The sequence below is a fragment of the Hyperolius riggenbachi genome, chromosome 8 (genome assembly GCF_040937935.1).
Source record: "Hyperolius riggenbachi isolate aHypRig1 chromosome 8, aHypRig1.pri, whole genome shotgun sequence".
Lineage (NCBI taxonomy): Eukaryota > Metazoa > Chordata > Amphibia > Anura > Hyperoliidae > Hyperolius > Hyperolius riggenbachi.
The window spans coordinates 284,652,817-284,724,905 of record NC_090653.1 but is presented as its reverse complement, the minus strand read 5'-3'; the positions used below and the strand labels follow the sequence as shown (position 1 = coordinate 284,724,905).

General features: G+C 46.6%; 1 protein-coding gene across 1 annotated transcript; it reads left to right on the top strand.

Moving 5' to 3' along the window:
• Positions 1 to 14,141: 14,141 nt before the first annotated feature.
• On the top strand, positions 14,142 to 59,067 carry LOC137527500 (uncharacterized). Its single transcript, XM_068248018.1, has 4 exons — positions 14,142 to 14,273; positions 31,993 to 32,185; positions 43,647 to 43,773; positions 58,769 to 59,067. The coding sequence occupies exons 2-4, from the start codon at positions 32,000 to 32,002 to the stop codon at positions 59,065 to 59,067; spliced, it is 612 nt and encodes a 203-aa protein (XP_068104119.1). The 5' UTR covers positions 14,142 to 14,273; positions 31,993 to 31,999.
• Positions 59,068 to 72,089: the final 13,022 nt, after the last annotated feature.

Below are 72,089 nucleotides of genomic sequence, written 5' to 3'. Positions count from 1 at the left end.
TGTCCCAGTCCGACCCTGGCGGCAGAGGTGGTGGGGGGTTCAGGAGAAGAGTTCAATGATGATGATCGGGACCATCTGTATGTGCCTCAGACCCCGGGAAACATGTTGTATCTTGTGTTTAGGTACTAAAGTCTGCGTTCACACTGCCCGGGTCCACGGAAGCATCTAATTTTTTGGGCAGCACTATCAAACTGTGGTACTACCAGTGAGGTGCCATGGTCCTTCTGTGCTGCCGCACTGACCGCTTAGTCCTCCTGACTCACTTCTAAAGTCTGCGTTCCGAACACCAGGGTCCACTGACAACTCTGCTGTCATGTGATTGCTATCGCTGCATGAAAAAAAAATTATAAAAACCTCTCTGGGTCTTTTTGGCGTCGGCCACTCATCCTCCTCCAGTGGTACCATCACCGCCAAGTGCCATTGGAACTCACCTTCACCTCTGTGATTGCTAAAAGTGTATTTCCCTGTTTAAAATCACGTATTACCAATTAATAGCCCAATTTAAAGTGTTGATTTCACTTTAAAATCTATTTCCTTAAAGGGATACTGTAGGGGGGTCGGGGGAAAATGAGTTGAAGTTACCTGGGGCTTCTAATGGTCCCCCGCAGACATCCTGTGTCCGCGCAGCCAGTCACCGATGCTCCGGCCCCGCCTCCAGTTCACTTCTGGAATTTCTGACTTTAAAGTCAGAAAACCACTGCGCCTGCATTGCCGTGTCCTCGCTCCCGCTGATGGCACCAGGAGTGTATTGCACAAGTCCAGTATGGTCTTTGGTCTGCGCAGTATGCTCCTGGTGCCATCAGCGGGAGCGAGGACACGGCAATGCAGGCGCAGTGGTTTTCTGACTTTAAAGTCAGAAATTCCAGAAGTGAACAGGAGGCGGGGCCAGAGCATCGGTGAGTGGCTGCGCGGGCACAGGATGTCTGCGGGGGACCATTAGAAGCTCCGGGTAACTTCAACTCATTTTCCCCCGACCCCCCTACAGTATCCCTTTAAAAAAAAAAAAAAATTGTTTACGTTGTAGCCCCTTATCACCTTGATAATCCATGCAATTTGGGGGATTGTAGCATGTAGAGGGGCTTTGCTATTAACGTTAAAAGAAAATCCGGATCCGGTCATGGATCCTGCCGTGATTGCGTCATTCGCGACCAGAAATCCAGGTCAAAGCATGGACGCGTATCTAAATCCGGAATCAATCAGGCCGGTTGCAGATTTTTTTTCGCCAACGGCCGTGGTTGCCGAATTCGTGGATCGGTACATCCGAGCATCACTACTCTTCACTTAGTTTTTGGTACTGTTTCGATTGCAGAGTCCTGAAAAATTATTTTAAACAGAAGATGATCAATTATCTCATAGGAAAAAAGTACATTGAGTAAGGGCCTTTTTGGACCTTATGCAATTAACCTTTTCTCCTGAGTTTTCTGCTAAGAGATCATTTTAAACTTCTCATCACTTTTGCAATTAAAAAAGTACCAACAAGCAGGTGAAAAAGTACTATCAAAATTATTAGTATTTTCTTGCTTGCTGGTGGTTTTAAAGGCATTTTATTAACAAGGCGTGAATATGTTTCCTAGGAGAGAACACAGGTAAAAAGTTGATGGGCTCTTGTTTGTCATTCACCTTTGTTATTCAAGTTTTCTCCTCGGAAATCATTTGACATCTTCTGTTTAACCTGTTAAGATGTTGAACTATTTTGTTTGAGATTCTGCACTCGTTTTAACCTCAGTTGGCAGAACTTGTTGTCCTGCCTAATGAGGTCATGCAGACTGGCGCAGGGAAGGTTTTTTTTTTTTTTTTTACTACTGTAAGCCTTAAATAAAGTAAAAAGTCTATCAGCACTGTGAAGTGCTGTCCAATGAGTTCTGAAGTATTTGGCTGAGTATGAGCAGATAATATTGCCTGAAACATTTCTGAATTCATCCTGCTGCTTTTGTCAAAGTCAACAATCAAGAGGAGACTTCACCAGAGTGAATATTATTATTATTATTATTTATTGTATTTATAAAGCGCCAACATATTACGCAGCGCTGGACAATAAATATATACAATCATACAAGGATGACAGACATAGGGTTATACAACATAGAACAATGTAATACATGCAAATTGTACAAAATACATGCTCATGCGATATGGGCTGGTTAGGTAGGCCCAGTAATACAAGTACAGTCATAGGACAGGAGCACATGATCCTGTAGATCACACTAGGGAATGGAGGACCCTGCCAGAGGCTTACAATCTAAAGGGTGGGGTGGAAACACTAGGTGGGGTTGTTAAATATTCAGTAGAGAGTTACTGTGTGGTAGGAGGTGGGTAGGCCATCATAAAGAGGTGGGTTTTGAGGGCTTGCATGAATGAGTTGAAAGAGGGAGCAAGTCTGATGGGTGGTGGAAGGGCGTTCCAGAGGGTGGGGGCAGCTCTTGAGAAATCCTGCAGGCGGGCATGGGAGTGTGAAATGCGTGGGGTGGTGAGGCGAAGGTCGTTGGAGGATCGGAGGGGGCGACCTGGTGTATACCTGTGAACAAGCTCCGAGATGTACAGTAGGTAGGGCAGGTTTTGTGCACAGATTGATACACAAGGCATAGAATCTTGAAAGTTATCCTGAAACGGATAGGGAGCCAGTGCAGGGATTCACAAAGGGGAGATGTGGATGCGGAGCGGTGCGAAGAATGGATGAGTCTTGCAGCCACGTTCATCACTGATTGCAGGGGGGCAGTGCGTTTCAAGGGGAGGCCAGAAAGGAGGGAGTTACAGTAATCAAGGTGGGAGATGATGAGGGCATGGATGAGCAGTTTGGTCGTGTCCAGAGTTAAGAAGGGGGGTTCACCACAAGATGTAAACCATTGGTGAGCCACAAAAACAAGAAAGCCAGATTAGAGTTTGCCAAATGACATCTAAAAAAGCCTCCACAGTTCTTGAACAACATCCTATAGACAGATGAGACAAAGATCAACTTGTACCAGAGTGATGGGAAGAGAAGTGTATGGAGAAGGAAAGGAACTGCTCATGATCCTAAGCATATACCACCTCATCACTGAAGCATGATGGTGGTAGTGTTATGGCCTGGGCATGTATGGCTGCCAATGGAACTGGTTCTCTTGTATTTATGGATGATGTGACTGGACTGCCGAAAAAAAAGCAGCAGGATGAATTCAGAAGTGTTTCGGGCAATATTATCTGCTCATATTCAGCCAAATGCTTCAGAACTCATTGGAATGCTGAGTCGACTAGGAAGTAATTGGCCAATCAGAAAATGCAAAAAAAAGGACTCCTCAGAAATCGGAAATTAGTAAATGGCATTGGTGGAAATTAAAATTTCAGTGGAATCGGAAATCGGCATTTCCAACCATCCCTAATTTTTCCAGGCGCCATTTTTGACTGTATGCTGCTGTAGACAGATATGCAAAAGTTTTCAGCATGAGCTTTAGTGTTTGAGCGTGTTAGATCAGTAGTGTTACGGTCTGGGTAAGTTACATTATTAGTAGAGTTCGGCTGGGTCAGGTTAGTGGTAGAGATAAGCCTAGTTTGGTTAGTTTCATAGTTGGGATTAGGGATGGTTGGAAAGCATACAGTCAAAAATGGCGCCTGGAAAAAATGGCGCATGGTGCTTAAAACGCTATTTAGCGTTTTAACCTAATTGCTAAATACCGTTTTGATTTGTTTCAGGAGAATGGTATTTATGACACGATAAATACCGTTTTCCATATTGTTACCGTGGGTGAGGATGCTTTGCGTACATCCAAAAGATGTAATCTGGATGTCGGAAACTTTTGCAGTCGCGCTGTCTGCATTATTAACACGGCAGTGACGGCACACTTGACTCTGGCTGCCCTGCTGTGGAATTTGAACACTAGATGGTGCTGTTTAACATAGAGGACAGTGAGACTATATAACTATTCTTACACAGCATTAGTGTTAAGAAGCTGTAGCCTAGTGGTAAAGCACTTGGCTAGGAATAAAGTTTTGCTAGTTCGAATCTGATCTACATTATTTTTTTCTTCTTCTTTCTTTAATTGATAAAGATGCGCTGCTATCAATAAAGTGATAAAAGGTTAGTTTAAAATACTTTTTTTATGAAGTAAAATATTTATGCTGTAAATATCCCAGGTGCAGAACGTATGCAAGGTTAAAAACGAAGTGGGAGCACGGAATATAGATGAGAGAAAAGGAATTAGAAGCCTTTGACTGATCACTACTTCTATTTTTTTTGTCAGTTTGCAGCCAGTAATTCCTTCTCTCATCTTTATTCTGTGCTTCCACTTCGCATACGTTCTGCAGTTGGGATATTTGAACACAAAACTTCATAAGAAAACAATTTTTAAACGTATCTTTTATTACTTCATAAATAGCAGCGCATCTTTATTAATTAAAGAAAAAAAAAGTAGCATTGAGCAGATTCGAACCAGCAAAAACAACTCCCAAGGCTAGTTCCTTACCACTGTGCTAGCAACAACATTGCTTAGAATAGTACACTCAATCTCCCTACACTGTCTTCTTTCCAGCATGATTACAGCTATTCCCAAAACGTTAAATTGCGTTTTATATTAAATCGAATGGTGGCGCCATAACGGTCAGGCGGGGCTGTGCGCCATTTTTTCCTGCTCCCCTACAGCAGGGGTCTCAAACTCAATTTACCTGGGGGGCGGCAGGAGTCAAAGTCAGGATGAGGCTGGGCCGCATAAGGAATTTCACAATCGCGGCGCATCGCCGCCTCTGCCCGCCCCTCTCACTCTTCCTTCACAGAGAGGGGCGGGGAGAGGCGGTGATTGACGTCAGGAGGGGCAGAGCTGAAGCTGAAAGCTCTGCCCCTTCCAGGAAATGCCGGCGGATTGCCCCCCGGGCGATTTGGGGGCTCTGCAGCCCTCGTTTAGCGGCGGGGATGCGGCGGATTACTTGGGAGCACTGAAGCGAACTACAAGGAAGCTTTTGCCGGTGAGGGCCACAAAATATTGTATCGAGGGCCGCAAATGGCCCGCGAGCCGCGAGTTTGAGACCCCTGGTCTACAGTATGTGGGCAGGCAATAGATGCCTCTCTAATCAACAACAACAAATAACATTTGTAAAGCGCTTTTCTCCCGTAGGACTCAAAGCGCGTAAGCATGGCTCCGACCAATTATTGGTTGATTGGTAAGTCATGGAACAGAGGAAGAATTCTAAAAGTCTGGAAATGCCAGGCTAAACAGGTGGCTTTTCAGTCTTGATTTGAATAACTCCAGGGATGGGGCTGTCTTTACTGAGTGTAGTAGGGAGTTCCAAAGAGTAGGGGCAGCATGACAGAAATCTCTGTCTCCAAAGGTTTTGAGGTGCACTCTGGGACTCACCAGGTTTGGTGTGAGAGGTGTGGTGCAGCTTCAGCAAGTCCTTCATGTATCCAGGGCCCAGATTGTGCAGTGATTTGAATGTCAGCAGTCCAATCTTGAAGAGTATTCTCCATTCTACTGGTAGCCAGTGCAGTGAGCGATGGAGTAATGTGACAGTGGCGAGGCTGGTGTGTTAGCAATCTGGCAGCAGCATTCTGCACTAATTGCAGGCAGATCAGGTCCTTTTTGGGTAGGCCAGCATAAAGGGCATTGCAGTAATCCAGCCGTGATGTGATGAAGGCGTGAACTAGGGTTGGAAGATCCTCTGGGGGAATCAGATGTTTAATTTTTTCAATGTTCTTCAGATGAAAGTAGGAAGATTTGACTGCGTAATATGTTGGCGCTTTATAAATACAATAAATAATAATAATTATTATAATATTAATAATAATAATAATACAGACAAGAGACAAGACAAGACAAGACAAATAACATTTATATCGCGCTTTTCTCCTGGTGGACTCAAAGCGCCAGAGTTGCAGCCACTAGGACGCACTCTATAGGCAGTAGCAGTGTTAGGGAGACTTGCCTAAGGTCTCCTACTGAATAGGTACAGATGAAATTTGGTTTCTGAAACTCAATTCCCCATCGATTATCACACTAAAGCTGCACACAAGGTTGGAGCTGTTTATGTCTGAATTCCCTATCCTGAATGGTGTTGCTTTAGGATAGAGCTATTTTGATGGCGAGCACTGGCTTTGGACAACAAGGATCTCAGTTTTGTTAGCATTCAGTTTCAACCAGTTATCATTCATCCATTCCTGTAGATCAGCTAAGCAAGAAATTATTTTTGGAGTAGGGTCTGTTCCACCAGGTTTGAAGGACAGGTATAGCTGCGTGTCATCGGCATAGCAATGGTACGTACGTAAGGCCATGTTGTTGGATAATTGTACCGAGTGGCAACATGTAGATTGCAAACAACAATTATAGAGGGATCTATCCGATTGGTCGATCTGGTGGCAGTTTGAGAGGTGTATGGGCACCTTACCTCTCCAAATTTGTAATATTACCCTAATTCGCCAAATTTCCCGCACTAACATAATATTCTGCAACTCCAACACCAACCTAACCCACCCAAGTTCTTATAATAACTTGATAAACATGAACGCTAGCCTCATTCTGTTGAGTTGTAGGCCCATTTGCAATTAACTTTTTCTCCTGATTTTTCTCCTTGGTGATAACTATTCATCTTCTATTTAGGATAACTTTTCAGCACTTTGCAATTGAAAAAGTACCAAAGAGTGGCTGAAAAAGTAGGATACTAAAAAAATAGAAAAAAGGAGCGGGAGGACACCGGGAGCCCGATGTGGTGTATTATCGTAGATAGACAAGGTAGGTATAAAAGATATTCGACTATACTCACAAAGCCGGGTTGCACACTGCAACCAAGTAAACTCGCGTATGGGGAAGTACCGTCTCCACTCGGCCTTGTGATTTCGCTTTATTGGTCGCAGCTCCTTGAAAAGAGACACCCACCTGGGTGTTGACCCTCAAGCTGGAGGGAATGGAACGATGAAGAGAGGTAGGAGGCGCCCTAGGGGTACTTATAAAATAATAATTATACCACTGTATTTATGAACCCCTATAGGGGCATATATCTAATAAAGCAAAAGGTATGGACAGATCCTACCTTATAAACTGTTCACTCAGGGTACGGTAAAAAGAGTACTTTAATATGGCACTTTAAATTGACAACGCGTTTCGCGGTAACCACCGATTCATCAGGTCGAGTGACGTGCCAAATAGGGTGAAGTCCCCGGTCTCAGGCGCCTATGTAGGATCTGTCCATACCTTTTGCTTTATTAGATATATGCCCCTATAGGGGTTCATAAATACAGTGGTATAATTATTATTTTATAAGTACCCCTAGGGCGCCTCCTACCTCTCTTCATGGCTGAAAAAGTACTACCAAAACCATCTTTAAGTATTTTCTTGCTTGCTGGGGCTTTAAAAGGCATTTTACAGACAAGTTTGAAAAACTTAGGAGACAAAGTTAATTGCATATGAGCCAAAGGTGTATTGTAGGAGTTTATTCATTGTATTATGTGGTCAACTTTTCTTATTATTTATTTTATTGTTTTATATTTAAAAAATACAGCTTCTAAGAGACTGAAAAGAAAACTGAAAAAACAGGTTGAGTTGATGGGTGAGTACTGGTGACACTGATAATGGATTCTCTGCACATCATGTTGAGGTATTATAAACTCCCCATGCCATTAGTAAAGGTAAGGGCTTGTTGCTCACACAGTTTTCCACAGCATTTGCCTTTGGCTAAGACAGTCATGTGACCCAGATTACAGTCACAAAAGCTTGCAGGGGCGTAACAATAGACCCTGCAAGGGATGCAACCGCAGTGGGGCCCAGAAGCCACAAGGGGCCCCGTCCTGAGAAACTGACAACAAAGGGCAAGGCGAAATAAACTTTCTGCTCTCTGCGCAATTGTTCTAATGACTGCATCTGCTCAGCCACTGATAGGGAATCATACAAAGTTTTGCAGACACAGATTTGTAAGACAGTCCCTATTCAGGGTTCAACAGGGTCTTATGTACAGTACTGTTTACCCCCAGCCTTTCTAACCCTTCCCAAGTGCTATGTCCTGTAGTGATGCTTGAGGAATCTGGGCACGGAGAGGAAAAGCTTTCTGCTCTCTGCACAATTGTTCTAATGACTGCATCTGCTCAGCCACTGATAACAATCATACAAAGTTTTACAGGCAAATATTTGTAGACAGTCCCTATTCACTGTTCAGCAGAGTCTTGTGTACAGTGCTGCTCTACCCCCAGCCTCTCTATCCCTTCCCAAGTGCTGTGTCCTGTAGTGATGCTTGAGGAGTCTGGGCACGGAGAGGAGGGGGCCCCATCCAAAGTTTTGCAGGGGGGCCCAGTGATTTCTAGTTATGCCCCTGGCTAAGAGATGTTCCCTGTTGAGCATAGTCATCACCTGACCCCACCCACCATGTCCCCCTACTGCTTTGTCCCCAGAACTGAAGCTACAGAACATTCTTATCATTCTGAGACTCTGCTAGGCCCAGACAGTAAAATCCCTAAAGGTGGCCAGGCAACTTGGCAGACGATCAACCATCCAATTCAATTATGGATGAAAATCGGTGCCGCCAAGTGCATGCCCGATCGACAATGCAACCAATTTCGGGAAGAAAATGTGTTGCTTTCTCAAACGCGCATGCTGCAAGATGTGCAATTTCCCTACAATCGACAAATGCAACAAAAACCCCTGGTGCTGCCCCCCCCCCCATGTAACCGTCCCCCCGGTGCCCCGTGTAAAGTGTATACATTACCTGCCGATTGCCTGTGCTTGTCCCTCCGCTGCTCCGGGCGCATTCCCCTCTCCATACACACACGACCCACATGGTTTCCTAGTAAGGGGCGCGTGTGACGTCACACATGTGCCCTTACTAGGAAACCGCAAGGGGCACGTGTATGCAGAGATGGAATCCTGTAAGCCAGCGAGGGACAAGCAGAGGCCGCTAAAAGGTAATGTATACACTTTACAGGGGGCACAAGGGGACATTTATATTAGGGGACAGCATCGGGGCAGCGAGGTGGACGTATGCAGTGCACAAGGCTGGTTCCCGAGAGATTTCTTGCTGAAATTGATGGGGAATCGGCCTGTGGTGTATAAGAATGAGCCACCGAGAGCCCAATATAGCGTAGTATGCGGTCTAGGGTAAGTTGGTACAATGAAATGTGAGAAAAATTATACTCACAAACAAGGGTCTCCGCTAAGGCAACCACTGTAAATGCAGGTGAGGAGATTAGACCTGTCCTCACTCAGGGTTAAGATGTCACTCTCTGTAGAAAGGAAGAAAGATAGGGGTGGGTTTCCCTTCCACCAGGGGGGAAACTATAAACTCGTAGGTAAACAGAGGCGCCAGCAGGATAAAAGCAACGTCATCTCTGTAGAGAGGCGCTATACGTGTTGTGAAATAGCTACTGTTTGTCCCCTACCTCTGTATAGAGGCGCTATACGTGTTGTGAAATAGCTACTGTTTGTCCCCTACCTCTGTATAGAGGCGCTATACGTGTTGTGAAATAGCTACTGTTTGTCCCCTACCTATTGCCTGATGAAGCGGGCCTTGTCTTGGGGTACCAATAAAGTATTTATTTATTTATATCAGACAGTTGTCTAGTCTGCTTTTGGAGGTAAGTCCACCACTGCCTGCCTCCCAGCATATTTTAAAACTTTTAGTGATTGCTTTTATCCTGATGGCGCCTCTGTTTACCTACGAGGCCTGTGGTGTATTAGCAGCTGACAGATCTCTCTCTTATTAGATTCGATAAGAGAGAGATTTGACTCTTGGTCAAATCGCCCATACATCTCTAGATGTATGGCTACCTTATTTATAATTTTTTGTTGTTGTTGTCTTTTTTTTTAATGTGTGGAATAGATCACCACTTGCAATGCTCAAAGTTTTGTGCACTGATTGCACGTAAACCATGTTTGCACTATCTATATATATAAAATCGTATGTATGTGTGTATGTGTGTGTGTATTTGCCGCGATCACGCAAAAACGGCTTGACCGATTTGAACGAAACTTGGTATACAGATCCCTTACTACCTGCGATGATATGTTCTGGGGGTCTCGTGGCCCCCCTGCACACCTGGGCGGAGCTACAAACAGCAAATCAGATTCCACCCATTCAAGTCAATGGAAAAAATGTAAAAGGCTGCCATTCTCACAGTAATCAAGCCAGAGTCCCCACACTGAGTACATTTGAAATCGGCGCCGGTAGACTTGGGCGCAGGATACAGCGGTATATAGCTGATCCTGCTTCTGCACAAGTCCGGGCCGATTTAATTACTATTCCCCCTCCAGGCCGACATGGATAGTGGGGGAATGAAATAATTCGGCTTCCAGCGATTGCTGGAGGCCGAATTATTATGTTTTTAAGCAACTTCGGCTCCGTCTTCTGACGGAGCCGATGTTACTCACTGAGCGCTTCAATAGGAATGATTCCTATTGAAGTCTATGGAGGCGCCGGCTGCGCCCAAATCTAGCAGCGCTGAAAAGCACTGCTCCGCCCACACTTGGCACAGTTGGTCACTTGGTGACCGAGGTTACAAATCCAGGAAAATTGGGCGGAGCATAAAACAGCCAATCAAATTTCAGCCGTTCATTTTAAATGGTAAAATGTAAACTGCAGTCATTCTTAGATTGTTAATCGCAGGGTTCTCAAACTTGACACACTTGGTCACTGGGTGAATGTGATTAAGATTCAAGAAAATGGGTGGAGCCTACAACAGCCAATCAAAATTCACCTATTGATTTTCAAGGGGAATATTTAAACTGCTGCTATTCTTACACTTTTAATGGCAGAGACTTCAAACTTGCTACAGTCGGTCAGTGGGTGACTGGGGTCCAAATTCACTAAAGGGGTGGAGCCAAAAACAGCCAATCAGATTTGTTAGATTGATTTCAGCCATTCTGTTATTGGCAGGGTTCTCAAACGTGACACAGTTGGCCACTGGGTGACTGGGACTAATATTCAGAAAAGTAAGTGGAGCCTACAGCATCCAATCAAAATTCACCTTTTGATTTTCAAGGGGAATATTTACATTGCTGCCATTCATGCACTCTTAATGGCAGAGGCCTAACATCTGCTACAGTCAGTCACTGGGAGACTGGGGTGTAAATTCTGAAGGGAGCGGGCCAAAAACAGCCAATCAGATTTGTTTAATTTCAATGGTAAAATGCAACTTATTGATGCCAAACACCCCAAAGCTCATAAACTTGGTAATTAAGTGACTGTATGTCAAGATTAGAAATAGTGGGCAGAGCCAAAAACAACTAACTTTTTACATGGGGAAATGTAAACTGCAGCTTTTCTTACACTGTTAATGGCAGGGTTCTCAAACTTCACACAGTTGGTCACTGAGTGACTAGGATTAATATTTGGAAAAGTAGGTGGAGCCTACCAGAGCCAATCAAAATTCACCTATTGATTTTCAAGGAGAATATTGAAACTGCAGCCATTCTCACACTGTTAATAGCAGAGGCCTCAAACCTGCTACAGTCGGTCGTTAAGTGTTTGGGGTTCAAATTCAGTAAAGGGGCGGAGCCAAAAACAGCCAGATTTCTTTGCTGGATAAACTGCTTCCATTAGCACAATTTTGATGCCAGGAACCCAAAAGCTCACAAACTTGGTCATTGAGTAGTGACTGTGTGTCAAGGTTACAAAAATTGGGTGGAGTTAAAAACAGATTTTTCTGGGAAATTGTAAACTGCAGCCCTTCTTCACTGTTAATCGCAGGGTTCTCAAACTTAGCATAGCTGGTTACTGGGTGATTGGGATTCATATTCAGGAAAATGGGTGGAGCCTAAAAATGCCAATCAAAAATCACATGTCACTTTTCAAGGAGAATATTAAAATTGCTGCCATTCTTGCACTGTTAATGGCACAAGCCTCAAACCTGGTACAGTTGGTCATTGGGTCACTGAGGTTCAAATTCAGAAAAGGGACAGAGCCACAAACAGTGAATCAGATTTGTTTCATTTCATGGAAAAATACAAATTATTGATGGCAAGGACCCCAAAACTCACAAACTTGGGCATTGAGTAGTGACTTTGTGTCCAGGTTACAAAAAGTGGGCGGAGCCAAAAACAAATTTCACTGGGAAAGTGTAAACTGCAGCCCTTCTTACACTGTTTATTTCAGGGTTCCCAATCTTTGCCCAGATGATCACTGAGTGACTGAGATTAATATTCAGAGAAGTGGGTGGAGCCTATAATAGCCAATCAAAATTCACCTGTTGATTTTCAAGTGGAATATTTAAATTGCTGCCATTTTTACACTGTTAATAGCAGATGCCTCAAACCTGCTACAGTTGGTCATTGGGTGACTGGGGTTCAAATGCTGGAGAGGGGTGGAGCCACAAACAGCCTATCTGATTTGTTTAATTTCTATGGGAATATACAAATTATTGATGCCAAGGACCCCAAAGCTCACAAACTTGGTCATTGAGTGTTTGTGTGTTAGGGTTAGAAAGTGGGCGGAGCCAACACCAGTCAAATACATACCCGGGCAAAGTCGGATCATCAGTGGGTGGAGACAAATACAAATTTCACTGGGAAAATGTAAACTGCAGCAATTCTGTTAATGGCAGGGTTTTTAAACGTTGCACAGTTGGTCACTGGGTGACTGGGATTAATATTCAGAAAAGTGGGTGGAGCCTACAAAAGTGAATCAAACTTCACCTATTGCTTTTCAAGGGGAATATTTAATTGCTATGGTTCTTGCACTGTTATTGGCACAGGCCTCAAACCTGGTACAGTTGGTTATTGGGTGACTGGGGTTCAAATTCAGAAAAGGGGGTGGAGCCACACACAGCCAATTAGATTTGTTTCACTTCAATGCAAATTATTGATGCCAAACAATGCAAAGCTCACAAACTTGGTCAGTGAGTAATTGTGTGGTAGGCGGAGCCAACACCAGCCAAATACATACCCGGGCAACGCCGGGCAATCAGCTAGTATATATATATATATATATATATATATATATATATATATATATATATATATATATATATATATATACTGTGTATATATATATATATATATATATATATATATATATATATATATATATATATATATATATATATACATTTATATTAAGCTGAATGGGTTTTCAATGCTGACTCAGGGCCCTTTTCCACTAGCTGTGTTTTGCCAAAAACACAAAACGCATGCGTTTGCTGATTTTAAAGTGCAGCCTGTTTAAAATAAGAATCTTGGGTGGCCTTTTGCACTGCTACGGTCCAATGTTTCAAAAAACGCAAACGCATGTCTGTGCGATTATGATGCGTTTTGCATTTCAATGTAAAGTATAGGAATGCGTGAAAAATGCATAGAAATGCGTTTTGCGTTTTGTATTGATTTTAACCACTAGTATCTATTTTCAAGACAACACTTGCCACTTGCCAATCAGAAAAACAGAAAATGCATAAAAAAAGCACAAAAAATGCACATCGAAATTAGGAAAAACGCATGCGTTTGCAGTTGCGTTTTGCAGTGGAAAAGGGCCTGTACACACTGAAAAATGCAAGCAAAATCGCAAGCGCATGCGTTTTTAAAGTGCATGTAGTTTTAAAAACGCATGCGCTTTTGCCTGCGTTTTTTGTGCGTTTGCGTTTTTCTTGTAATTGCTGATTGGCTAAAGAATCCTTTGTTTTTTTTCTAGTTTACATTTCAACAGGAATCAGGAGATTGCAGAGTCTTCTGGGATACTGACTTCTGAAAAACGCAGGCAAAAACGCAAGTGCATGCGTTTTTAATACGTTTTTCATGCGCTGCGCTTAAAAAAGCGCAGCAGGCACTGCAAATGCGTTTTTCTAAAAACGCATCGCACCAGTGTGTACAAGTCATCACGATTTTCATTCTTTTTCAAAAGACCTTGCGTTTTTAAAAACGCATGCGTTTTTAAAAACGCAACGCAAGCGCAGCAGTGTGTACAGGAGTCTATTTCATCCAAACTCCTGTTCTGAGAAATATTGGCCAAACTCCTCCCCCGTATATCATCATGGGGCTCATGAGCAAGTCAGGGAAATGTTGGGAGTGGCAACAGCTAGTCTTTCCCTCTGAGCATGGACCCAACCTACCTTCATTGTTTTGCTGTTTAAATGAAGGGTTTGTAATTATGATAATTTTGAAAGTGTAATAATGTTACATTGTTCTTTTCACAGCCAGCACTTTCCACGTTGACAGTGTGAAGCAATGCTGTTTAGAAGGCGCTGCCCACTATGGAAAGCAGTGGGAGTGTCACAAAAGACTGGCGGAAATAAAGACAGAGCGGAGGCTGCCCTGTTCAAAGGCTTTCGAATTATGTTGCACACACACTAAAAATTATTATGAGAAGCAATTGTCTTTTCCAAGAATTACAGATTATGACAGGTATGTACAGTATATCACCTGCTCTGAATGGATAATGAGAGTCATAAGGTGCATACACACATGCAATTTTGATTGGACAATCGGTGATCAATTTTAGCATCTCTATGTAGTGTGAGGGACAACAGATTTTGAAAACCATTAATAGATTGTGCGAGTAAGCTCTCATACTTCATGGAAGTGGTAAAATTGGCCAATCATTAGACAATAAAAATTGCATGTGTGTACCAGGCTTTTGTGATGTCATAATAAAATGATTTTAGTTCACCATCTAAAGTGTAACTGTAGGGCATAACATAAAAAATCAATTCTTTATTTTTATCTGCTGGACAAGTAATAAAGATGCTAAACAGGCCATCCAAAAGTTAAAAATCACTCTTCGTTTTCTTGTTGATAAATGATCATTCCCCGGTTTACCTGACTCTTATTTGGTACATTGCCGCGCAAAGGAAGTTGCAGGGCATGCTAAGTTGTCCTTTTTTTGCTTTTTTACTTTATGGCTGAAGCATCTTTCCCTCCTGTTTTCCCCTGTTTTCTCCTGTTTTCCCCTCCCACACCCCTGTTCCTCTCTGATTGGCCAATATTTCTCATACTGAGACAATGCACTTTCTATTGCAGAGCTGGGTGGGAGTGCCTGAAGACTAGGAGGAGGGCGGGCACTGTATACATAATCAGGCAGAGGAGAGTAAGGGAGGACATGACATCAGGATTGGCTTCAAGATAGACACAGTTAAAATGGATAGAGTTGTCTCGAACCTCCGATTTTATGTTAGCGAACCTCGAACGCGAACTTCACGAACCGCCATAGACTTCAATGGGCAGGCGAACTTTCAAAACTACACACACTAATTCTGGCCACTAAAGTGATGGAAAATATGTTTCAAGGGGTCTAACACCAGAAGGGGGGCATGGCGGAGTGGGATACATGCCAAAAGTCCCGGGGAAAAATCCTTATTTGACGCACAGCAGGGTTTAAGGGCAGAAATCACATTGTATTGCTAATTTGGAGGCCTAAAGTGCTTTAAAACATCTTGCATGTGTATACAGCAATCAGGTAGTGTAATTAGTGTACTGCTTCACACTGACAGACCAAACTCACTGTGTAACGCACCACAAATAGCTGTTTGTGTAGTGACGGCCGTGCTGGACTGGTGCGCACCATGGCGAGAGAGCAGGCAATGGCGGTTTTCAAGCCCATATGGTCAGGCTGAGGTAGCTGAATGACAGAACAACAGTGACTCAGTGTCCAGCTGAGCGAATTTGGTTTGTCCACAATGAAGCAATGACCTTATTATCTTCTTGGGTCAGGTGTGCCCCCCAACCCCAACACACTCATATAGCCAGCAGTCATTGCTTCATTGTGATACGCAAGCCCCTTCACCACGGCAAGCTAACGATCACGAAGGGGAATTGACACACGCACATGCCTTTTGTTTTGTTGTTGCAGCCGCAGTGCAGCCCAAAAAATTAGGCAGTCATGTACACGCACCAGAAAAATTATTATAGCACAAAATTCAGGAATCCACCTGGAGTCCTGGACCCTGTTGGTGGTGGTAGAGAAGGCAGTCAAGCGGCCTGGAGGCAGAGATGCTGTGTGGGGACCGACTTAGTTTTGGGGCAGGCAGTCACACGGTGTGCAGGCAGAGATGCTGTGTGTGGGGACTGACGTTGGGCATGCCTGGCCGTGCTTTGCAGACTAGGCATCCATGGTCAGATGGACCCTTGACCCAATGTTTTGTGCCAGAGATTAGGGATGCTCATTCGGATAGTGCGGAAATGCAATTTCCGAAATTCCGATCCGAAATTGCATTTCCGCATCGGAATGCGGAAATCGGTAATGCAAGTGCGGGAGGTGGATTTCCGCCGGAAATCGTGGAAATTCCACCCGACTTTAACATCGATTTTCTCAAAAACTGGTGTTTCTAGGACTTAAGGGGGCTTTGCTATTAACCGCTAAAGTCGGCGGGTTTTTACTGTAATGTAAAATGCAGAAAATCTGCATTTGCCTATTTTCTGAATCTTACATTACAGTAAAAATCCGCCGACTTTAGTGGTTAATAGCAAAGCCCCCGTAAGTCCTAGAAACACCAAATCATTAGGGTTTATTAAACAAAATCTTCTGAACAAGATGCAAAAAAAAGTTTTCAAAAAGACCTTATAGTTTTTGAGAAAATCGATGTTAAAGTCGGGTGGAATTTCCGCAATTTCCGGCAGAAATTCCGCATTGGAATGCGGAAATTGGTAGCGGAAAGCGGAATCGGTAATTGGCAATGGCGGAATGCGGATTTACCGCGGAATCGGAAATTGGCATTTCTGACCATCCCTACCAGAGTTGACACCACTTGCCTTTCAACATCACGGTACAGTTTGGGTATCGCCTTTTTGAGAAATAATTGTGTGATGGTATCTTACACTGCGGTGTGTGGCTTTGCTTTTGAGTGCTGCTTTTCCTCAGGTGGCCATCCCATTGCAGTTTGTGCTTTGTAGTCATGTGCCTTCATAAGGTAGTTGTCCCTACGTGGGTCTTGGTCTTTCCGGCGGCAGAGAGTACAAATGGCATTGCTCTCATCTGAGCAGGCAAACAAAAAAATTTCCACATTGCTGAGCCCTGGGATGATGGCACTTTGGTGATGGCTGCCAATGGATTGTTAAGTGGAGTGCCAGAATCAGAGCAGGAGAAGGAAGATATGTCACGCCTCCGTGCGGAAGCTGAGGAAGATGAGGTGTTTTGTGTTAAATAGTCAACTACGTCCTGACAATCTTGGGGGTTGATGGCACATGCCTTCTTCTGAACACTGTAATTTGGTCGAGGGCCGCACAAAATCACGACAGCATGACCTCAAACAGACCTGCTGGGTGGCCTGCCTCTGGCTCTGCCTCTTGTTTTATCCATGTTGGGGGGGATGAACGTGAAAGGTATGCACTGACTTGACTAATACAATGTGCGGTTACACAGATGCAGTGAAAAGGTTGCAGTGACTGCTGGTACAACAATGTGCGGTTACACAGGTGCATTGAAAGGTATGCACGGCACGGACTGGTATTACAAAGGTGCAGCTGTCACACACACAGGTACAGTGAACAGGTATGCAGTGACTGGTATATAAAACTGCATGCTGTTACACAGGTGCAGTGAAAGGTATGCACAGCACGGACTGGTATTACAAATGTGCAGCTGTCACACACACAGGTACAGTGAACAGGTATGCAGTGACTGGTATAGAAAACTGCGTGCTGTTATACAGGTGCAGTGAAAGGTATGCACGGCACGGACTGGTATTACAAAGGTGCAGCTGTCACACACACAGGTACAGTGAACAGGTATGCAGTGACTGGTATATAAAAGTGCATGCTGTTACACAGGTGCAGTGAAAGGTATGCACGGCACGGACTGGTATTACAAGTGTGCAGCTGTCACACACACAGGTACAGTGAACAGGTATGCAGTGACTGGTATAGAAAACTGCGTGCTGTTACACAGGTGCAGTGAAAGGTATGCATGGCACGGACTGGTATTACAAAGGTGCAGCTGTCACACACACAGGTACAGTGAACAGGTATGCAGTGACTGGTATATAAAACTGCGTGCTGTTACACAGGGGCAGTGAAAGGTATGCACGGCACGGACTGGTATTACAAATGTGCAGCTGTCACACACACAGGTACAGTGAACAGATATGCAGTGACTGGTATATAAAACTATGTGCTGTTACACAGGTTCAGTGAAAGGTATGCACGGCACGGACTGGTATTACAAATGTGCAGCTGTCACACACACAGGTGCAGTGAATAGGTAGGCACTGAATGTGCTGGGCCTGGCACTGTATAGCAATTAGCAAGGGCCAGCTGCCACAGACAGGGCTGTTTTGGGGTGCTTTTTAGTAATAAGTATCAGCAAGGAGCAAGCTAACAAGCCTAACAAGAGCCTAACTAAGCTTTCCCTATGTCTCTGCAGCAAACTCTCCCTTCTCTCACTACTACAGCAGCAAACAGAGTAAGATCCTGGCTGACGCTGCTAAGGGGGGGGGGCTCCAGGAGGGAGTGCAGCCTGATTGGCTGCCATGTGTCTGCTGACTGTGATGTAGAGGGTCAAAATTTAGCCTAATGATGTAGTATAGGGGGCGGGTCGAACTCCCATTAAGTTTGCGTTCGACAAGCGATGCTCGCGCGAATAAGTTTGCGTGCGAACCGTTCGGGACAACTCTAATAATAGAGAATCCTAAGAAGGATTTTCTCTTTTTTACTATAGTAAAATCACTAAAATCAAAATGTGGACAATGCAATACATATGTGATGTGAGTAAAGCAAATATTTATCTTCTTATATATGTGTTTTTTTTCTGAGATAATATGGGTGACAGCTTTAAAGTGACTCTGAAGCAGACTAAAAATAAAAAGTTATATACTCACCTATTAAGAGGGAATGATCTATTCCAGAGAGCCTTCCATTGTCTCTCTCCAGCCCCTCATTCCAATGCTGTCCACCCGGTGAAATTATTTAACCTGCAGGTCGAATATGTCTTTGGCCCTTCTCAGTAGTGTTGATGTTTTCATGGCGTACGTACGAAAAGGGCGTCGGGAAAAAAGGGCGCGTGGCATAAACGATAAATGGAAATATCGTTTATAGAAATTATTGTGTAGAATTTCGTTTATAAATAGTGTTTTAAAAATGTATAAATCACTAAATAATGTGTATGAGATCGGCAATTCTTAAAACGTTAATCTTCCCTGTTTGTAAAGTGAAACTTATATTTTCGTTTATTAAAAACCCTCCCTGTACCTATCCCTAACCCCTAGACCCCCTGTTGGTGCCTAAACCTAAGACCCCCCTGTTGGTGCCTAAACCTAAGACCCCCCTGTTGGTGCCTAAACCTAAGACCCCCCTGTTGGTGCCTAAACCTAAGACCCCCCTGTTGGTGCCTAAACCTAAGACACCCCTGTTGGTGCCTAAACCTAAGACCCCCCTGTTGGTGCCTAAACCTAAGACCCCCCTGTTGGTGCCTAAACCTAAGACCCCCCAGTTGGTGCCTAAACCTAAGACCCCCCTGTTGGTGCCTAAACCTAAAACCCCCTATGGATAATAATGTTTTACAGACATGAATAAATAAAGAATGTAAAGAAAAAAAATGTAAATTATTTTTTTGGGTGGATAATAATGTGTTAGAAATGTTTTAGAAATAGTGATTTATTATCTTCATAAACGTTATTCGTCACGGGCTCATTTTGTAAACTTAAATCATCAGAAACATAGTTATAAATCCTTAAAAATCTCCGGGCGCTTTTTTTTGGGTGGATAATAATGTGTTATAAATGTTTTAGAAATAGTGATTTATTATCTTCATAAACGTTATTCGTCACGGGCTCATTTTGTAAACTTAAATCATCACAAACATAGTTATAAATCCTTAAAAATCTCCGGGCGCCGTTATAAATCCTTAAAAATCTCCGGCGCCTTATTTTCCCCGTTCAGCGCCCATTAAACGATATTTATAATGAAAGTGAATGGGGCGCCCTTTTTGTCCACTTGTCTCATGCGCCCAAATCTACTGCTTCCGTTTTCATGACTATGTGAAATATGCCCATAGGTAATTACAATGTCTACAGTCAATTGATTTTGTGCAATCATTCATAATTTTGTGTAATTTTGGCATAATTTTCACGTAATTTTCTGTCAAATTTGCGGTAAATAGCAAAGTCCCTATAAATGCTATTGCCACCAAAATTGTTACAGGTGTTAAGGAGAATCGTGGGTACAAGACAATTTTTTTTTTCAAAAAGACCTTGTAGTTTTTTAATGTTTAAAAGAAAAATGACAGTTTAAAAAACATTTTTCCTTTGCATTTTTAAAATTCATTTTCTAAAAAAACGATACGGTCTTTTTGAAAATTCTTTTTTTATATCTTGTACCCACAATTCTCCTTAACCTCCTGAGGACTGCAGTGTTAAACCCCCTTAAAGACCAGGCCATTTTTTTAAAAATAGGCCACTGCAGCTTTAAGGCCTCGCTGCAGGACCGCACAACTCAGCACACAAGTGATTCCACCTCCCCCCACCCTTTTCTCTCCACAAACAGAGCTCTCTGTTGGTGGAGTCTGATCGCCCCCCTAGTGTTTATTTATTTATTTTATACATTTTTATGTTCTTTATTTAACGCCGATCAGCGTTAGGCGGTCCTGGGGCTGCCTCCGCGCCGACGCGCATCGGTGTAACGCTGTCGGCAAGCAGTTAAAGGATACCCGAAGTGACATGTGACATGATGAGATAGACATGTGTATGTACAGTGCCAAGCACACAAATAACTATGCTGTGTTCCTTTTTTTCTTTCTCTGTCTGAAAGAGTTAAACTTCAGGTATGGAAGTGACAGTTTCTGTCCAGGTCGGGACTGGGTCAGATAACCCTCACTGATAAGTAATTACAGCCATGAAACACTTTCCTGTCAGTAAATGGTTTCTGAGAGCAGGAAAGAGGTAAACAGGGTTAATAGTTTATAGATTTAAGCTCTGGCATACTGCAATGAATGTGTCATTGAGTAGAGACAATGAAACCATACAAACTAGATTTAAATATAAAATAAAGCTGTGAGATATCTAAAACAAGTCATTTTTAGGAGAAGGAGGATAGATACAAATCTTTAGCTCATCACTTCATTTTCACCTCGGATGTCCTTTAACATATGTAGCAATTTTATTGGCAATAGTATTTATGAGGGCTTTGCTATTCATCACCGCTAAAGTCGGATGAAAATTATGCAAAAATTACACAAAAATGATGCGAAATTACAAATGATTACACTTGCAGACGACATTAATTATGATTTTTCCAGAAATTTCACATTATTATTTTGCATTGTCATTGTGAATTCTGGTGCAAAATTACGTCTATGCAAAATTTGTGCTCATTACTACTCCTCAGGCAGCCTTCAGAAGTACCCATATCCCCGAGTACTACCAAAGACGAGCGGTTCTGTACTGTGCTTGCGTGTGCGCAGTGTGGATGCGCCCATCTTTGGGAGGGCTCATTCACACTATTGGGTTGATTCACAAAGGTTATTTATTTTTCACCTTAACTGTAATGAGTGCTAATGCATGAGATAAATAAGGAGTATAAGGAGAGATAATTCATGAAACAAATAAGGAGAGCTAAACCATGAGTTATGTCAAATAAGAAGAGCTAAACCGTGAGTTATCTCAAATAAGGAAAGCTAAACCATGAGTTATGTCAAATAAGGAGAGCTAAACCATGAGTTATGTCAAATAAGAAGAGCTAAACCATGAGTTATGTCAGATAAAAAGAGCTAAACCAAGAGTTATCTCAAATAAGGAAAGCTAAACCATGAGTTATGTCAAATAAAAATAGCTAAACCATGAGTCAGGGCCGGGCCGAGGCAGGAGAGGCTCCAGCCTCAGGGCGCAGTGTAGGAGGGGGCGCACAATTCATTCAGCTGTCATTCCTAATTGTGTATTAAGCAGAAAGAAATAAGAAAAGGGGATACATAGCAGTGACTACAAGCCAGATAACTAGATATTAAGGTGTTGGGGAAGTTGTGGGCCCTGTGGCCCTCTTAGTCTAATAGCAATCAGTGTGTGACAGCTGGGGTGGGAGGGATGGAGGGGCGCACTTTGGTGTCTCAGCCTTGGGTGCTGGAGGGCCTTGTCCCTGCTCTGCCATGAGTTATGTCAGATAAAAAGAGCTAAACCAAGAGATATGTCAAATAAGACGAGCTAAACCATGAGTTATGTCAGATAAAAAGAGCTAAACCATGAGTTATGTCAAATAAGAATAGCTAAACCATGAGTTATGCGCAAAAGGTGGATCAGCGCAACACCAGGCCGCCTCCGAATGGCCTCCATCAGAGATGCGCTGAGCCCCCCCAGGAACTACAAACGCACCTTGAACCCAAACAGAAGCTCTGCATATACACCATAGAGCTTCTGTTTGGGTTCAAGGTGCGTTTGTAGTTCCTGGGGGGGCTCAGCGCATCTCTGATGGAGGCCATTCGGAGGCGGCCTGGTGTTGCGCTGATCCACCTTTTGCGCAATTTTCAATTTTCGATTTTATTTGATTAGCCGCACCCAGGCTATGCATATACATAGGTTAGGATTTAGTTAGTGTTAGGCCCCTCCCATGGAGGATTGACTTCTTCGCAGTGGGAGGGACGAGTACTTAATAGGTTGCATGCAAGCTGTTAATGGAAACCAACATCCTCCTCTAGTGGTAGACAGGTCATGTGTATGCTCGGTGTGTATTCGACCCCACAGGTGGGGCTTGCACTCTTTTGCAGGTAGGCACTAGTCTGTTTTTAAGTAGCGCTGCTCATTTCCTTGCTATAAACCATGAGTTATGTCAGATAAAAAGAGCTAAACCAAGAGTTATGTCAAATAAGAAAAGCTAAACCATGAGTTATCTTAAATAAGGAAAGCTAAACCATGAGTTATGTCAAATAAGAAGAGCTAAACCATGAGTTATGTCAAATAAGAATAGCTAAACCATGAGTTATGTCAAATAAGGAGAGCTAAACCATGATTTAAGTTAGATAAGGAGAGGTAAATCATTTAGCTACCTGAAGACCGCTCCACGCCGATGAGTGTGGCCACGGCGGCAGCCCCAGGACCGCCTGACGCCAATTGGCGTCAAGTCCTGGGGCTGCAGTTTGCAGGAGATCGCGCGCAGGCTGCGCGTGCATCTCCTGCTTGGGGGCGGAGCTCCGCCCCACCTTCAGTCTGTTCAGACTGTTAGACAGCGAAACTGCCGTCTGTCCTGTAAGTACAGAGCTGCGATCAGCAGCAGCGCTGTACTGGGGACAGCCGTGTGACACGGCTGTCCCTCTGGGGTACTTGGGAGCGGTCGGCAGTGATAGGCTGGCTGGGGGAGGGAGGGAGGCTGGCTGGCGAGGCAGCAGAAAGGTTTTTTTTTTAAAATAAAAAAAGACTATAAATATTTATATTAAAAAAATAAACAACTAGGGGGCAATCAGACCCCACCAACAGAGAGCTCTGTTGGTGGGGAGAAAAGGGGGGGGGGGATCACTAGTGTGCTGTGTTGTGCAGCCCTGCAGCTTGGCCTTAAAGCTGCAGTGGCCCTTTTAGTAAAAAATAGCCTGGTCTTTAGGGGGGTTTAGCACTGTGGTCCTGAAGTGGTTAAGGAGAGATAAAGTGTGAGTTATAAATAAATAAGGTGAGGTAATTTAACAGAAAAGCTTTGTGAATCAGGCCCTATGTGTGTTGCTGTCAGCCACGACCCACTGCACATCTAGAGGTGCTTGCAAGTATTAGGTAGCTAGATGAACCTTAATATTAAGTAGCTAGAGGTGCCCCTGACTGAAGGGAGATCTTGTCAGTGAAATGCAGAGGGGAGGGTGGGTAACCTCTCATTTACACTCTCATCAGGACTTTGCATAGGGGGGGAGGGAGGGAGGCACTCGGGGAGGGGAGTGAGCTGCCTTTACATCATCAGGCGCCTGTAGACACGTGCCTACAGTGCATTATGGTAAATCCTGCCCTGGCCAGAACATGAATAGAAATGTAGCGAACGGTTCGCCGGCGACTAGTGTTGGGCGAACAGTGTTCGCCACTGTTCGGGTTCTGCAGAACATCATCCTGTTCGGGTGATGTTCGAGTTCGACCGAACACCTGATGGTGTTCGGCCAAACCGTTCGGCCATATGGCCGAACTAAGAGCGCATGGCCGAATGTTCCCCGAACGTTCGGCTAGCGCTGTGATTGGCCGAACGGGTCACGTGGTTCGGACCCGAACGCGCTCTGATTGGCCGAACGGGTCATGTGGTTCAGGTAAATAAATACCCGATCCACGTCATTTCTCCGCCATTTGTCTGTGGGTTTAGCTTTGGGTAGGCAGGCAGGGTAGTTCTCTCTCCAGCCAGGCTAGCCAGGGTCCCCCCAGTCATTGTGTCGCTGCTGGGAACAGTAGTACACCGCTCACCCACACTATATAGCATTGTGTTTACTGCCACTCTGTGTACACCGCTCACCCACCACTGTATAGCATTGTGTTTACTGCCACTCTGTGTCTCTGCTGGGAACAGTAGTACACCGCTCACCCGCCACTGTATAGCATTGTGCTCTGTGTTGCTGCTGGGAATAGTAGTACACCGCTCACTCACCACTGTATAGCATTGTGCTCTGTGTCGCTGCTGGGAACAGTAGTACACTGCTCACCCACCACTGTATAGCATTGTGCTCTGTGTCGCTGCTGGGAATAGTAGTACACCGCTCACCCACCACTGTATAGCATTGTGCTCTGTGTCGCTGCTGGGAATAGTAGTACACCGCTCACCCACCACTGTATAGCATTGTGCTCTGTGTCGCTGCTGGGAATAGTAGTACACCGCTCACCCACCACTGTATAGCATTGTGCTCTGTGTCGCTGCTGGGAATAGTAGTACACCGCTCACCCACCAATGTATAGCATTGTGCTCTGTGTCGCTGCTGGGAACAGTAGTACACCGCTCACCCACCACTGTATAGCATTGTGCTCTGTGTCGCTGCTGGGAATAGTTGTACACCGCTCACCCACCACTGTATAGCATTGTGCTCTGTGTCGCTGCTGGGAATAGTAGTACACCGCTCACCCACCACTGTATAGCATTGTGCTCTGTGTCGCTGCTGGGAATAGTAGTACACCGCTCACCCACCACTGTATAGCATTGTGCTCTGTGTCGCTGCTGGGAATAGTAGTACACCGCTCACCCACCACTGTATAGCATTGTGCTCTGTGTCGCTGCTGGGAATAGTAGTACACCGCTCACCCACCACTGTATAGCATTGTGCTCTGTGTGGCTGCTGGGAACAGTAGTACACCGCTCACCCACCACTGTATAGCATTGTGCTCTGTGTCGCTGCTGGGAATAGTAGTACACCGCTCACCCACCACTGTATAGCATTGTGCTCTGTGTCGCTGCTGGGAATAGTAGTACACCGCTCACCCACCACTGTATAGCATTGTGCTCTGTGTCACTGCTGGGAATAGTAGTACACCGCTCACCCACCACTGTATAGCACTGTGCTCTGTGTCGCTGCTGGGAATAGTAGTACACCGCTCACCCACCACTGTATAGCATTGTGCTCTGTGTCGCTGCTGGGAACAGTAGTACACCGCTCACCCACCACTGTATAGCATTGTGCTCTGTGTCGCTGCTGGGAATAGTAGTACACCGCTCACCCACCACTGTATAGCATTGTGCTCTGTGTCGCTGCTGGGAACAGTAGTACACCGCTCACCCACCACTGTATAGCATTGTGCTCTGTGTCGCTGCTGGGAATAGTAGTACACCGCTCACCCACCACTGTATAGCACTGTGCTCTGTGTCGCTGCTGGGAATAGTAGTACACCGCTCACCCACCACTGTATAGCATTGTGCTCTGTGTCGCTGCTGGGAATAGTAGTACACCGCTCACCCACCACTGTATAGCATTGTGCTCTGTGTCGCTGCTGGGAACAGTAGTACACCGCTCACCCATCACTGTACAGCATTGTGCTCTGTGTCGCTGCTGGGAATAGTAGTACACCGCTCACCCACCACTGTATAGCATTGTGCTCTGTGTCACTGCTGGGAATAGTAGTACACCGCTCACCCACCACTGTATAGCATTGTGCTCTGTGTCGCTGCTGGGAATAGTAGTACACCGCTCACCCACCACTGTATAGCATTGTGCTCTGTGTCGCTGCTGGGAATAGTAGTACACCGCTCACCCACCACTGTATAGCATTGTGCTCTGTGTCGCTGCTGGGAATAGTAGTACACCGCTCACCCACCACTGTATAGCATTTCTGTACTGCCGCTGTACTGCTGCCAGTCAGCGTGTACTTTAAGGATAAGTGAAATGAAGAAGAAATCCTGTGAAAGAGGGAGGGGAAAGGGAAGAGGTGTTTCCCCTGACGGTTCACGGACAGGCCACAGTGAAGCACCGAAGAAAAACCACTCAATACCGCCCATGTTGTCCAGGAAATCAACCCTCACAAATCCAAAAGAACAGGACCAGATAATTAATTGGATGACCTCTCAAGCGTCCAGCAGTGGGTTAAGCAGCACCAGCACATCACGCACGAGGTCCGAGTCCTCAGCCAGTTACAAGGAGCCAGTGGGCACAAAGCTGACACAACCGGCAGCGACACCACGCACACAACTGCCAGATAACCAGTCCGAAGAATTACCTCAGGACACAATGGGTTATTCGCAGGAGCTATTCCCAGCCCAACAAACTTCCACCTTTCAAAGGTCAATGGAACAGCCAGAAATTTTGTGCCCGGATTCACAACCATTTACTGTGGGAAATGCACCGCGCACTGAAAGGCAAGGCGAGTCCGAGGACTTTGAAACCCAAATCCCAGAGCAAGTTGGGCAGGAGGGGTTTCAATTGCAGGAGGTCGGCCGAGAAGATCTGGAAGACGACGTTGGAGTGAGCTGCGCAGAGGTTGTTCTGGGGAGCTCTACTCCACGGCGGCGGCCCACAATCACATATGACGAGTTTGAGGAGATGGAAGAGGAGGGTTTGGACAATGTGGACACAGACCCAGATTTTGTATGTGAAGGAGAACATCGCCGTCGTAGCAGCACAGATGAGTCTGTTGAAGAACCCACTGCTGCACGAGTTCGCCTTGTGCCACAAAGTAGGCGGCGCGAAATTTCAGGCACCACAAGCGTGGAAGTTCAAGTGAGACGCAAAAGAGGCGCAAACAGAAATCGCCAGCAAGGCAGGTGCTCCAAAGTCTGGCCTTTCTTTGTAAACTGCAGTGAGGATGGTACCATGGTGATTTGCAAGGTGTGCAAGACCCGCCTGAGCAGGGGGAAAAATATTAACAACCTCTCCACCACCAGCATGACCCGCCACATGGTATCCAAACATCCCACTCTGTGGGCAAACGTGGCAGGATAGGGTACCAGCAACACTGCCTCCCTTGGGGTCACCAGACTCACCACCAGACCCTCCTCAGCAGCAGCAGTAGCCCAGCCATTGCGTGGTTCACAACAACATTCACAAACATCAGACGATGCTGACACTGTCACTTTCCGGAATAGTGCTCTTGAGGTCTCCCAGTCTTCATCAAACACAACAACCAACAGCCCTTCAGTGTGCAGCCCTACGGTTCAGTTGTCTGTCTCGGAGATGTTTGAGCGCAAGAGGAAATTGCCAGCAAATGACCCCCGGGCCGTGGCACTAACAGCCAGCATAGCCAAGCTTCTGGCCTGCGAAATGCTGCCATATCGAGTGGTGGAGACAAACAGCTTCAAGGGCATGATGTCAGTGGCCATCCCACGTTACGTGGTTCCCAGCCGCTACCACTTTGCGCGCTCTGCAGTGCCTGAGTTGCATGAGCACGTGGTCAGCAAAATAACCCGAAGCTTGAAGAATGCCGTTGCCTGCAAGGTTCACCTCACCACTGACACCTGGACGAGTGCGTTCGGCCAGGGTCGATACATCTCCCTTACCGCGCACTGGGTGAACCTTGTGGAGCCTGGCAGCGATTCCTCACCTGCTACGGCGCGGGTGTTGCCCACGCCGCAAACAGCTGCACCGCCGTCCCTCCCACTGGATAACAACAGCAGCACCTACCTCTCTGACTCCTTCTCCTCCAACGCATCTCAAAGCTGTACCTCATCCGGAAACGCTAACCCAGCAGCAGTAGGAACGTGGAAGCAGTGCAGCACAGCTGTTGGCATGCGTCAGCAAGCGTTGCTGAAGCTGATCTGCCTTAGGGATAAGCAGCACACAGGGGAGGAAATTTGGAGGGGAATAAAGGAACAGACGGATTTGTGGCTGGCACCGCTGGACCTGAAACCGGGCATGGTTGTGTGTGATAATGGGAGTAATCTCATTCGCGCTTTAAGGTTGGCTAAGCTGACACACATCTCTTGCCTGGCGCACGTGATGAACCTAGTAGTTCAGCGGTTCCTGAGGACATACCCAGGCATGGCTGATCTTCTGTTGAAGGTGCGATGAGTGGCCAAACATTGTAGAAATTCCAGTACTGCTTCGGGGGCACTCGCCAAGATGCAGGAGCACTTCAATCTCCCCCACCATCGCTTGCTGTGTGATGTCCCTACGCGCTGGAATTCTACGCTGCACATGCTAGCCCACTTTTGCGAGCAGAAGAGTGCAGTGGTCCAGTACATGACGGCACAGTACCGAGGCGCATCCGGACAGCTGCCAAGCTTCTGTGGATCCGATTGGGCCAACATGTTGGACCTCTGCCAAGTCCTCCAAAATTTTGAGCAATCCACGTTGCTTGTGAGCAGTGACAACTCTTCAGTCAGCATTACCATACCACTGCTGTGTTTACTGAAGAAGTCAATGTTGAAAATCAAGGAAACAGCTGTCATGATGCAACTGGGGGAATCTGAAGGAGAAAACGATCAGCGTGATGATACCAACATCAGGCCATCTGCCTCAGGAAACGCTGGCCCCAGCAGCTATGACGAAGAAGAGGAGGAGGAACAGCTGGAGTTGGAGCAGGAATTTCATGCCACCACTGACGAGGGCCAGAGCGGTGCACGTTGGACTTCCACAATTCAGCGCGAATGGTCAGCAGAAGCAGACCAGGAAGAAGGTGACGACTATGATGCATCACAACTATCACAACGCTCACAAGAGGATGATGAGGATTCTGGCAGGACTCTGGCACACATGGCTCAATTCATGCTAGACTGCATTGAACGCGACCCACGCATTGTGCGCATTCTGGACAACACCAATTACTGGGTTTATACCCTTCTGGATCCACGGTACAAACACAATGTTCCAAAACTGCTTGAAGAAAGAGTCAGACAGGTCAAAATGGAAGAATACCAGCAGGCCCTTGTGGAGACTTTAGAGAGGAGATTGACATCCTCCCCCTCCTCTAGCCAGTTGTACGCCGACAGACTGACTTCCGCAACTCCAGGACGACCAGGAGGGCAGCAAACAACACAAGCCGCAGCTAGTGCCCAAAAGGGAATGGTATCGGCAGTGTCCTTGGAGTGGGAACATTTTCTGACACCCATGCAGCAGCCCACAGAACAGCAAGCGTGCAGATCCACCTCCAACACCGATCGCCTGGAGAAGATGGTCAAGGACTACATGTCAGATGGCGTAGCTGTGTTGAACAATCCATCTGCACCCTTCAACTATTGGGTATCGAAGCTAGACACCTGGCACGAACTGGCAATGTACGCAATAGAGGTGCTGGCTTGCCCGGCAGCCAGCGTTATGTCGGAACGCTGTTTTAGTGCTGCCGGAGGCATCGTCACAGATCGGCGTATCCGCCTCTCCACAGAAAATGCAGACTGTCTGACTCAAATTAAAATGAATCAATCCTGGATTGGAAACGACTACGCAACACTCCCGGACCCCAACCAAGTAACATGAACAATGAACATCTGTGATGGGTTAGCGTTTCCGGTCCCTGTTTATTGAACCTCTCATCTGTATTACATTTATGACTGCATGGCGACAAAATGCATTGCTATCCGCACGCTTCTTGTCCTCATGCAAGGCCTGGGTTGTTGTGTCTCAAAGCGTGGCCTTCTCCTCCTGCGCCGCCCTCCTCCTGTTCCATCACGTGTGCTGCTGCTGGGTTAGCGTTACCGGTCCCTTTTCCTGGAACCTCTTATCTGTATTACATTTATGACTGCATGGCGACAAAAAGCATGTTACCTGTGCAAAGAAAAATGACATTTTCCGCATTTAAAAGACATTTTTTCCTTTGAAACTTTACAATCAATTTTCTCAAAAACAATAAGCTCTTTTTCAAATATTTTTTTTTCCTCTTGTACCCACTCCCAAGGTGCACATACCCTGCAAATTTGGGGTATGTAGCATGTAAGGAAGCTTTACAAAGCACGAAAGTTCGGGTCCCCATTGACTTCCATTATGTTCGGAGTTCGGCGCGAACACCCGAACATCGTGGCCATGTTCGGCAAACGTTCGCGAACCCGAACATCCAGGTGTTCGCCCAACACTACCGGCGACCAGTTCCAGGTGAACTTTGGGGGTTCGCCTTGACCAGGCGAACTTTTGCGGAAGCTCGATTCGCCCCATAATGCACTATGAGGGTCAACTTTGACCCTCCGCATCACAGTCAGCAGGCACATTGTAGCCATTCAGGCTACAGTAAGCCCTGGAGCCCCACCCCCCCCTTTATATAAGGCAGGGTCCGGCGGCCATTACACTCACTCGTGTGCCTGCTAGAGACAAACTAGGGACAGCTGCTGCAGACTTGTTCTTCTAGGGAAAGATTATTTAGGCTCTTGGCTTGCTCCTGGCTGATTGTTATTGCTAAAATAGCACCCCTCAACAGCTCTTTTGAGAGCTCTAATGTTTTCCTGATGTGTTTTTTTTTGTGTGTGTTGCTCACTGAATTATACAGCCAGCCAGGCCCTGCCTATCTATACTGGGACACCTACCTATGCCTACCTAACTCCTGGGGCACCTACTTACCTATACAGGGACACCTACCTACCTACCTATACTAGGGGACCTACCTATGCCTACCTACCTATACTGGGTCTCCTACCTATGCCTAGCTAACTACTAGGACACCTACCTATGCCTAGCTAACTACTGGGACACCAACCTATGCCTACCTACCTATACTGTGTCTCCTACCTATGCCTAGCTAACTACTGAGGCACCTACCTATGCCTGCCTACCTATACTGGGGCACCTACCTATGCCTACCTACCTATACTGGGACTCCTACCTATGCCTAGCTAACTACTGAGGCACCTACCAATGGCTACCTACCTATACTGGGGCACCTACCTATGCCTACCTACCTATACTGAGACTCCTACCTATGCCTACCTACATACAAGAAGATAATAAGGTCGTTGCTTCATTGTGGGCAGACCAAATTTGATCAGCTGGACAGTCACTGTTATTCTATCATTGAGCTACCACAGCCTGGCGACCATATGGGCTGGAAAACTGCCACGGCCTACACTCTGGCCATGGTGTGCACCAGTCCAGCACGGCCGTCACTACGCAAACAGCTGTTTGCGGTGCGTTACACGGTGAGTTTGGTGTGTCAGTGTGAAGCAGAACTCTAATTACACTCCCTGATTGATGTATACACATGCAAGATGTTTGAAAGCACGTTAGGCCTGCAATTTAGCATTCAATGTGATTCCTGCCCTTAAAACGCTGCTGTGCGTCAAATCCAGATTTTTCCCCGTGACTTTGGGCATGTATCTCACTCCGCCATGCCCCCCTCCAGGTGTTAGACCCCTTGAGACATCTTTTCCATCACTTTTGTGGCCAGCATAATTTTTTCTATTTTCCAAAGTTCGCCTCCCCATTGAAGTCTATTGCGGTTCGCAAACTTTTTCACGAACCGAACCTTCCGCGAAGGTTCGCGAACGGGGTTTGCGAACCGAAAATTGGAGGTTCGCGACATCACTAAACATGAACAGCCAGCAGGAGTGGTGTCTGCTCCTATGATCCCTTGTGGTGCAGGTGAAGCCCAGGGCAGATCCGTTTCCACCACAAACTATATGGGGAACTCATCTGCCTGTTCGGAAAAATTACGGACCGCACAAAACGCGATACAATAGAGCCGTTGCAGACTCACAAGTGTGAATGGGTTCCATTTATGAAATAGGATTCATTCAATGTCAGTTTTTCATTGCAGTTCCCACTGTAGTGGGTGTAGTGGGAACCGAGGCTAAATGATAAGATGTTGTGTGAAGAAGACCCTTGCAGATATGATTGCTTTCTTCTTACCCACAGATACTATATGACGGCACCCCGAAGTTGGATAGTGGGGCAACCACAAAATGTCACGGCTGAAGTTTATCATTGGTGGGGTAATTACTCTGTCACAATATCGCTACTGAGCTACCCGGATAAAAATGTCACCTTTGATTCCAAAGAGCTGATTCTGACCAATGATAACCGACATAAGGGAAACATCGCTCTGCTGGTAAGTGGGATTGGGCCATGTGCCCTCCTAAGAGAATAAGGGGTCATAAAAGGAACATGCAGAAAAATCTTACTTTTATTTAATTTAATAAAGTCAAAATTCACCAGGTTTGTAGTTGTCAGTAAAAGAGAATATGAGACTACACCATCGCTCACTTTGGAATAGTCAGTCATGTGACTCAGTAATGCCTGGAGAAACTATTGATCTGAAAGCAGCGTGGGTGTTTCCCCAGCTTGTGAACGCCTATTACTTACCTCCCTGTTCTGTTCAGAGAATTACTCTTTGTCATCAGCACTGCAGCTGAGGTGCTGGCTACAAAGGGTTAAAAGGGCTGGATTTTGGCAAAGGCCACAGAGGCTCTAACCCGTCACCCACCCCAAGCCCTGCACCACCCAAGGCCCCAGCCTTGGGTGGTGCAGGGCTTGGGGTGGGTGACGGGTTATCTCTCCACCGGCAGTGAAGTGGGTGTTGCATAGCTACATGTAGTGATGATTGTAATCAGCTGATTATGCGGAGTTTTGCAAACATTTTCACAATTACGCCTACATGTAATTACAAATTGTTAATTCAATTGATTCTGTATGAGCCTTTATAATTACGCATGAATTTACGTGTAATTTACATGTAATTTCGTGCCGACTTTGGTGGTGAATAGCAAGGGCCCCCATACATGCTATTGCTACCATTTTGCTACATATGGTAAGGAGAAGAGTGGGTACAAGTCAAATTTTTTTCAAAAAGTTCTTGTAGTTTTTGAGAAAATTAATTTTAAAAATAGAAAGAAAAACTGTTTTTAAAATTCAGAAAAATTACAGTTTAAAGCAGGAAGATCAGCCATACTATGCTAGGGAAAAAAAACACATTTATAAGTAGATAGATACTTGATCTACTTACATAACACATGTATTGCATTGTCCACGTTTTGATTTCAGTGAATTGTATATAGTAAATGAAGAGAATTCTGTTCCTGGTGGGAACCATGTCTTTTGCCCACAGCTGAGGCCAAATACTGATGTAATTTCTTCCCTTAACTTTTTTCTTTTCGCCTCCAATCGCTGAAACACCTCAGCTTTACTTGGAAACAAAAAAGTAAAGTAAACAGAGGATCATGTTTCAGCTAGGCAGCTAGGCAGGGAAATAAAAGGAAGAAGGGGAATATATTATAGATAAAAGAATTGTTTGGCAATGGCACTTAAAGAGCCAGTGCTCTTAAGGTATATGATAACTCCAAATCATAACAGCAGAAAAAGTTTTGAAAGTTTTGAATACAGGATTAGCATCTTTATCACTTAATACACTCAGACCAGTTATAGTTGAAATTTGATTTTTATGGTGACAATCCCACTTAAAAACATTTTCCTTTGTATTTTTAAAATCAAAAACTACAAGGTCTTTTTGAAAAATTCTTTTTTGACTTGTACTCACTAGTTTCCTTAATATATGTACAGTGGGATGTAAAAGTTTGGGCAACCTTGTTAATTTTCATGATTTTCCTGTATAAATCGTTGGTTGTTATGATTAAAAATGTCAGTTAAATATATCATATAGGAGACACACACAGTGATATTTGAGAAGTGCAATGAAGTTTATTGGATTTACAGAAAGTGTGCAATAATTGTTTACACAAAATTAGGCAGGTGCATAAATTTGGGCACCACAAAAAAGAAATGAAATCAATATTTAGTAGATCTTCCTTTTGCAGAAATTACAGCCTCTAAACGCTTCCTGTAGGTTCCAATGAGAGTCTGGATTCTGGTTGAAGGTATTTTGGACCATTCCTCTTAACAAAACATCTCTAGTTCATTCAGGTTTTATGGCTTCCAAGCATGGACAGCTCTCTTTATCTCACACCACAGATTTTCAGTCATATTCAGGTCTGAGGACTGAGATGGCCATTCCAGAACATTGTACTTGTTCCTCTGCATTAATGCCTTAGTAGATTTTGAGCAGTGTTTAGGGTCATTGTCTTGTTGAACGATCCAGCCTAGTGTTAATGGAACAATGTTCGCCACTGTTCGTTATTCCCCGAATATTGGGGTGTTCGGGTTCGGCTCCAACCCATCCGAGCACCTCATGGTGCTCGGCCGCGCTGTTCGGGGCCCCTAGCTGGAGAGGTAGCAGGCAGGAAGGGGGTATTGGGCCTAGCGGTGGGGAGGGGAGATGGACCCTCCCCTCCCTCACCTGGGTCCCCCGACCTCCGCTCCCCTCCAGCTTTAAAAAGCTAAGTAGCATCCGCTACTCTTAATGAGGTAACTGGCGGGGATCACTCACCTCTTCCGGTTCCAGCGTGCGTTCCACTGACATCACTTCCTGCAATGCCGCCCACTGTATTATAAGTGGACGGCTTTGCAGGAAGTGACATCAGTGGAGCGCACGCTGGAACGCGGAAGAGGTGAGTGATCCCCGCCCGTTGCCTCTTAATAGTAGCGGATGCTACTTAACTTTTTAAAGCTGGAGGGGAGTGGAGGTCGGGGGTAGAGATGAGCCGAAATTTTCGAAATTTCGAACTGCTTTTATTACGAATGCGAAATTTAACATTACGACCCAAATTCGTAATTAATTTTCAAATCGTAATTTACAATTTCGTAATCGAAATTTCACTCCCGTAATGACGAATTTCGTGTCTCCAACCGAAATTTTACTTTTTCAGGTTTGTAAGGGTTTCTATCCCTCTAGATGCCTAAAATGAATAGCCCAGCCAGCCTCCTCCTCCTCCTCCTCCTCCTCCTCCTCCTCCTCCTCCTCCTCCTCCTCCTCTCTCCCTCTCTCTCCCTCTCTCTCCCTCTCTCTCCCTCTCTCTCTCCCTCTCTCTCCCTCTCTCTCTCTCTCTCTCTCTCTCTCTCTCTCTCTCTCTCGAGATCTATAGTATTTCAAAACCATACTCACATTCATGACATGTCCAGGGATCAAACCCAGGCCAACCACATGGAAGACAGCTATGCTCACCACCATACCACCAAACACACACTAAATAGACTGCTAACCTAAATCTTACTTGTAGACAGTCATATGAGACACATGCTGGGTGCAGGGCTTTGTGATTGGACCATGGACCATGCGATAGAGTGAGGTGCAAAAATGAAATCATGCCTAGCAGAGGATGGTTTCACAATGCTAAATGCTAGGCTGGCTGTGGTGCAATTGGTTAGTGCGTCTGGCTGGTAACAGCAAGGTTACAGGTTCGATTCCATCCAGGCATGTCTTTTCCTTTTGCGTTCAACAGTTGTCCAAACAGAGCCAACAGAGCCCCAGATAGCCATGTAGAGTTAGGTCACAGCTAGCCTGGCTGTGGTGCAATTGGTTAGTGTGTCTGGCTGGTAACAGCAAGGTTACAGGTTCGATTCCATCCAGGCATGTCTTTTCCTTTTGCGTTCAACAGTTGTCCAAACACCGAGCACAAAGTTTTGCATGCGTAAAGTTTTACGCACGCAAAATACCCCATGGGGTTCAATGGCGCAGCGCGCGCACGCAAAAGGAAAAGACATGCCTGGATGGAATCAAACCTGTAACCTTGCTGTTACCAGCCAGACACACTAACCAATTGCACCACAGCCAGGCTAGCTGTGACCTAACTCTACATGGCTATCTGGGGCTCTGTTGGCTCTGTTTGGACAACTGTTGAACGCAAAAGGAAAAGACATGCCTGGATGGAATCGAACCTGTAACCTTGCTGTTACCAGCCAGACACACTAACCAATTGCACCACAGCCAGGCTAGCTGTGACCTAACTCTACGTGGCTATCTGGGGCTCTGTTGGCTCTGTTTGGACAACTGTTGAACGCAAAAGGAAAAGACATGCCTGGATGGAATCGAACCTGTAACCTTGCTGTTACCAGCCAGACACACTAACCAATTGCACCACAGCCAGGCTAGCTGTGACCTAACTCTACATGGCTATCTGGGGCTCTGTTGGCTCTGTTTGGACAACTGTTGAACGCAAAAGGAAAAGACATGCCTGGATGGAATCGAACCTGTAACCTTGCTGTTACCAGCCAGACACACTAACCAATTGCACCACAGCCAGGCTAGCTGTGACCTAACTCTACATGGCTATCTGGGGCTCTGTTGGCTCTGTTTGGACAACTGTTGAACGCAAAAGGAAAAGACATGCCTGGATGGAATTGAACCTGTAACCTTGCTGTTACCAGCCAGACACACTAACCAATTGCACCACAGCCAGCCTAGCATTTAGCACTGTGAAACCATCCTCTGCTAGGCATGATTTCATTTTTGCACCTCACTCTATCGCATGGTCCAATCACAAAGCCCTGCACCCAGCATGTGTCTCATATGACTGTCTACAAGTAAGATTTAGGTTAGCAGTCTATTTAGTGTGTGTTTGGTGGTATGGTGGTGAGCATAGCTGTCTTCCATGTGGTTGGCCTGGGTTTGATCCCTGGACATGTCATGAATGTGAGTATGGTTTTGAAATACTACAAATGAGAGAGAGAGAGAGAGAGAGAGGGAGGAGGAGGAGGAGGATTATTCATTTTAGGCATCTAGAGGGATAGAAACCTTTGCAAACTTTAAAATACTAAATTTCGTAATTACGAAAATTTGCGTAATTAGCGAAAATTACGAAATTTCGATTACTGCTAAAATCGTAATTGTAGTAATTTCGCGAAATTTTGGAAATTCGTAATTAGGTCATTACGCTCATCCCTAGTCGGGGGACCCAGGGGAGGGAGGGGAGGGTCCGTCTCCCCTCTCCGCCGCTAGGCCCAATACCCACTTCCTGCCCGCTATCCCTACAGCTCTGCGGCCCCCAACGGCTCGGGTCCCCATAGACTTCAACAGGGTTTGGTGTTCGGCCGAATATACCGAACATCTGGACGATGTTTGGCCAGACCGACCCGAACCCGAACATCTGGGTGTTCGATCAACACTAATCCAGCCCTGGCTCAGCTTCAACTTTGTCACTGATTCCTGGACATTGGTCTCCAGAATCTGCTGATACTGAGTGGAATCCATGCATTCCTCAACTTTGACAGGATTCCCAGTCCCTGCACTGGCCACACAGTCCCACAGCATGATGGAACCACCACCATATTTTACTGTAGGTAGAAGGTGTTTTTCTTGAAATGCTGTGTTGTTTTTCCTCCATGCATAACGCACCTTGTTATGCCCAAATAACTCAATTTTAGTTTCAGCAGTCCACAGCACCTTATTCCAAAATGAAGCTGGCTTTTCCAAATGTACTTTAGCATACCTTAAGCGGCTCTGTTTGTGCTGTGGGCGGAGAAAAGGTTTCCTCTGCATACAGCATCTTCTTTTGTAAAGCGCGCCGAATGGTTGAACGATGCACAGTGACGCCATCTGCAGCAAGATGATGTGGTAGATCTTTGGTACTGGTCTGTGGGTTTACTCTGACTTCTCACCATTCGTCGCTTCTGTTTATCTGAGATTTTTATTGGTCTGCCACTTTGAGCCTTAACTTGAACTGAGCCTGTGGTCTTCCATTTCCTCAATATGTTCCTAACTGTAGAAACAGCTGAAATCTCTGAGACAGCTTTCTGTATCCTTCCCCTAAACCATGATGGTGAACAATCTTTGTCTTCAGGTCATGTGAGACTTGTTTTGAGACCCCCATGTTACTACTCTTCAGAGAAATATAAAAGAGGAGGGAAACTTACAATTGACCCCCTTAAATACTCTTTCTTATAATTGGATTCACCTGTGTATGTAGGTCAGGGGTCACTTATCTTACCAAGCCAATTTGAGTTCCAATAATTAGTTCTAAAGGTTTTGGAATCAATAAAATGACAACAGTGGCCAAATTTATGCACCTGCCTACTTTTATTTAAACAATTATTGCACACTTTCTGTAAATGCAATAAACTTCATTTCATTTCTCAAATATCACTGCGTCTTTCTCCAATATGATATATTTAACTGACATTTTTTATCATAGCAACCAACCATTTATGCAGGAAATTCATGGCGATTGACAACGTTGGCTAAACTTTCGCATCCCACTGTAGCATGAATGGGGCTTTCCCATTACCTGCCAAAGTTGGCATGAAATTATGCAAAAATTCATGTGTAATTAAAAATGCTTACAATTACATATGAAATTAATTTACATTTTCCCCTTAAATTTTGCATTACCACCATGTTGCGTAAATGTGAATTATGATGCTTAATTGCACATAGGCGTAATTTCTACTCATCACTAGCCCCATGTCCCCACAGTGCTGTCTTTCTTCTCCTCAAGCAATCCATGCCTGCTGTTCACTGACCCCGCCTGCTCCCTTTAGGGTTATGGGGAGGGACTGGAAGCAGAGCAGAGATCAGTTGCTGGAGGATGAGAAGGGAGACAGCCCTGCCTGGCAGAACAGGTAACTGTGTAACTGCAGGCATAGAAGAGAGGGGGAAACCAAGCAGCATGACTGCCAGATACAGTAGGTGTAGATTTAAAAGCACGTACTGACTAAAAAATGTGGCACATTTCAGGCAGCCTATTCAGTAGCCTGTGCAAAGTAAACAGGAAACTTTTGCTCCTCCTGCATGGAATGTCACTGTGATTGCCCTGACAGCAGGGGCGTAACAATAGACCCTGCAAGGGATGTAGCTGCCGGGGGCCCAGTGGGGGAGAATTTTCTTTTTCCTGTCCTGAGAGACTGACAACTAAGGGCACAAAGAGAAAAAGCTTTCTGCTCTCTGCACAACTGTTCTAATGACTGCATCTGCTCAGCAACTGATAAGGGACCATACAAAGTTTTGCAGACAAAGATTTGAAGACAGTCCCTATTCAGTGTTCAGCAGGATCTTGTGTACAGGTTTTTCTACCCCCAGTCTTTCTACCCCTCCCCAAGTGCTGTGTACTGTAATGATGCTTGAGGAGGGGGGGGGGGGGGGAATCCAAAGTTTTGCAGGGGGGGGGGCAGGGATTTCTAGTTACACCCTGCCTGACAGGCTGTCTGGCAGTACAATCCTCCCAGACAAATCATATAAATTCAAAAATAGCTTTATTGGCATGCCAAAGATACAAACAGGCATTGCCAAAGCAAGGAAAAATGAGGAATATGAAAGGGGGTGGGTCCAGAGGGTTGGGGGTGGGACGAAAGTACAGCGGCAAGTAGTTTGTGGACATTTGTTGACAACAGGGCCGTATTTACAACTCAGGAGCCTGTAGGCACAGGCGTTCTGGCACCCTAAGCTCTGCCCCTCAACACAGGCCACACCCCCAAGTATGTTCGGCACGTGCCCAGCACAATGAAGACGCTCACGCACAGATTTTTCTTCCGTGCAAGAGCAGCTTTGTTCTACTGGGCATGCAGTACTAGCGCAGGCCCAGTATGGATGTGCTTCTACATGAGTGGGAATGCGGTCACAAGAAGAGGATCCCGGGCAACAGTAGTGAGTTTAAGAAAGATCCAGACGCTTCCCACTAAGTAAACCTACATACTCACCCCCCGACGGGTCCAGCGAAGTCCCCTCAATGATGGTCGTTAAGCAACTCCTCATCCAGCTCACAATGTCACACGACTACACGACGGGCGCAAATGGGAAGTAAGCGATCGCGGTACTTTGTGGTGGAGTCATTGGGGATCTTAAAGATCCATTCCACCTCGTCCTTCACTCAATATTGCACGATCACCACGGAGGATAACATCGTTTAACATGCTTATGTTAAACGATGTTGCCCAATGTAGGGTAACATTACCGCAAGAATTGGCCGGTGAGTAAGCCTTTAGGGGATTGGATGAGTAAAACATATAAAATGAAAAACCTTTCTAAATCATGTGGGCTATTGTGGAGGGCAGGGTGTCAGGCATTATCTACTTTCGGTGGGCTGCGCTCTAGCCCCTCATCTGTATGCACTCCACCATCTTCAGCTAGAATGAAGGTGCCACAGTTTCAAGCACACTTGGCGGTGTCATGCATTCCTGTCCAAAGCAATGCATGCTGGATGTACTCACATTGAAGGACTACATCTTCCAGCATGCACTGCGAAGGCCAGGAATGTGTGATACCGCTGCAGACAGTTCAAACTGCAGCACCTGCAGTCTGGCTAAAGATGGCAGAACCCCTAGCCTACAGATATGGGGGGCTAGAGAGCAGCCCTTTGAAGGTATGTCATTTCTGTCACTCCCCCCACAACAGCCCCCACATTATTTACACAACTCCCTTGGGGGCGTATGAGAGAATTCACCGCTGGGAGACTTGGGCGCAGGATACAGCCGGTATATGGCTTATCCTGCTTCTGCACAAGTTCCCAGCGAAGTTAAATACTATTCCCCCTCTAGGTCCACGTGGATGGTGGGGAATTATATAATTGCTGGAGGCCGAATTATAGTGTTTTCATCTCCGTCTTCTGATGGCGCGGAAGTTACTCCCTGTGCGTTGCTATAGCCGTAATTCCTATTACGGTCTATGGTGGCGCCGGCTGCACCCAAGTCTCCTGCGCTGGATTGCCAGTGTTTGCCCTTGGGGAGCAATTTGTTTTATATATTTTACTCTTAAAGGAGTTGTCAGGCAAAAAAGTTAGAAAATAAGCTCTACTTACCGGGGGCTTCCTCCAGCCCCAAGCTCCCAGCATGTCCCTCGCAGTCCGCTCCGGCCCACGTGGCGGTGATTGCGGTCGCTCTGACGTCATCGCCGGGGACTGGGTCAGAGCTCCGGTGAACAGCTGCGGGGAGAGCTGCGGCGAGGGACGTGCTGGGAGCTTGGGGCTGGAGGAAGCCCCCGGTAAGTAGCGCTTATTTTCTAACTTTTTGCCTGACAACTCCTTTAAGAATTAAGTAAATATCCAAACACTACCTCCCTGCATTCTCCAAAACCCTTTCCCCCAAACATTTTGTCAATGTTAAAAAAAAATAAAAAAAATCATTAAAATATACAACAGCAGAGCTAAATAGCATGCTTTGCCTGGCAATTATCAACACTTTCTATTACAGCTGCAGCAATGCAGTGCGAACAAATCTCTATGTGCACACATCCGCTGCTGCTGCTCCTTTCTGCTGTGACTCCTGCAGCTGCCTTACCGGTCCCAACAGCTGATGTCTCCTCCAGTTGATGCTGCCCCTCTCCCCCAGGGACACATTCAGGCAAGCTCCACGTTGCCACCACCGAAGTCACCAATCTCCATGCTGTACGCTCTAGCCCAGATGGTCATAGGAGTAGGTGAGCTGCCCGCGCAACGATCTTGTGGGGGCAAGGCTAAGAAAGGGCATTGCTTGCTGGGCCGCTAGGGGCGGGCTTAACCGGCGCCATAGCGAAAGTGGTGCTGCAAAAGATGGAGCAGCCTGCAGCGAGAAAGGAGGTGGGGAGAGCAGGACAGAGCAGGAAGTTGGTGCTGTTGATGGTGATCACATTGATCACTGTCAGCAGGCACAGCCGCTGTAATGTCTGATTGCGCTGCCTGCTGATTTGCGCTGCCCCGCATGCGCAGTAGGAGACTGTGCGGCCACATTTCCTATAGAATGATGCTGCTGGAGATAAAATACGAAATATCTCCGCTCCCACACCTCTTACACTCCCCAAATTTTCAGGGTAGGGAGGGGACCCCCCGAACGACCTCTATGCCAAATTGCAGCCCCCGAGACCCGCTGGTTCCCGAGATAGGTTACTGTAATCTATCTCCTGAACCAGCGGGTCTCGGGGGCTGCAATTTGGCATAGAGGTCGTTCGGGGGGTCCCCTCCCTACCCTGAAAATTTGGGGAGTGTAAGAGGTGTGGGAGCGGAGATATTTCGTATTTTATCTCCAGCAGCATCATTAACTTCACACTGAGCATGCGCGCTATTCAGTGTGGAAGGGAGTTTCCGGGTAGCGTAATCAGACATTACACCGGCGGTGCTGGGGAAAGAGATCACAGGCTGTGTGCAGCTGTGAGACGCGATCGCGGGAGGGCCGTGGTGGTGACAACGATCGCACTCCCAGCTTTTGAAATGCAAATAGGGACATTTGGAGACCCGCCTTTTCAGTATAAGGTTTCTGTTGGCACGTGTCTACAGTGCTTTGTGCTAAATCTGGCCCTGGTTGTCAACACTATGGTCTTGCTATACACACAGCTGCACAGTGATGTCTACTTGAATTTAGGAGGAGAGAAAAGGACTCTTTGGGATGCAGGCTTTGTTTTTCACTGTGAGGAAAGCCCCCAAAGTATGCACATGGTTATACAAGGCTAATACGTTTAATGCATAATAATTGCAACATATGGGTAATAAGTGCAAACATTCATTCAGCACTCCCTTACGGCAATGGGAAGGGGTGGTTAAGGCTGGCTGTGCTGCTGAATGGGTGGTTAAGGTTAGCCATGCAGGATGAGTGGTTAAGGTTAGGCATCAATAGTGGGAGTCCAATGATGGACAGACATGGCTACATAATAATATTATCTGGGGGATAAACAGGACTACTTAATACTACTATTGGTGGTGCAGTTATAGCTACTGGGTACTACTATCCTGGGGGCAGGCGTGGCTACTTAATGCTTACTATGTGGAGTGGCAGACATGGATTGCTAACAGGCTAACTAGGGGACCCACAAGGCTACCTAATACTGCTGGCTGGAGGGCATATCTGGCTACCTAATACCACTATTTGAGGGCCACACATAACTACCAAATACTACCATCTGGAGGCACACCTGCTACTTAATATTTCCATCTAAGGGTACACAATGCTACTATCTATGCATATATACATATATGATTTACTAACACTGCTAATTGGGGGGTTCACATAGTTACCTAATACTGATGTCTAGGGGCACATGCCTAGTTCATTCTTGTATCTGGAGGCACATGGCTACTCTGTTTTTGCATCTGAAGGCATGTGGCTACTTAAAAGGAACCTGAAGCGAGTAAAATTATTTAAAATAAACTCATGACGTATCTGCAAATGAATATTACATACTTACCTCACCGTCAGTTCCTCTCAGAAGCTCACCATTTTCTTCTTACAATGATCCCTTCCAGTTCTGACAATATTTTGTCAGAACTGAAATATACAAGTTGCTGTCAGTTATATATCAGCAGCTGTCAGTTACAACTGAATGTGCAAGGAAATTTCCTTGTTTCCCTATGGCTCAAATGGGTGATGTTACAGTGTAACAGTGTGCTGACCAGGAAGCTGTTATGGGGTAGTGGCCATTTTTTAAATGGAGGATGGAGAATTCCATTGATCACAGTGGACAAACAGGACACAGGAGAGGAGAAAGAGATTCCGGAGTAGACTACACAGGAGGCAAGTATGATGTGTGTATGGTTATTTTCACTTTTTATTTTCAGTTCAGGTTTTCTTTAACTCTTATATCTGGATGTATTCATACATGTCTACTTTTTGGATCTGGGGGCACCTGGTTACTTTATTCTTTTATCTTGTGGTCACCTGGTTACTTTTGTATTGTATTTGAAGTGAACATGGCCACTTAACTTTTGCATGAAGAGGATCCCCGGGCTTCTTAATTCTTGTATCTGCATGCACATGTCTACTTAGCTCATTGTCGTGTGTTGTAGGTGAAAACGGAAGATCTACCCAGTGGGAAAATGGAGAAGTTTGCGTATTTGGTGGTTAAATTTTTACATTCCAGCATTGAGGTGGAAGTGCTGCTAACAGAACAACCAGGAAACTGTACTTACTACAGTAAGAAAAATATGAAAAGAAAAGTCTATAAACACTCTAAGGCATATATGTCAAACTCTGTAATGTAGGGCAAATAGGAGGGTCACTAGACAGTAGACACCAGGGAACTAGACATTGGGGAGGGAGGGGGGACACTAGCCACCTGGCATCTAACTGTATAAGGGAGGGAGGGCAAACTAGAAAACAGAAAACTTTATAAGGGAGAGAGGAGGATGCTAGACATTTAGGTTGGCCTGCAACTTGGTCCCAAGTGTTCAATTTCAACTCTATTTTTGACTTTGTATCCATTTCAACTTTGTATTTGAGTTTAAAACACCCCTGCTCTATAATATCTCTTTTTGTATAAATAACAGAACTTTTTTTTAGATCGACTAATCACCTTATAAACAAAAGTGACTTAGTGTTGATTGTAATAAGTACCTGATATATTCCCTTTTGTGAACTTTCACTTAATTTACGAGTTCACATGCAATCTTGAGTTTGCATAATGTTCAAATGATACCTGAAATTATGTTCACGAAATCCACTTATAAGTTTTGAATTTGTTTTTCCATAGATGTATAGAATATGCAAGTGAAAATTATTTTTCACCAAATGCAAGTCAATGGGCATGATAAAATAAATTTACACATAGATTAATATTCTACGAACATGCGAATCAAGGCAAAGTTATGTATTTAACCACTTGATGCCCCATGACATGAAAATACGTCTATGCTCTCTCTTCCCTACAAAATCCTAGATAACACTGTTAATTTATCTCTGAGCTTATAAACAGGTTATAAAGCTGAAAAGGACTGACAGCAACCCTCTCTCCTCCCCCCAAGGAATTCAGTAGCAGGGCTAATGAGTAAACAAGTTGTCACAGGAGCCCTCAGTGGCTGACCGCACTTAGCCTTCTAAACGATGCCAGCGCACAGATCGTGCGAACTCTGGTCGCAGTCAATGCGCAGGAACCGTTAAGAATTAGCCGCAGACAGCTCAGAAGGGAGCCTGTGAGACACGGGTGATTACAACGTCACCCACTGGTTCAGAGTAAACTGCCACCACCGCGGTTACTATGGGACCGTGGGGCCCACTAACTGACTGACTAATGCTGCGAATAAAACGGTTAAACACACGATATTCTGTCTAGCCAACAACAAACAAACAGTAGCGTATCTTCAGAGACCCGGGATCATTTCTGTGTGTGTGCTGATAAGCAGGGTAGCGGAAAGTGAATGACTTGGAGAAAGTCGTTTATTCACGCAATATAAATAATTAATATATACAGACAATTATGAAAACCAACAATTATGAAAACAGTAATAGCCAGAATGAAAAATAAAAGAAGGGAGAAAAATACTTAGTTCCTGGAAAGATGTCCTTTTTGTGGGAAAAATCAGAGTTCTGGTTTCCAATCAAGTGCAAGCAAAACGGTTTCAAGTTCTTAGAGTTCTTTGTTCAGATGGGTCAGCAAAATGGCCACCAGCCCTATGTCCTCTGGCTGGCAGCAGCTTGTCATGAAGATGGTAAAGGGAGGAATTCCCCGCCCGCCTGCTGGCCAGGTGCTTTTGATGAAGCTGGTTTGGGGGTGTGGCAATGCCGCCCCTCTGAGTCACCCACCAATGACAGTTCATTCCCTCTGAGAGATTTTAGGGCTAAACTTATGAAATGCTGTAACTCCTGAACCATACACGTTATATTTAGGGGGGTAACAGCTTCAGACTTGTTGGAAAATACAGATTAATATGACATCAGACACGGCTAAGCCAGCGGGTCAGGCTCCTGAGAAGATTAATATCTCGATAACCGGACGGTCTATCCCAAGGAATTTCATATCAGCACGATGGCCAGATTTTACCGGACAAGACGATATGAATTTTATAGCTGTGCGACATACGGTTTTCGTATGCCGACAGGAAATCATATCACCCATGCTTTCCTTATGGCCCATGCTCGGTGCCGGATCGGCTGGCTTTCTATGGCCCCCCTGTGGAGCCAGTTTCCTGGTCCTTTTCATGGGGACATCTGCTGTAGGGGGAATGAGCTAGGCCCTGCAGGGAACCCTGCCACGTGCGAGATTCCTGAGTGGTGAGGCATTCATGAGGGGTGAGGGGACTGCTTTGGCTCACAGGGGAACAGATCTCTGGATTTAAAACAACACAAAAATGTCGTTTTCGGATCGCTTGCATGACTGCACAGATCCGACAGGGAGCGATCAGGAAAGCGACTGTGAATTCTCTAGATTCACCTGCGTTTCTCACGGCTATTCCGTGACACCTCCCTTTCCTGACGCTGTGTAGAGGGTTGTCAGCAAGACATCCGTCGTAGCAGCCATTGGCGCTGTTGGGCGTAGTTCCCCCTGACACCGGGACAGCCCATCAGCGTTCCGGTGTTGGCCAACCTGGCTGACGGGTCTCGGGTTGCCGGTGCGGCAGGGAAACCTATTGGAGCCTGTGGCTCGGTTCCCCTGGACCGGTCGCGGTCTGCTACCCTCAGGGTTAACCCGACATGGACCGTTCTGGACAGGGCGTTTGCGCCACTGCAGTCGGACGTGGTGTCTGCCGGGACTGCTGACAACGGGCAGTGGGTTGGTTAGGTCAACAGCCAGCCCACGCAGGGTTCCCCTGCTAAGTGGCTGTGGACCTAAGGGAACCCCGCGGGAATCCCTGGACCTTCCCAGCTCCTGACAGACGGCACATGCTCCGCAGTAGTTTGCTACATCCCTGTTCATCCGGGGCCAATAAAACTGTTTCCGAATACCGGCAAGTGTCTTGCGGACCCCTGAGTGCCCTGTCAGAGGATTACCATGTGCGGATTTCAGCACATGTCCCCTGAACGCACTCGGGACCACAAGCCATTTGGTATTCGCGTGGGATCTACCTGTAGGGGGCTGTACAGACTCACTGTACAGTCTCCCACCTTCCCAGTACACCTTGAAAGCGGCCCCGTCTGCGAGGGGCTCAGCGGCTTGCTGCCTGAGCACCTCCAGGCTTGGGTCACTTTGTAGTGCGGCTGAGAATATGGCGCTGTCAGTTTCAGCCAACTGGCTCATGTCACACGAGGCCAGCGGCTGAAAGGTCTCATCCCTGTGGTCAGAGGAGGGGGAGGAGGCCGGAACCCCCTCCACCTGTCCTGAGCTCAGGTTCTGAGCAGTGCAGCTGCGCGGTACTGCTAGCACCGGTACACTGTCAGAATGGCACAGACGGACATTACTCAAATCATCATTGCATGCAGTAATGACATTGACAGGTATAGACATTTTTTCATTACAGACAGGTTGTACAGTAAACTCAGGTACAGTTACAGCATCATCACAACAGACAGTCTGTACATCAAACTCAGGTGCCTTTGAAGCAGGCACTATTGAACCTGGTACCCTTGAACTGGGCACATTCAACCCACCTCCCCCTGGTGCTCCCCCAAGTGTATAAAGTACCTGGTGGTGGGTGGAGAGTCCGTCTCCTTCCGTGAGCGACAAGGCGGTCGTGGCAGGTTCATAGTAGGACACAAGCTTGCCCAAATCAGTCCCCAGCAACACAGGGACTGGGAGATCCTTCATAACCCCAACAATCCTTTCGTGGACCCCTCCCACTCCCCAATCCAGCTTCACTCTTGCGTGGGCTATGTGGAAAAGGGTGCCCTCTACTCCAGTAAGGGCAAGGGATCGGCTGGAGCTGATGCTCTCCTTTGGCACAAGATGTGAGTGAACTAACGTGATGTCAGCTCCGGTGTCTCGAAATCCGGTGACAACTTTGCCGTTCACTCTAACAAGTTGCTGCTGGTCGGTTCGGTCGCGGGTTTCCTGTCCGCGTGCAAACAGGACAAAATCTGATGATCCAGGCTGTGGTTCGCTGGCGGGTTGCCTCTGCTGTGGGTGAGGTGCAGGTGATGCAGATGATCCAGGTGCTGGTGGTGTCTGTCTCCGCTCCGGACAGTCGAATTTCATGTGTCCGGGCTGGCGGCAGTAGTGACAGGTGACCTCTCCAGGCGCGGCAGGCCTGGGTGCAGCAGCTGCGCTGGGTGGCCTCTGTGGCGGACGGCTCACAGGGGCAGGAGGGTCTGCCGAGGTATTGGGCTGACCTCCTCTCCAGCTGGATGGGACAGTTCTGCGGGTATCAGCCACCCGGGTAGTTGCAAAAGTCTCAGCAAGGTCTGCAGCGACAGTTGCTGAAGCCGGCCTGCGTTCTAGCACAAACTGGCGTACATCAGCAGGGCAAATGTTCAGAAATTGTTCCAGGACTATCAAGTCCTCCAGGACATCATAAGACCCTTTGGTGAGGCCTAGTGTCCACTGGCGGAGTGTGGTGAGCAAGCTGCTGGCCACATCTCGGTACGAATCAGAAGGCTTTTTCTGCCAGGCCCTGAACTTTTTCCGATAGGCTTCTGGCGTCAGCTGGTACTTAGTAATGATAGCGTCTTTTATAGCAGCATAATCATTATCCTTCTCCGCAGGCAATTCTGCGAAGGCATCAAGCGCTTTGTAGCGCAGCAAAGGTGTCAGATGTCTGGCCCACTGGTCTTGGGACAGACGATACTGACGGCATGCTTTTTCAAAAGACCGCAAAAACAAGTCAATGTCAGTGTCTTTTTCAATATTAGCAAATTTAAATTTTGCACTTACGGGTGCTGCAGCTCCTTCGGCAGGGAGGCTGGGCGGTGAACTCCGGCTGGCCTGTTGAACCTTTGCCATGTTGAGCTCATGCTGTCGTCTCTCCCGCGCCTCTGCGGCATCCCTCTCCGCGTGGCGTTCAGCAGCAGCAGCAGCAGCTGTGCGTTCCGCAGATTGGCGTTCCTCAGCCGCCTTGCGTTCTGCAGATTGGCGCTCCTCACGCATGTACTGCAGGTACTTGTCCAGGTCAGTCTCCATGAGCTTTTGTAATGCCTGCTGCATTACCGGGTCAGCACCCATGGACAGTCCAGTACTGGCCAGTTCCGGGCGAGTACTGTCAGAAACTCTGGGATTGGGGTCCACACTGACATTCTCCGGCATAACTGTTGATGCAGGGCCCTCAGGATGCACAACCTCTGTACGGTCCGGAGTCTCAGTCTCTGGTTCCCCTCGATTGTCAGATGGGCTGGTATCCACCTCAGCGGACACTCCCGGCTCCCGCAGTTGCTGGGTATCCCATCTGGACAAGTCGGCTATCAGGTCCCGTTTTGTCTTGCGGAGGATGCCAATGCCCCTCTCTTCGCAAAGATTTTCCAGGTCTGCTAGGCACATGTTCTGGTAGTTCCCGGACATTTCCATGCCAAATAAAATAAAACTTTGGGGAAGGGGTACTGGCTACACAGTCTCTCTGTATATATAAAAAATATATTGCCTTCCAGCTACACCAACGAATTAGTTCGTTTCTCGATAGCGCTAGCGCTATCGTAGATACTTTCAGCACAACACAGATCCCACCACTGCCACCACTGTCACAGGAGCCCTCAGTGGCTGACCGCACTTAGCCTTCTAAACGATGCCAGCGCACAGATCGTGCGAACTCTGGTCGCAGTCAATGCGCAGGAACCGTTAAGAATTAGCCGCAGACAGCTCAGAAGGGAGCCTGTGAGACACGGGTGATTACAACGTCACCCACTGGTTCAGAGTAAACTGCCACCACCGCGGTTACTATGGGACCGTGGGGCCCACTAACTGACTGACTAATGCTGCGAATAAAACGGTTAAACACACGATATTCTGTCTAGCCAACAACAAACAAACAGTAGCGTATCTTCAGAGACCCGGGATCATTTCTGTGTGTGTGCTGATAAGCAGGGTAGCGGAAAGTGAATGACTTGGAGAAAGTCGTTTATTCACGCAATATAAATAATTAATATATACAGACAATTATGAAAACCAACAATTATGAAAACAGTAATAGCCAGAATGAAAAATAAAAGAAGGGAGAAAAATACTTAGTTCCTGGAAAGATGTCCTTTTTGTGGGAAAAATCAGAGTTCTGGTTTCCAATCAAGTTCAAGCAAAACGGTTTCAAGTTCTTAGAGTTCTTTGTTCAGATGGGTCAGCAAAATGGCCACCAGCCCTATGTCCTCTGGCTGGCAGCAGCTTGTCATGAAGATGGTAAAGGGAGGAATTCCCCGCCCGCCTGCTGGCCAGGTGCTTTTGATGAAGCTGGTTTGGGGGTGTGGCAATGCCGCCCCTCTGAGTCACCCACCAATGACAGTTCATTCCCTCTGAGAGATTTTAGGGCTAAACTTATGAAATGCTGTAACTCCTGAACCATACACGTTATATTTAGGGGGGTAACAGCTTCAGACTTGTTGGAAAATACAGATTAATATGACATCAGACACGGCTAAGCCAGCGGGTCAGGCTCCTGAGAAGATTAATATCTCGATAACCGGACGGTCTATCCCAAGGAATTTCATATCAGCACGATGGCCAGATTTTACCGGACAAGACGATATGAATTTTATAGCTGTGCGACATACGGTTTTCGTATGCCGACAGGAAATCATATCACCCATGCTTTCCTTATGGCCCATGCTCGGTGCCGGATCGGCTGGCTTTCTATGGCCCCCCTGTGGAGCCAGTTTCCTGGTCCTTTTCATGGGGACATCTGCTGTAGGGGGAATGAGCTAGGCCCTGCAGGGAACCCTGCCACGTGCGAGATTCCTGAGTGGTGAGGCATTCATGAGGGGTGAGGGGACTGCTTTGGCTCACAGGGGAACAGATCTCTGGATTTAAAACAACACAAAAATGTCGTTTTCGGATCGCTTGCATGACTGCACAGATCCGACAGGGAGCGATCAGGAAAGCGACTGTGAATTCTCTAGATTCACCTGCGTTTCTCACGGCTATTCCGTGACACAAGTGTAAAATAAACATTTCATTAGAAGACAGATGTAGCAATTGAGTAATGTATACAATATGTTACTAATACATTATGAATATAAATTAAATGTGTCAATAAACAGGAGAGATAGATAAATAAAATGTGAGGGTTTAATGTACAATAGAACTGTTTACATTTAAAGAGACTCTGAAGCGAGAATAAATCTCGCTTCAGAGCTCATAAATAGCAGGGGCACGTGTGCCCCTGCTAAACCGCCGCTATAGCGCGGCTTAATGGGGCTCCCTTCACCCCCAAAACGACCACTGCTACACTTGGTCGCAGATTTGGTCGTGATTTATTGCTTCCTGGAGGCAGGGCTAACGGCTGCAGCCCTGCCTCCAGTCGCGTCTGTCAGCGGCGCATCGCCGCCTCTCCCCCGCCCCTCTCAGTGAAGGAAGACTGAGAGGGGCGGGGGAGAGGCGGAGATACGCGCTGACAGACGCGCGTGGGGCAGGGCTGCGGCGGCTAGCCCTGCCCCAACCAGGAAGAGGGGATGCGCTGTATCGAGGGGGATTTGGGGGTGAAGGGACCCCCGTTAAGCCGCGCTATAGCGGCGGTTTAGCAGGGGCAGACGTGCCCCTGCTATTTATGAGGTCTGAAGCGAGATTTATTCTCGCTTCAGACTCTCTTTAAGCTATAATGTAAGAAAGTGGATACATTTTGTATTTTTTTCACTTATTTCCTTATTTTCCTTTTAACAATATTTTTATTTTTTTAAATACATAGAAAATAAGGTAGTTACTAAAACAAATATCAGCCACAAAAAAAAAGCCTAATTTGTCCTGAAAAAACCCCCAAAAAACAATGTATAGATCATTTACTTGTGATAATTATTTATAAATATATAGCCAAAGTAATGAGAGCTGAGCTGAACTGTGAAAACAACTAGGGCAGGGAAGGGGTTAATTCTGAAAATTATTTTTGTAATAGTTTGAAATTTCGCATTATGATTTTACATTGTAATTGCAAATTTTGCTCAGAAAATAACTGCAGGGAAAAAAAATAATTGATCACCACTTTTATAAGGGTTTCACCTGCTTCCACTGATCCCAACTTTGACAAAAATTGTTGGCAACAATTAATGATCACTTGCTTTCAGGGCAGGGCCGAGGCAAAGGCGAGAGAGGCTCCAGCTTCAGGGCGCAGTGTAGGAGGGGGCGCACAACTTACTCAGCTATCATTCCCCTATTGTCTTTGAAGCAGAGAGAAATAATAAAAGGGGATATATGGCAGTGACTGCAAGCCAGCTAACTAGAGATTAGTGTGTTGGGAAGGGGGGGGGGGGTCTAATAGCAATCCGTGTGTGACGGCTGGGCTGGGAGGGATGGAGGGGCGCACTTTGGTGTCTCAGCCTTGGGTGTTGGAGGACCTTGTCCCAGCTCTGCTTGCTTTATGAAGCAGCAATCAGATGATGGCTGCTCTATGGATTGTGAAATTGTGAAATAATATTTGACAATTTGAAGACAGTGAATGCTATTTACTTCAACAAAGAACATTTGTTTCAATTTGTTTAAACCATTCCATCATCAAAAAAAAAAAATAATGGCACCTCTCATATACAGGCCAGATGAAATTCAGCCAAGGAGGCCAATAACGATCGCCTCTGCCAAGAATCTAGCATGTGTACAGCGGCCCCTGATGCAACCTGACGCCTTGACTAGCGATCAGCCCTGTGGATCAATCCGACTGATCACTGGTCAAGAGAATCGTTCTTTTCAATAATTCCACCCACCACGTGATGTCATTCGCGGGCTGCTCCACTGGCCCTCTGCTCCCTTCCCTCCTGCACAGCAACAAAACAGGCTAGCAACACATCTGTACCCATATTTTTCTAAATTCCTCTAAACTAGAAGCAGCCTGTAATGATCGCTGCTGCAGCAGCTATTGCTGGAAGTAGTGCTGCAGCTCAGGCAGTTCTGATCTATTTCCTTGCAAGCTGCATAGCTTTGTCTGTCTTTCCCTGCTGTCGGCTTGTGACTGATTATCATTCACCTGTGTGGGAATCTGCATGTCTGCTCCCATTGGATGACCTCGGTATCAAGATCTGCTTCCTGCAGGGTTTCCTTGGGTTTTCATAGCTTCAGCCTAAGCCTGTCTTGCTGTCGCTTTAGCCCCCGATCGTGTTTCTTGTTATAAAGATACTTTGCTGGTCTTTGCATCATATATTGGTTCATTGCCAATATATATGCATACCAGCACGTTTATTATTTTCCTTGTATTTGTGTTACGTGATACATCAGTGTCGCTGATGTATACGTACACGAACTATTTATATCCTGTGTGCAGTTAGTCAGCTTTCCAGCACGTTTTGGTAGGTTGCGCGTACCGTGACCACCCGTGCTGAGGTAGTTACCCTGCTCCTGGTACCGTTTGTGGATTGCGCTCATCTCTGCGAGGAGATAACGAATCCTTCTGAATCCTGTTCTGTTACTGTTTGTGGATTGCGTTCATCTCTGCGAAGAGAAAACGAATCCTTCTGAATCCTGTTCTGTTACCGTTTGTGGATTGCGTTCATCTCTGCGAAGAGATAGCGAATCCTTCTGAGTCCTGTTCCCTGTATTACTCCAGTCCTAGTCAGCGTTCCTGCTTATGTCATATATCGGTTCATTGCCGATATATACATATGTTAGTCAGACGTTACAAATAGTTTCATTGATAGCTGTAATTGTAATACGCTAGGAAAACATACTTATTGTATATTTATCTGTGTTACGTTCATCTATCTTAATCCTGCTATTTTCTGACTATCCTGTCCTGTCTTTGTGAGGCACGCCATCGCCGCATCGCATTGGCTGCCTCATTCCAGTCTGTCTGGTTTTGGACGCTTGCTGTCGCTAAGTAGCTGCTAGCTAGCAAGCGTTCATTCTGTCTACCTGTCCTGATCTCCTCAGTTCTGGATTGTGCGCTCAGCGCTACTTTGCGCTGAGACGTTATAACGAAAGCATTGTTTGTGGCTGTCAGATCTGCACCGGCTCTGTGCGCCACAATCTCCTATTGCAGTCAGTCCTCCCCTCCACTATACTAGGGATAGCCTGTTTCCTGGTGCTAGTGTGTGTACCTCCTCCACGCCAGCTCATGCGTTGCATGCTGACTGTGGAGAATACACCACCAAGCTTTACATTATGAAAACCCCATTACCAATCCCCATTGTGGGGGGGATTCCCAGAAAGTATGACACTGTTAATTATGGTTCCTGTTCCTTTAAGAAATTTGAAGAACTTAGCTCTGAAACAGAAAATGAGTTTTTCTCTGAATGTGCCAGGTTCCTGGCCAATCCTGATCTCCAAGCGACTCCTGTTTCAACCTGGGCACTCCAACTAAGTTATATTTTGTTTAAAGGGGAATTATTCCAGTGGGCATTTGATGTTCTCAATCATTCCGATTTGAAAGATAGACCGCTGGAATTTCTAGCGTTTGTGATCCATAACTGGTTGCGCATAGATCCATTGCCTTTTCCTCTTAATGAACTCCTGGCAGCAGGCCAATCAGCTGCTCCTTCAATTGCTTGCAAGAATGAGCAGCAAGCAGAAAGTGTTACTGATAATTTTCCTGCAGCTTTGAATAAATCACCAAAAACCGCAAGGTCAAAGGCAAAACGCAAACGTTCTAAGAAACGTGTCCAATCTGCAGAATCGTTATCCTTAGCGACTGAGACCTATAATGAGATTCTGCCATTAACAGATAATGAAATGCAATTGTCTTTCAGGGGAGTTAAATGGACTTATGAAACTACTAATGAACTTTCCTCCCTGGCTAGGGAAAATAAAGATTTTTGTTTAAAAGAATTATCTGAGTATGATTATGATGAGATATTACAGAGTATTGAACAAATCAACTTATTTGTGAACCAAGGGAAGTTTGCATACACTACAGTTCAACACTTGCTACAGGTATTGGAGATTCTTAAGAATAAGGAATCTGCCAATCATCTGCTAATTAACCCTATACATGTGCCTGCCACAATCATATCTGCAGACTGTGATCAGCCTAAATGTTTCGCTGTTAAGTATGCATGGGATCCTCCATTCGAGAGGGGAGAGATGGAAGCCCTGGTCTGTGAATGGAAGAATGATTCAAGTTCATTTTGTCAATTTTACAGTGCAAAAAGTGAAATGGTATTGAACGCATGCATTAAGTCAGCCTATAACCTAATAGAGGCTGGTGTGTGTAGGTATGACTGTGTGGCTCCCTTGATTGATGTGTGGGAACTGATTTTGGATGATTTTTATGTGACTCCGAATTCGCAAATTTGGCGTTCTGACCCGCCTGCTTCAGCACCTTTGGCTGATTCAGCAGGTGATTCAGAGCTCTTTTTGTGTGAAATTGAAGTTCCTGCAATTCCACCCTGTACCATGGATAACTCAGTGTTACTTCCCAGTAAAACAGAAGCCACTGATACATTCTTAACCTTGCCCTGCGCAAATTTCTCAGCAGAGAATCCAGAGGTCCTGCTGACTTCCGAGTCCAGCCTAGCCAGTACTCATGACTCTTTGTTTAGTGAAACAGACACCAGAAAAATCTTGCCTGTCTCTGCAAACACTTCTGCAGAGATTACCTGTGTTAATAAAGTTCAACTCCTGTCTGATCCAGCAGATGCCAATAGATGCACTACATCAGTTTCCGAGTCCCAGCAATTCTGTCTAGTAAACTCAGAACCCCAGCATCTGAATTTTCCAATTTTACAAATGAATGGTGATTCAGATGCGCAAACATGGTGTCTTGATCTTCCTGTTTCTACACCTCGCTCTAGTTTCGTGAATAGCTCAGAGCATCTGCTATGTGAACCTGAAATCGCAGAATTATTACCTTGTTCAGAAAATGTTCCAATAAATTTGCCCTGTACCATGAATTGTGCAGTAGATCTCTCCAATGAAACTCAGGTCACAGAATCATTATGCTGTCCAGCAGGTGCTTCCATGGTTTTGCCCTGCAATATGGACTGTTCAGTGATCCTGTCCAGTGAAGCTGTGGTCGCAGAGTCTTATGCTTCACCCAGTACTTTGGATATTTCAAACCCTCTAGCAGAAGGGTCTGAGGCACTGCTTACCTCAGTTGGTGTTGCAGTAATATTCACTTGTCTAGCAGCTGTTTTGGAATTACAGTCTGCTCTAATAAAACTTGGTGAATTTCTGCCCAGCAAAGCAGAAGCCATTGAAATATTGTCCTCGTCAGCAATTGTGTTAGATACCTTGCCCTGTACACAGTCTGATTTAACCAATGTTGAGTCCCTCTCCAGTGTTGTAACAGCCGAGGAACTCCAGCCCTGTCCTCTGAATGTTTCAGAAGTCTTGCCCTGTAACATGGATAATTCTGATTCTCTGGTCAAAATAATAGAAATCTCAGAATTTCAGTCCGGTCTGATGTGTGTTCCTGAAACCCAGCCCTGTATCCTGAAAGATTCTGGTTCTCTGGCCGCTGTGGCAGAGGTTCCAGAGTCCCCTTCCTGTCCAGGGAATTCCTCAGTTTTGCCTAGTCCAGTGGGGGCTGCTGCAATGCTGACTTGTTCTGCAGCGCCTCATGAGCTCCAATCCAGTGTATTAAATGAGTCTCTGTCCAGTCCAGAGGTAGTTGTGGAGTCCCTATCTGGTTCAGTGCATACATCAGAAGATTTGTCCTGTCTTGTTAGTGCCCCTGAATCTGATTTGTTACTGACTTTGCTGGAATCAGCGACATCTAAGTCTGATCCTGCATTCTCGTGTAAAAATCCAGTAGTTGCGAAGTCTAGTCATGATGATTTTTTTTTGGCCAGTCCTGGTTTTGGTCCTGTCTTGGCTGACCCTGAGGCTCACAGTTCCTTGACATGCCCAGAGGTTTCTCTTGTGCCAGTGTGCCCAGATGTTCTTTGTGTGCCAGAATGCCCAAGTGTGTTTAAGGTGTTAGCGTGCTCTGATGCTTCCTTAGTAGGAACATGTTCTGATGTTGCCAGTCTGCCTGCATGCCCAGAGATGGTTCTGGTCCCTGAAAGCCCTGATATTGATGTTTGTCCTTGTGGCCCTGACTCGGGAATTGCCCTAGGTTCCATAGGGGTTCTTGATAGTTCTCCATGTGAGCCTAAGGGGCATTCTGACCTATGGGGATCTCTTTGGAGCTTCAAGGTGTTCTGGGAGGTCTCTGAGAAAACTTGTCCTGGTGCCTTGGACTGGTTCAACAGTGGGTTTTGTGTTGGTAAAGACAGTACCGGTGGGCATTGCAAAGGCTTTGGCGTTTCTGAACGGTTCCTGGAAGGCGGTGGGTATCGCTCAGGGAGTTTCGGAGGGCTTTCTTCTGGAAATCATGGTTCTGATGGGTCCAGTCTTGTGGGGACTGATTCTGGAATTCGGTCTTGCCGGGCTGTCCCGGTCATCATGAATTATCAGTCGGACTGTTTTGTTGGAAATTTCAGTTTTGAAAAGCGTCTGGAATCCACTTTTAAAGGCGGGGGTACTGTAATGATCGCTGCTGCAGCAGCTATTGCTGGAAGTAGTGCTGCAGCTCAGGCAGTTCTGATCTATTTCCTTGCAAGCTGCATAGCTTTGTCTGTCTTTCCCTGCTGTCGGCTTGTGACTGATTATCATTCACCTGTGTGGGAATCTGCATGTCTGCTCCCATTGGATGACCTCAGTATAAAGATCTGCTTCCTGCAGGGTTTCCTTGGGTTTTCATAGCTTCAGCCTAAGCCTGTCTTGCTGTCGCTTTAGCCCCCGATCGTGTTTCTTGTTATAAAGATACTTTGCTGGTCTTTGCATCATATATTGGTTCATTGCCAATATATATGCATACCAGCACGTTTATTATTTTCCTTGTATTTGTGTTACGTGATACATCAGTGTCGCTGATGTATACGTACACGAACTATTTATATCCTGTGTGCAGTTAGTCAGCTTTCCAGCACGTTTTGGTAGGTTGCGCGTACCGTGACCACCCGTGCTGAGGTAGTTACCCTGCTCCTGGTACCGTTTGTGGATTGCGCTCATCTCTGCGAGGAGATAACGAATCCTTCTGAATCCTGTTCTGTTACTGTTTGTGGATTGCGTTCATCTCTGCGAAGAGAAAACGAATCCTTCTGAATCCTGTTCTGTTACCGTTTGTGGATTGCGTTCATCTCTGCGAAGAGATAGCGAATCCTTCTGAGTCCTGTTCCCTGTATTACTCCAGTCCTAGTCAGCGTTCCTGCTTATGTCATATATCGGTTCATTGCCGATATATACATATGTTAGTCAGACGTTACAAATAGTTTCATTGATAGCTGTAATTGTAATACGCTAGGAAAACATACTTATTGTATATTTATCTGTGTTACGTTCATCTATCTTAATCCTGCTATTTTCTGACTATCCTGTCCTGTCTTTGTGAGGCACGCCATCGCCGCATCGCATTGGCTGCCTCATTCCAGTCTGTCTGGTTTTGGACGCTTGCTGTCGCTAAGTAGCTGCTAGCTAGCAAGCGTTCATTCTGTCTACCTGTCCTGATCTCCTCAGTTCTGGATTGTGCGCTCAGCGCTACTTTGCGCTGAGACGTTATAACGAAAGCATTGTTTGTGGCTGTCAGATCTGCACCGGCTCTGTGCGCCACAATCTCCTATTGCAGTCAGTCCTCCCCTCCACTATACTAGGGATAGCCTGTTTCCTGGTGCTAGTGTGTGTACCTCCTCCACGCCAGCTCATGCGTTGCATGCTGACTGTGGAGAATACACCACCAAGCTTTACACAGCCCAATTTTGTTTGTTTGTTTGCTTTTTCTTTTACATTTTGCACGCAGCCAACTGCACAAGATAAAGAAGACTTCATCAGAATTCTCCTTTGTTGGGTATCTGTTTTACATCATCTGTTTCAAATGTAATGCCTTCTGGCAAATCAAAAAATGTAATTATTATTCTTTATTAACGAGAGTGTTGTTATGTAATAAAAAAAAACAACAAAAAAACAAAAAACAACACAACAAAAACAAAACCGCTTTAGCCATCTCCCATTCAGCACCCAACCACTTCTATCACCAAGACATTCCAGCCAATACATGATTTGCCTATTTTATTATATGTTCTATTTAGTCCTGCCAATTTATTTTCCTGTTCTTTCCTCTTTTCTCTTTTTTTTAATCACTTTTTTTTCTACTGCTACTATCTGCCACATTTGTGACCAGTATATCATCTGAAAGGCTAGACAATATATATATATTTTTTTCTGCCACAGGTAAGAGATACCAAGACTACCAGAGTGAGCTTGAAATGCATATCACAGCTTTGGAAGACTTGGAGTTTGATGAGAACATTTGGAGAGATGTGGACAGCCAGGTGGAGTCCGACTCCTGGATAGACCTGGATGTTGGGGATACACCTTTTTTTGTTAACTTACCAGTCCAGGATAAAATAGAAAGCAAAACTAAAGCCTGGATAAACCTGCAAAGCAATACTGAAGCCTGGAGAGACCTGGAAAGCAGAAACAGAGCTTGGACAGACCTGCAAAGCAATATGACCGCTCTGGGTATGTAAATCATGCCATGAAGCTTTTGCCAAGATAACCACAATATGAGGGGCATTTGGCCCATGACGTTAAGTGATGCATTTGTGTCAGGTGGCATGCTCCCTGGAGCGGCATTCCTACCGCCCCCGCCCCCCACAGCCGCTGCTCGCACCCCCCTCCCCTCGCAGCCACCACTTGCTCCTTCATAATCCTGTCCCACAGCAGCGCGTCCCATGGCTGCTGTGAAGAGGCAGGAAGCAGGGCAGCGGCTCCCCTGATAATAGCACTATACATCGCTGCTACAGGGAGCCGCTGACCTGCTTCCTTCCTCTTCACAGGAGCCGCAGGACATGCTGCTGTGAGACAAGATTATGAAGAAGCATGGAGGAGAGGGGCCGGACGTGGGACTATAATGGAGGAAGCGTCCGTCAGCTCAAAATGTAACATGAGCGGTGGCTGCGGGGGGGGGGGGGGGGGGGAGGGAGCAGGCACTGGGGGCAACGATACTACCCACACAGGGGAAACTATACTACCCATACTGGGGCAACTATACTACCTATACTCAGGCAACTATACTAGCTACATATACTGGGACAACTATACTAGCTAAATATCTGGGGCAACTATACTACCTATCCTGGGGGCAACTATACTAGCTATACTGGGGGCAACTATACTAGATACATATACTGGGGCAACTATACTACCTATACTGGGGTAACAATATTGGCTACCTACACTGGGGGCAACTATCAACTATACTAGCTATATTGGGGGAACTATACTGGCCACCTATACTGGGGGCAACTATACCTGGCTAACCTATACAGGGAGCATTTATACCTGGCTACCTATACTACGGGTTGCAAATGTTGGGTGCTGTGCGGTCATTCCAAATTGGGGAGAGGGGGGGGGGGGCACATCCTAACAAGTTTGCCTCAGGCAGCAAAAAGTCTTAGAGCTGGCCCTGCACACTACCATCCCTTCCTTTTGTCACTCCACCACTCGACAGATTCATTTCAGGCTATGTGTGATGATAATGGTAACACAGCATAGATTATCGCATCTGTAGTTATGCTCACATGCATTAGATAGGGAGGGGATGAGCACACACAGGCAGGATGTAGATCCACCCCTCATGCTGCCAGGATGATTACAGCTAGCCTGTGTAGGAAAGCCAGGGAGGAGAAAGAGAGAGGGTGTGTGTGTGTGCGCATATATATATATATATATATATATATATATATGTATATATATGTCATATATATATATATGTATATATAACATATATATATATATACTGTATATATATATATATATATATATATATATATATATATATATATATAAATATGTATATATATACATATATACATACATATATACAGTGGGTTGCAAAAGTATTCGGCCCCCTTGAAGTTTTCCACATTTTGTCATATTACTGCCACAAACATGAATCAATTTTATTGGAATGCCACATGAAAGACCAATACAAAGTGGTGTACACATGAGAAGTGGAACGAAAATCATACATCATTCCAAACATTTTTTACAAATAGATAACTGCAAAGTGGTGTGTGCATAATTATTCGGCCCCCTTTGATCTGAGTGCAGTCAGTTGCCTATAGACATTGCCTGATGATTGCTAATGACTAAATAGAGTGCACCTGTGTGTAATCTAATGTCAGTACAAATACAGCTGCTCTGTGAGGGCCTCAGAGGTTGTCTAAGAGAATATTGGGAGCAACAACACTGTGAAGTCCAAAGAACACACAAGACAGGTCAGGGATCAAGTTATTGAGAAATTTAAAACAGGCTTAGGCTACAAAAAGATTTCCAAAGCTTTGAACATCCCACGGAGCACTGTTCAAGCGATCATTCAGAAAGGGAAGGATTATGGCACAACTGTACACCTACCAAGACAAGGCCATCCACCTAAACTCACAGGCCGAACAAGGAGAGTGCTGATCAGAAATGCAGTCAAGAGGCCCATGGTGACTCTGGACGAGCTGCACAGATCTACAGCTCAGGTGGGAGACTCTGTCCATAGGACAACTATTAGTCATGCACTGTACAAAGTTGGCCTTTATGGAAGAGTGGCAAGAAGAAAGTCATTGTTAACAGTAATGTAGGGGCCATCGGGGCTGGGTAATAGATGGGAGGTATATTTCCCCGGTATTTGGACTGTGGTCACTTTAAAACCCTGTGTGGTCCTAGGAAGGGAGTCCGGATTTTAGCAGCAAGCAGTTGCTGCTTGGTTTTTTCTTTTCAGGGCCGGACTCCTGGGATGGGAGGGAAGGAAGGGCGGGCCTTCCCATCCCACCTAGGTACACACCTGGTTGTCAGTGGGGCTGAGTCTCACTAATTATGGTATTGATGAGATGCAAATTTATGCTTAAGAAGCAGCCTCACAAGCAGTGTGAAGAGAGGTGTTGGAAGGAGTAGCATGTATGCTATGGAAATCTCCTGACAAGGAATATTGGAGTATTTGATGGAAGCCAAACCATACCCTGCTCTGTTGTTTGTATGGTGTTGGCCTGATGAAAAACTGAACTTTGTTTGAACCTGATGGACTTTATCTTACCAAGCTGAAGTAAGCTGAACTGTTATTTTCCACTTATTACTGCTGAACTGAAGCTGTTTATTTCTACTGCACAATAAACGGACTTTGTTTTATACATCTGTGTACTGCGTGCTGGCTGCGACCCCCTCTAAACTTCACAACTGGTGGAGGATGCGGGCAGCGCAGCACTGCAGGAAAAGAAAAAGTTCCGTTTAAAAAGTGACATTTAAAGGGCCAGTCTCCTTGTATGCATGATGGAGGAAGTGCTGAAACAAATGGCCTTAGCCACGGTGCAGCTACAGCAGAGTATGGTGTCTCAGCAGGTGAGTATGGTGACTCAACAGCAAGCCACGGAAGCCCTGCGAGAGGCCTCAGAAGCGCAAGCCAAAATCCTGCTTGAGGCGGTGCAGAAGCTGGCCCAGGGGAGAGAGACAGCAGGAGCTGCCCCTAGCAACCAGGCGATGGTGAGAGCCAGTCACTTTCTGCAGAAACTAACCCCCACAGATGATGTGGAAGCCTTTCTGAAAACGTTCGAAAGGACAGCAGAGCGGGAAGGATGGCCGAAATACAAATAGGCTGGTATCCTTGCACCGTTCCTGACGGGAGAACCCCAGAAGGCCTACTACGATCTCAACCCTGCAGACGCCCTCGACTATGATCGACTACAGGCAGAGATCCTGGCCCGACTAGGTATAACAACAGCGGTCCGGGCACAGAGGGTGTACAGCTGGCAATACCGGATGGATCATCCAGCCAGATCACAGATGTATGACCTCATCCAACTGGCGACAAAGTGGCTGCAACCAGAGGTACTTACCGGGCCTGAGATGGTGGAGCAATTCGTGCTGGATCGGTTTCTGCCTGCCTTGCCAGTGGGTCTACAGCGCTGGGTCAGTCATGCAGAATCCAAAAAAGCGGAGCAGCTGGTAGAGTTGGTGGAGAGATATAACGTAGTGGAAGATCTACTCTCTCCAAAGGGCCAGGCGGGCCCCAACTTACCCAGTGTTGCAAGGCTCCCGGACTCCGGAAAGGGTGCTTCATGGAACCCCGCAACCAGCATCACCAGACCTAGGGAAGTATTCCCAAAAGCCGCTCAGGGGTTGCCACCTGCCATGGCTACACCTCGGAAGGGAGGGGCGATCCAGTGTTGGAGATGTTCTGCCTGGGGCCATACCAGAGCCCAGTGTCCACTGCAGGAGGAACCCATGCAGTGTGACGTACTACGGAGAGTGTCCTTTTTTGCCCAGGAGGTATGCCTGGCAGAGTGCCAGGAGAGTTTTGTGTGTCCCATCAGTGTGAACCAGGTACCTGCCAAAGCCTTGCTGGACTCAGGCAGTATGGTAACCATGGTGCACGCTGATCTGATTGGAACAATTGACACTGTGCTAAAGCCGCTTAAGGTAGTGTGTATCCATGGAGACACAAAGACTTATCCTGTGGTGCCAGTGTCGATTTCAACGGAATGTGGAACAATTACTCACGACGTCGGAGTGGTAAGAAACCTAATGTGTCAAGTAATATTGGGTCGAGACTTTCCACTGTTTTGGGTACTGTGGGAGAGTGTAAAAGGGAAGTTATTTAAAGACTCTGATAATAACTTAGCCCCTCCTCCCCCTACCAAAGAACTTGATGCAAGTTCCACAATCGTGACAATTTCCTTCTGATTACTACTTATTATTGTAACTGCTAGTTGTACTTCCTGACTGTTACTACTTACTTACTGTACTAGGGACACTCACTCAGTCACTGTTCATAGGCTAGCTCCTGCGCGTGTTTGCGCATGCGTGCACTCACTGTCTGTGTACACACACTCTATTTCCTTCTGATTACTACTTATTATTGTAACTGCTAGTTGTACTTCCTGACTGTTACTACTTACTTACTGTACTAGGGACACTCACTCAGTCACTGTTCATAGGCTAGCTCCTGCGCGTGTTTGTGCGTGCACTCACTGTCTGTAGTGTACACACACTCTATTTCCTTGTGATTACTACTGATTATTGTAACTGCTAGTTGTACTTCCTGACTGTTACTACTTACTTACTGTACTAGGGACACTCACTCAGTCACTGTTCATAGGCTAGCTCCTGCGCGTGTTTGCGCGTGCGTGCACTCACTGTCTGTAGTGTACACAAACTCTATTTCCTTGTGATTACTACTTATTATTGTAACTTCTAGTTGTACTTCCTGACTGTTACTACTTACTTACTGTACTAGGGACACTCAGTCTCTGTTCATAGGCTAGCTCCTGCGCGTGTTTGCGCGTGCGTGCACTCACTGTCTGTAGTGTACACACACTCTATTTCCTTGTGATTACTACTGATTATTGTAACTTCTAGTTGTACTTCCTGACTGTTACTACTTACTTACTGTACTAGGGACACTCACTCAGTCACTGTTCATAGGCTAGCTCCTGCGCGTGTTTGCGCGTGCGTGCACTCACTGTCTGTAGTGTACACACACTCTATTTCCTTGTGATTACTACTTATTATTGTAACTTCTAGTTGTACTTCCTGACTGTTACTACTTACTTACTGTACTAGGGACACTCACTCAGTCTCTGTTCATAGGCTAGCTCCTGCGCGTGTTTGCGCGTGCGTGCACTCACTGTCTGTAGTGTACACACACTATTTCCTTGTGATTACTACTGATTATTGTAACTGCTAGTTGTACTTCCTGACTGTTACTACTTACTTACTGTACTAGGGACACTCACTCAGTCACTGTTCATAGGCTAGCTCCTGCGCGTGTTTGCGCATGCGTGCACTCACTGTCTGTGTACACACACTCTATTTCCTTCTGATTACTACTTATTATTGTAACTGCTAGTTGTACTTCCTGACTGTTACTACTTACTTACTGTACTAGGGACACTCACTCAGTCACTGTTCATAGGCTAGCTCCTGCGCGTGTTTGCGCGTGCGTGCACTCACTGTCTGTAGTGTACACACACTCTATTTCCTTGTGATTACTACTGATTATTGTAACTGCTAGTTGTACTTCCTGACTGTTACTACTTACTTACTGTACTAGGGACACTCACTCAGTCACTGTTCATAGGCTAGCTCCTGCGCGTGTTTGCGCGTGCGTGCACTCACTGTCTGTAGTGTACACAAACTCTATTTCCTTGTGATTACTACTTATTATTGTAACTTCTAGTTGTACTTCCTGACTGTTACTACTTACTTACTGTACTAGGGACACTCAGTCTCTGTTCATAGGCTAGCTCCTGCGCGTGTTTGCGCGTGCGTGCACTCACTGTCTGTAGTGTACACACACTCTATTTCCTTGTGATTACTACTGATTATTGTAACTTCTAGTTGTACTTCCTGACTGTTACTACTTACTTACTGTACTAGGGACACTCACTCAGTCTCTGTTCATAGGCTAGCTCCTGCGCGTGTTTGCGCGTGCGTGCACTCACTGTCTGTAGTGTACACACACTATTTCCTTGTGATTACTACTGATTATTGTAACTGCTAGTTGTACTTCCTGACTGTTACTACTTACTTACTGTACTAGGGACACTCACTCAGTCACTGTTCATAGGCTAGCTCCTGTGTGTGCGTGCACTCACTGTCTGTGTACACACACTCTATTTCCTTCTGATTACTACTTATTATTGTAACTGCTAGTTGTACTTCCTGACTGTTACTACTTACTTACTGTACTAGGGACACTCACTCAGTCACTGTTCATAGGCTAGCTCCTGCGCGTGTTTGCGCATGCGTGCACTCACTGTCTGTGTACAAACACTCTATTTCCTTCTGATTACTACTTATTATTGTAACTGCTAGTTGTACTTCCTGACTGTTACTACTTACTTACTGTACTAGGGACACTCACTCAGTCACTGTTCATAGGCTAGCTCCTGCGCGTGTTTGCGCGTGCGTGCACTCACTGTCTGTAGTGTACACACACTCTATTTCCTTGTGATTACTACTGATTATTGTAACTGCTAGTTGTACTTCCTGACTGTTACTACTTACTTACTGTACTAGGGACACTCACTCAGTCACTGTTCATAGGCTAGCTCCTGCGCGTGTTTGCGCGTGCGTGCACTCACTGTCTGTAGTGTACACACACTCTATTTCCTTGTGATTACTACTGATTATTGTAACTTCTAGTTGTACTTCCTGACTGTTACTACTTACTTACTGTACTAGGGACACTCAGTCTCTGTTCATAGGCTAGCTCCTGCGCGTGTTTGCGCGTGCGTGCACTCACTGTCTGTAGTGTACACACACTCTATTTCCTTGTGATTACTACTGATTATTGTAACTTCTAGTTGTACTTCCTGACTGTTACTACTTACTTACTGTACTAGGGACACTCACTCAGTCTCTGTTCATAGGCTAGCTCCTGCGCGTGTTTGCGCGTGCGTGCACTCACTGTCTGTAGTGTACACACACTCTATTTCCTTGTGATTACTACTGATAATTGTAACTGCTAGTTGTACTTCCTGACTGTTACTACTTACTTACTGTACTAGGGACACTCACTCAGTCACTGTTCATAGGCTAGCTCCTGCGCGTGTTTGCGCGTGCGTGCACTCACTGTCTGTAGTGTACACACACTCTATTTCCTTGTGATTACTACTTATTATTGTAACTTCTAGTTGTACTTCCTGACTGTTACTACTTACTTACTGTACTAGGGACACTCACTCAGTCTCTGTTCATAGGCTAGCTCCTGCGCGTGTTTGCGCGTGCGTGCACTTACTGTCTGTAGTGTACACACACTCTATTTCCTTGTGATTACTACTGATTATTGTAACTGCTAGTTGTACTTCCTGACTGTTACTACTTACTTACTGTACTAGGGACACTCACTCAGTCACTGTTCATAGGCTAGCTCCTGCGCGTGTTTGAGCGTGCGTGCACTCACTGTCTGTAGTGTACACACACTTTATTTCCTTGTGATTACTACTATTGTAACTTCTAGTTGTACTTCCTGACTGTTACTACTTACTTACTGTACTAGGGACACTCACTCAGTCTCTGTTCATAGGCTAGCTACTGCGCGTGTTTGCGCGTGCGTGCACTCACTGTCTGTAGTGTACACACACTCTATTTCCTTGTGATTACTACTGATTATTGAAACTGCTAGTTGTACTTCCTGACAGTTACTACTTACTTACTGTACTAGACACTCACTCAGTCACCTCGCCCACCAACCCACTCCATTAAAGTACCCCACTTTTCACCCGCCCTTTTAAAAAACTTTTGTGTTTACGCCCAAAACATCGAAGATGTCTGGAAGTGGCAGCCAGCACGGTTTGGGCAAGGGGAAGGGCAGCAAGGGAATCAGGAGGAGAGGGAGCAGCATTGTGGCAAGCCACGGGCGCGGCCGCGCCACCATGCACAGTTCCGCAGCAGCAGCGTCAGTGGCTAACATTCCTCCTATAGCCACTGGCCGTGGACGCCTTGGGCAGGAGCATCTGCAACTCACGCTGCAGAAACACAGCAGCAGCAGCAGCGTGTAGCACCTGCTCCTATTTTCCTCCAGCCGGGTCGGAAACGTCCCATTGAGGAAAAGTATGCAGACACTGTGGTGCAACTGATGACGGAGGATGAGCAGCCCGCCATCAGCTCTGCATCCGAGGCCTCCACCCTCACCACCACCACCCCTGTTCGCAGCAGCCGCCCAGCAGGGCCTGGGGAGGAGGCCAGTTCACCGTCAGTCGCCGACCTGTCACTCAGCAGTCTTTTTACCCCAGGCACCATCAGGGTATTGTCTGCTGTTGTTGGCGATTTTGAGGAGGAGATGCTGATGGGCACTTTGGGGGAGGAGGGATTGGACAGCAAGACTGTGGCGACAGTCAAGCAGCCCATCCATGCATCAGGAGAGTAGTTTGGGGGGTCATCATCCCAGCAGGACATGTTTCAGGAGGGGGAGGATGATGATGACACGGTGACAGACAGAGACTGGGTGCCACCAGCTCCAGGGGATGTCGTCATCAGCAGCTCTGAGGAGGAGGAGGAGGATGCGCTTGTGGGCCTTGCAAGGAGGCGCATCATTGCAAGCATTGGCAGCAGTAGGCAGGTCCTACAGCCTGCTGGTGTCTCAGGCTCAGCAGCAGCAGCAGCAGCATCTGCCAGTACCACCACCAGCCGCACCCAAGCCCCCCCCCCCCCCCCCCCCAACCACCACAGGGAGACAGGCAGCAGCGGTTCCATGCCGTAGGGGGTTGTTTTTGTCACCAATCTGGCGATTTTTCACCATGCCCACAGTGTACAGCAAGTATGCCAGTTGCAACCACTGTCAGCGGAAGTTGAGCAGAGGTGCAGACCCCTTAAAGTTCAGCACCAGCTCGCTCATCAACCACCTTGCTGCGAAACATTTAAACCAGCATGAGGAGTTCCAGAGGCTGAAGGCATCTGGTGCTGGCAGTGGCACCACACCCATCACTGCACAGCCTTCAGCAGCAGCAGCAGCAGCAACAGCAGCCACCCGCCCTCCTGCTCCTCCAGCAGCACCAGCAGGAGTGCGGAAACGCACTGCTCCTCCCCCCTCTGCAACTCCTGCCGCCGACACTGAGGCCTGTTCTGGCAGCCAGTCCTCAGTGGCCTTCTCTGCTGTGTCCGCTGATTCCCGTGCCAGCAAAAGGCCACGCCAGAGCCTTTTGAGCGAGTCCTTCCAGGGGGTGGTTAGGGCTCTGCCTCCCAGCAGCCGTCGCGTGCGGCAGCTGAACGGCTTGCTGGCACGGGCCATGTGCTCCCAACTCCTGCCGTACACGCTCGTGCAGGAGGGGAGCGACATGCGTGCGCTGCTTGCTTGTGCAGCCCCAGACTGGCAGCTCCCCAGCAGACAATTCTTCGCCCACAAGGCCATTCCTGCACTGCACCGCTTTGTGATGGCCAATGTGGAGCGAGGGCTGGAGCACGCGGTTGGTGAAAGGGTCCACGTCACCATGGACTCCTGGAGCAGCCGCTTCGGGACAGGCCGCTACCTGTCCTTCACTGTCCACTGGGTCAGCTTGGTGGAAGGGGGTGAGGATGGGAGAGCAGCAGCGGGCACAGCAGCAGCAGCAACACAGTGGGTGGTGCCACCCCGCAGGGTCAGGGGAACTGCAGCAGGTTCCTCCGATCCTCTGCCATCCTCCGGCACACCTGGCCAAACCCCCCGCCTCAGCAGCAGCGTGAAGGCCCACCACTGCCAAGCGCTGCTGCACTTGGTCAGCCTTGGGAAGACCAAGCTGACGGCAACCCATATGTTGGCCAAACTTCAGGAGCAGGAGAGGATTTGGCTGACCCCCAGAGGCCTCAGAGTCGGAGAGGTGGTGGCCGACAATGGGGCCAATCTGGTTGCCGCAATAGACAGGGGAAACCTGACCCACATCCCCTGTCTTGCTCACGTGCTGAACCTGGTGGTGCAGAAGTTCTTGCGCACCTACCAGGGGATGGGCAAACTGCTGGAAACGGCAAGGAACGTTGTGCGTCACTTCCGGCGCTCGGCTGCAGCCTGTGTGAGCCTGGAAGACGTGCAAAAGGAGCTGGAGCTGCCACGCCATCGGCTGATCCTTGACGTTCCGACTCGCTGGAACTCCACCCTGGCGATGTTGGAGCGTCTGGTTGAACAGAAGCACGCTGTCAACCAGTACCTTGCCCTGGCCACTGTTTCCGCCGCTCAGAGAAGGGACAAGACCAGCAACATCCCGTCCATCGTCCCCGATGATGACTGGAGGCACATGCAGCAGGTGTGCTTAGTGCTGGCTCCCTTTCTGCAGGCCACTAACATGGTGAGCAGGGACCATGCTATGGTCTGCGAGTGGGTGCCCCTGGTTTGTCTGATGAACAGGGCCCTCGATGCTTTGCTGGAACAGGGAGCGGCAGCCTTGGACCAGCAGGAGCGGCAAGCAGCTGCACAGTCCACCTCTGAGGGGGAGGAGGAGGAGGACTTGGTGGAGGTCCCTGACCTTGCTGCTGATGAGGGGGATCAGCACAGCGCAGCTGAGTTGGTGCGGGGGTTGAGAGAGGATGAGGCGGCAGAGGAGGAGGATGAGGACAGCAGCACTGCCATCGATGTGCCAGCACACGTGGCCCGCCTCTTCCCAATGGCAGCGCACATGCTGGCGTGCCTGCGCAGGGACCCCAGAGTGATCCAGATGAAGCAGAGGGAGGAGATCTGGATCAGCATGATGTTGGACCCACGGCTCAAGGGGAAGTTGAGCCAGTTCCTGCCGCCTGCAGGAGGAGACCCAGCGCAACAAATAAGGAGCTTGCAGCAGGCCCTTGTTGAGCGCTTGGAGGAAGCCTTCCCCCAGCCTTCCACCCCCACTGTCCAGCCAGCACAGAGGCAGCAGCAGGTGCCTGCATCCAGCAGCAAGCGCCCCACAGACCTGCTGTCTCTCAGCAACGAGCTCTACAGGACTGTAGAGGCTCCGGCAGCAGTGACTAGAGAGGAGGTGCATGCAGCAGCATCCTCCTCCGGTCACAGCCAGCGCCTGACCCGAATGGTGGCTGACTACATGGGGTCCTACAGCGGGCTTGACAGCGATGCCCCTGTTGATCCCATGGAGTATTGGGTCAAGCGCCTGGAGATCTGGAGCGAGCTGGCGCAGTACGCCCTGGAAGTGCTGTCCTGTCCCTCTTCCCGCGTGCTGTCCGAGCGCTGCTTCAGTGCAGCTGGTGGCGTGGTCACCGAGAAACGCTCACGTCTGTCTCACAAGTCTGTGGACAGACTGACGTTTCTCAAGATGAACCAGGCGTGGGTGGAAGGCGAGTTCCTGGCCCCTGTTGTCGGCGAGAGGGGGACATGAACTGAAGAACCATCGTTAATGTGCCTTACCACCCTTTACCACCTCCTGGCTCCTGCTCACTAAGCCAGCCTGGTTCACTTTGACTATTACGTCGCCTGCAGCCACACATTTTACACCTACAGTGGGCTGCTGTGTACTGCCCTTCTGCTGTCTGTCTGTGTTTCCCACTGTCAGGGTACACAGATTTACCTTCTGCTGCCACTCTGCCACCAGCTATTACGTCAAACAATAGCTATATATCTGTGTAATTTGTTTTACAAACAAAACCAAAAAACCATAAAAAAAAAGGTTTAATTTTTCTGAGGTGCCCGGGTTGAAAACTGTGTTGTCCCAGTTGTGTATTGGACACAATGTGGGCTGCACGACCGCTGTCTGGGACCTCCTGTTGTGTTTATTTACGCCCTGGTATCACCGCTAGGTACCAGGGCTATTATGTCACGCTGCCTGCCTCATTGACTGCCTGCTGTGACTGCCTGCTGCCACACACTCATCCTCCTCCTCCTGCTGCTGAATTTACCTCCTGCTGTCTGTGTGTTTCCACTGCCAGGAAGCACATACAATGGCGCTTCCAACATGCGTGCGCCACCAGCTATTTGTTACGCTCAAAAATAGCTGCATTTCTTTAAAAAAACAAAAAAATTATATATACTTTTTATTAATACTGTGTGATATTATTTTTAGAGGTGTCCGGGTTGAAAACTGTGTTGTCCCAGTTGTGTATTGGACATGATGTGGGCTTCACGACCGCTGTCTGGAACCTCATGCTGTGTATTTACGGCCTGGTACCACCGCTAGGTACCACACAGCCTATTATGTCTCGCTGCCTGCCTCATTGACTGTCTGCTGCCACACAATCATCCGCCTCCTCCTGCTGCTGCTGCTGAATTTACCTCCTGCTGTCTGTGTGTTTCCACTGCCAGGTAGCACATACAATGGCGCTTCCAACATGCGTGCGCCACCAGCTATTTATTACGCTCAAAAATAGCTGCATTTCTTTAAAAAAAAAAAAAGAAGATGAAGAAGAAGAAAAAGAAGATGAAGAAGAAGAAGAAGAAGAAGAAGATGAAGAAGATGAAGAAGAAGATGAAGAAGAAGATGAAGAAGAAGATGAAGAAGAAGATGATGATGAAGAAGATGAAGAAGAAGAAGAAGATGAAGAAGAAGAAGAAGAAGACAATATAGAAGAAGAAGAAGAAGATATAGAAGAAGATATAGAAGAAGAAGATATAGAAGAAGAAGAAGAAGATATAGAAGATAAAAAAGAAGAAGAAGAAGAAGAAGTATATACAGTACTGAACAAAATTCTGGACACAACTTCTCTTTCCACCTTTTTTTTTTTAAAGGAACATCCACACATAATCACTTGCTGTTGTTACTTGGAAAAAAAGATGTTTCTTGCATCATTCACCCTCAAAACAAGTGTTGGAAGCTATTTAAGGCCAATTCGAATAGTCAGCTCGAATAATGAGCTCGAATACTGACTCGAATAGTGAGCTCGAAGTCCGAGGTCGAATCGAATAGTAAAAAATATTCGACTCGAATATTCGACTGAATTCGAATAATTTACTATTCGAATTCGACCAAACTCGAATAATAAAAAGGGGTATCCGAGCATCACTAGTTTGCGGACAATATCCTATTGACTTTAACTTCACCACATATTTCAATCCCAAACCTCCTTAAAATTATTGAGGATTTTTCTGTTTTGTCTGGGTTCAAAGAGAACC

Bases quoted from the DNA above. Each gene is read 5' to 3' on its own strand.
- LOC137527500 (XM_068248018.1), top strand. From the start codon at position 32,000: ATGACGGCACCCCGAAGTTGGATAGTGGGGCAACCACAAAATGTCACG. The intron at 32,186-43,646 runs GTAAGTGGGATT...CGTGTGTTGTAG, and splicing joins AGGGAAACATCGCTCTGCTG to GTGAAAACGGAAGATCTACC. The intron at 43,774-58,768 runs GTAAGAAAAATA...TTTCTGCCACAG, and splicing joins AGGAAACTGTACTTACTACA to GTAAGAGATACCAAGACTAC.